At 33.0% G+C, this 72,089-nt stretch overlaps 2 protein-coding genes and 1 pseudogene across 2 annotated transcripts; 1 reads left to right on the top strand and 2 right to left on the bottom strand.

Moving 5' to 3' along the window:
* Positions 1-24,699: 24,699 nt before the first annotated feature.
* Positions 24,700-25,619, top strand: LOC112735844 (monooxygenase 2-like; annotated as a pseudogene).
* Positions 25,620-28,366: 2,747 nt separating this feature from the next.
* Positions 28,367-36,203, bottom strand: LOC112733195 (G-type lectin S-receptor-like serine/threonine-protein kinase At4g27290). Its single transcript, XM_072211544.1, has 8 exons — positions 35,580-36,203; positions 33,591-34,331; positions 31,860-31,973; positions 29,780-29,928; positions 29,479-29,689; positions 29,143-29,380; positions 28,909-29,059; positions 28,367-28,804 (listed from the first exon to the last, which is right to left on the bottom strand). The coding sequence occupies exons 1-8, from the start codon at positions 36,166-36,168 to the stop codon at positions 28,505-28,507; spliced, it is 2,493 nt and encodes an 830-aa protein (XP_072067645.1). The 5' UTR covers positions 36,169-36,203; the 3' UTR covers positions 28,367-28,504.
* Positions 36,204-56,961: 20,758 nt separating this feature from the next.
* Positions 56,962-57,474, bottom strand: LOC112733193 (uncharacterized). The gene has a single exon (XM_025782063.1). It carries the CDS (start codon positions 57,472-57,474, stop codon positions 56,962-56,964), a length of 513 nt encoding a protein of 170 aa, XP_025637848.1.
* Between the last annotated feature and the right edge of the window lie 14,615 nt (positions 57,475-72,089).

Here is a 72,089-nt window from a genome sequence, read left to right as displayed (position 1 = left end):
ACATCATATGCATATGCTTGTTTTATTTGCTTGTGCATTAATTTGGTTTGCATTTGTGAATCAATATGCTATTTGTCATACTTGCTACCTACAATAACTGTACTCTGTTTGTGTTTGCTTTGTCTGTATTGTTTGTCTGTGTAGTGGAGTTTTGGAGGATGGGAAGAAGGCAAGAAGCTGAGGGAATTAGTTAGATTAAGTTAGAATTAAGTTATGATTAAGAACCTTAGACAAATTACCCTGCTTATGGTCTCCAATTTTGTTAATATTTAAATTTTAAATCTGAGTGTCGAAGTTATAGGAATGTCTCTGACTTTTCCAGGGCCTTATATATTATGTATGTGGGCACCTTAACCATACTGAGAACCCCCGGTTCTCATTCTATACAATATTGCTATTTTTCATATGCAAGAATGAGAGACAGCTCACTGAGTTTCTGAAGTTCCTGTGCAAGCGAAGTTAGAGTCATTGGAAACTCTATGTCTTATTTTATAGTTATGTACACACACACACATATTTGAGTAGACTTTTGGAGAGACAGGTGTTCTGTTTATGTTTCTGGGATGATTTTGGGTTGTATATATATATATATATATATATATCTGTGTGTATACTCTGGCCGATCTTTGCTTCGCAGGTCGAGTTAAGAGCTTGATTATCTGTATTTTGGAATTCTGTCCTATATATGTACATATAGCTTTCTTCTCGTTTCGATCTTCGTACCTTGCATTTTTCATTTTGCGGTCTTGCTTAAGTTTCTTCTCTTCAAGGCTCCTAGTTATGCATTTCCTTCAACTATATCTATATACGTTTTTTTTTTAGAGGTCGTAATACCTCGCCACTTCTGCATTACGACTTGAGCATAAGATTCTATGTGGTAGGGTGTTACATACTACCCTTCCTCTTTCATCCAAGTATGTCTTCTTCCCTTCCTTCTTCTATTTTTCTTTTGACATTGTTAGCATTTGTTAAACCCTAACCTTAATAATTAGGATAATTTCTCTAAGTACTAAGTTAAATTAGGGTCTATCACTCTATCTAGTAGTGCTTATAAAATTTGTGATATTTAATTTTATTTTAATTATTATTAAAAAAAAGAAAAAGAATGATGAAATTTACATTCATAGAAGCCACAAAAAAAGATATAAAAAATTTGTAAAACAATTGCAATATAATAAAAGTATACATATTATCAAGATGCATGTTGATTTGCAAGTTATCAAAGTTTGGATGGAATAATACTTTGTCTATTATTAAAATACACGTTAGTTATTTGGAATTGTATGAGAAGATTTTCAGAGAAAGAAATATGGTAACATACTTAAGAAGATTGGAATCTTGTGGAAGAAGCCATATAAATAGTTGTCTGCTCTCTTGATTCATGAAGAGCTATGAATATGTATTACATAAGTATTTTATGTTACTTTAATTTGAATTTTATCATCATATATTTTTCAATGAGAAATGCTAGGGGGCCAGTAATTTTGGTGTTTTGTAACCATCAATTGGCCATCAATAGTATTTTTAATAGTGTGAGATTATATCTAATGGTGAAAAATCACTCACTTTTGTTTTGATGGTTAAGTGCTGGCCAAAAAACATAAAAGTTGCTGGTCCCCTAGACTTTTCCTTTTTCAATGTTTAATATATCTAATATATATTGCAGTTGCTATGTTTTATTCACTCTAAATTACGAATGTCCGCTTGTTTAAATGTAAAATTGGTGGTTCTGTTTTTTATATATAGGCATAATGTTAAATCTGGAATAATTAAATATCTTGAGAGAAATATGAAATTTTTACTTTATCTATTATGTTTTTGTATTAGAGTATTTTTATCAAGTTGTGCATGCTTCAAATGGTCAAGCAATAATGTTTTGATCTTGAGGGTATATAAAGACTGGGTAATTTTTAGCTAACAATGATGTTCTGTCTTTATTTTAGATGAGACATCAATTTTTATCTTGTACATAGATGAACATTGAATAGCCACCACACTAACTCATGATTCACATTCAAGGGTACTTCAGTTTTTCTCTTTTGACGGTGAAAAAGGCGTAGCAAAGGCAGGTGTTGCAATTACCAGCAATGCTGGGTGGCACGCAGTTACATCTTTGGTTATTACTCTTAGATTGTATGGTTATTAATTACTCTTGGAGTCAAGTCAAGTGAAGAATATCGAAGATTGTTTGTTAAAAATTTGTATTCGATTTTTTGTTGTGATTTTATTTTTCTTATTCTATTAATAAAATGTATGTTACTTTTTTGGAATTGTATTTATTATTGTAAATATATTTAATCCATATTCCATATATGTATAGCTCTTATAATTGTAGATAGAATTGTAGATACTTATAGGTTTTGCTGATTGTATTTGAAGTATGTTAGACTTGTACAAATATAAGTGAGTTTATGTATAGAATAAAATTAAATTGAAAATTTTTTTAAAATTAAATTGAGAGTTTAGTACATTTTAAGTTTGATTTTTTTACTTAATTAAATTCTCTTTTTTTTTTTGTTTTAATATTAAATTTTGATATTTAAATTTGTTTGTAAATTTTTAACTAAAAATTATAAACAAATTATTATAAGTAATTGTAAAACTTTAAATTTTGTTAGTTTAAAAATTATTAAATTTTAATATTTTAAATTATATATTAAATTTTAAATATTTTTTTAAAATTTAAATTTAAATTTACCATCGGATTTATCGTCGGTTAAATCTGTCAATAACTATCTGAAAGAGATTAATCCCTTACTCATTTCATTAGAATAATCTGTTTATATACACCAAATACAAGAGTATAATTAGGCTATAATTAGGGAGGCTATAAATCAGAAAACTAAATATACACTTAACAAAGATGATAAACACAATATGTCAAAATATATTTATCATATATTCTAACACATCCTCACAGTCGAAGTAGGAGGTCGCTGAATGTTGAGACTATCCCGAAAATCTTCAAATAACACCTATGGAAGACCCTTGGTGAATATATCTGCAATCTGATAGCGTGAGGGGACATGTAACACACGAACCTAGCCACGAGCCACCTTTTCCCGTACAAAATGTATATCCATCTCAATATGCTTAATGAGTTGATGCTGAACAGGATTACCAGCAAGATATATGGCACTAACATCGTCACAATACATCAGTGTAGCCTTCTGAATAGGACAATGAAGTTCCAACAGCAAGTTTCGCAACCAACATGACTCAGAAACCACATTGGCAACCCTTCGATATTCGACCTTTGCACTAGAACGAGATAAAGTAGCTTGACGTTTAGCAGACCAAGAGATCAAGTTATCACCCAAAAAGACACAATAACCAGATGTTGAACGACGTGTATCGGGGCACCCACCCCAATCAACATCGGTATATGAAATAAAAGTGGATGTGGAAGATGGATAAAGATGAAGACCAAAGTCCATAGTACCATAAATGTAGCGCAAAATGCGCTTAAGAGCGTGCATGTGTTACTCCCGCGGGTCATGCATGAATAAGCATACTTGTTGCATCGCAGAAGTAATATCGGACCTTGTGAATGTAAGGTGTTGAATTTCCCCTGCAAGACTCCTATAAAGAGATGGATCCTCAAAAGGTTCGTTAGTAGTAGCACCGAGCTTCGGTTTTATATCAATCGGAGTAGGAGATGGCTTACATGATGACATGCCGACTCGATCCATTATTTCAGCAACATGTTTCTTTTAAGATAAAAATAAACCACTTCTATGATGAGTGACAGTAATGCCCAGGAAATAGCTCAACAGGCCCAAGTCCTTCACAGCAAATTCTGAGCTAAGAAGAGATATGATAGATTGATGGAGCTCATCGAAGAAAGCAGTCAAAATAATATCATCGACGTACAATAAAAGATAAGTCAGAAAAGTACCGTTGCGATAAATAAACAAAGAATGATCTGAAGTATTGTGAGAAAACCCAAGAGTATGGATATAGTCAGTAAATCTCTTATACCAAGCTCTCGGAGTCTATTTCAGCCCATAAAGAGATTTCTTCAGTAAACACTCATGATCAGATTTATCAGGATCCCGATACCCCAAAAGTTGATACATGTAAACAGTTTTCTTGAGTTCGCCGTGTAAGAAAGCGTTTTTGACATCAAGTTGATGACTCGGCCAAGGCTTAAAAAGAGCCAAACTGAGAATCGTGCGAATAGTCACCGGTTTGACTACCAGGCTAAACGTCTCACCACAATCCACACCCACTTGTTGAGTTTTACCGTCACCTACAAGACGAGCTTTATGCCTCTCAAAAGAACCATCAGATTTTTCTTTATGAGTAAAAATCTACATAGACCGAATGACATTAACATTTGGAGGATGGGACACTAACTCCCACGTCTTATTCTCAATAAGAGAATTATATTCATCATCCATAGCCAATTTTCAATTCGGGTCACGAAGAGCAGACACAGGATTACGGGATAGAGGGGATTTAGACACTAATGCAAGAAGGTTGAAAGACTTCTTAGGCTTAGAAATTCTATGTTGACTCCTAGTAACAGGTCATGTGGGTAGACTAGATTGAGAGACTAGAGTTGGGCGAAGAAGAGAGATAGGTGGGAGAGTGGAAGTAGAAGTTGGGCTCGGTAAGATGGGCTCAGGAGAGGTAGGAAGGGGTGCGACCCGGGAGTTTGCTGGAGTAGTGAGATGATGGACTACGTAGGGAGATGGGCTATCGTCCAAAAATCGATAAGTATAATTTTGAGGAGTATGTACCTTTGCAAAGAAAAATTGTGTCTCATCAAATAAGACGTAACGGCTAATGATAATATTTTTAAATGACAAATCAAGGTATTTATACCCATGATGATGTGAAGGATACCCCAAAATATACAAGGAGTTGACTAGGGTTGAAGTTTATTTATGATTGTAGAGGGAATAAGAGGATAACATAAACACCCAAAAATGGGAATAAGACGGATCCTTTTGATAAAGAATGCGAAGAGGAGATTCATAATGTAATAGTTTATGAGGAAGAATATTGAGAAGGTAAATTGTCATTTGCAAAGCATGATGCCAAAAGGAAGGAGGAAGGGAAGGATGGGCCAATAAGGTACGAATAATATTGTTAATCATACGGATTTGTCTTTCGGCTTTCCCATTTTGAGGGGATGTATGAGGACATGAAAGAGAAACGAAATCCTAGTTGCTTTACAAAAGTCTCAAAAGGGACCATTATCAAATTCTGTGCCATTATCACATTATATACTCTTTATGGCCCGCTCAAACTGGTTTCGAATAAAAGTCTTTAAATCAAAAAATGTGAAAAAGGTTTGTGATTTTTGCAATAAAGGAAATGTCCACAAAAATTTTGAATACTCATCCACAAACAGGACATAATATCTATGACCCGATGAACTCAAAATAGGTGACGTCCAAAGGTCACTATGTATAATATCAAATGGCATAATAGTGCTAGAATTTGAAGTAGAGGTATAAGTTACCGAACCGGACCGAAAATTATCACAGAACCGAAACGAATTTTACAACAACCGAAAAAACTGGTTTTTTTGGTTTTTTTGAACTAAACCGATCAATTCGGTTCGGTTTTCAGTTGCCTTTGCTGGAACCGAACCGAACCGAACCGCAGAGTGAGGGTTCAGTAGCGTGTGTTCTTACTAAGCTGCCCTTTAACCTAGGTATAAAAGGGCCAAAGCCAATCAGCCACAAGCCCACAACGGCATAACCCTAACTTTCTTCTTCTCCTTTCAGGCGAACCCTAAACCCAGTCACCCACAAAACACTTCTATCTCCCATTCTTCCACGGTTCCACCTCCGACCTCCATGCTTGAGAGAAGGAGAGCCTGAGGGAGCCAGAGAGTGCTGTCCGCCGTCAAGGAAGTCGCCTATCGTCGCTCGAAGTCGTTCATTCATCGTCGTCGCAGGGTTGCCGTCGCAGCAAAGCCAAAGCCGAGCAGCACTCCAATCCAGTCTGTCGCCGAGCAGCAATCCATTCGCCGAACAGCAGTCCATCGCCGAGCAAGACGACAATGGCCGAGCAGTCCAACTCTAGCAGCACTCCAGTCACCGTCTCACCGAGCCATCTCCTGCAAAAAGCAGCTGAACAATGTCTTCTTCAGAGGTTAGAATTTATCCTTGGTTATAATTTTTTTTACAGTAATTAATGTATATATTGTCAACAAATTCACCATATATTTTTTCAAAATCTCAAAATATGTTTTTCTTTTAATTGTTTTTGGTTCAGATATGTAATTCTGGGTTGAAAAGAGTGTTTTGTGGTTGTTGAGGTTTGTGTGATTTATAGGATTTGATTGGATTGCTTGAGTTGCGATAAAAGGGCTTATTTATGCAATACTATTAGTGAGTATTAGAGATTTATGGTTGAACTTCTTTTTCCTTCTGATTATAAAAAGTTTGAAAAATGCGTTTTTTGTGGAATCTGTTTTGTGATTTATAGGGTTTTGATTGGAAGGATTGTTTTGTGATTAATGAAAGAAAGACCATGTTTTTGCAATAATTATTGGATTAGCATCAGGAAGTAATACTTTTGCCCTCTTATTACATTTGTTTATTTTGACATTTATAATCATGGAAAACGAACTTGTTTCTTAGAAGTTTCAAGTTTGTATATTCTATAAAGGGCATGTGCTTGTAGTTTGAAATGTGTAGTCTGATTGGATAGAAATGTTTGAGAAAGAAAAGGTTTACTTTGTTAGAAACTTTGAATAAAATGGTTTTGCCTTTTAGTGTCTTTTTGAATATATATGGGTAGCTGTCTCTGGATGTGTATGGTCATTTAAATTCTGTTGATTGGCTTTAAAAATGAATTACTTATGGTTCTGTTTATGAGCTGCTTTGGTTTTGTTTATGAGCTGTGTATGAGCTGCTTATGTCTTAGACTCTTAGTAGATTTGTGTTGAATTATCTCAAAATAATGTATGGCAGTTAGTGAGTATTAAAAAAACAAATATAACTACTTCAACAGCTGGGTGAAAATTGCAAACGACCAAACTGTTAATGTATGGCAGTTAGTGAGTATTAAATGATGCAAATAAACTAGCTAGTTGTGTATGAGCTGCTTATGTCTTAGTAGATTTCTGTTAATTGGCTTTAAATTCTGTTAATTGCTTATGAGCTGCTGTGGTTTTGTTCTGTATATAATTAATATGTTTCAATATATATGGCTGCATATAATTAATATGTTCTTAATATATATGGCTGCATATATATGAGCTGCTGTGGTTTTGAATGCTAAATTTGTTGCTGCAAATAATACTTTTGGTGCTGTTGATGAGTTAAAATGCTAATTTTTCATTGTTCTGTATATATATATGTGTGTGTGTGCAGCCAACAAGCAATGAGGTGCCCAATGAACGGACGCCTGAAGTTGGGGGTGAAAATGTTGAGTCCGTGGTACGTTCTTCAACGGAAGAGAACATGGCTGCTTGGTTTTTATTTGGTTTAAAGTGGCTGTTTAGGTTTTTAGTATGTTTTAAAATGTGTTTGTTGTTGTTGTTTGCTAGACATTTTTAATTGTCTTTGTTTTATGTTTAATTGTTGGGACAAGTTGAATTTGTATTGAATTTGGATGTGATATACTCTTGTTATTCTAGTTTATTGATGGTTTTAAACTTGATTTTATGGTAATTTAAATTCTGAATATTAGGTTTCAAAAAATCGAAAAAACTGACCGAACCAAACTGCTATTGGTGGTTCGGTTCAGTTCGGTTCGGTTGTCCAGACAGCAGCAAACCGAACGGTTGATATTAGTGTAGAACCGAACAGGTCGGTTCGGTTAGTTTTCGGTCCAAAATTGAACCAAACCGAACCGATTATACCCGTAATTTGAAGCATAAAATGGCAACTTAATATGTTTTCTAAGAGGACAAGAATGACAAATACGAGTGTCTTTAATTGGATGACATTCAATAAATTTATTCTTCTAAGAGAGTTTAAAACAGATGTTTTCGGGTGACTCAAACGGTCATGCCAAAGAGATAGTGCTAAAGCAGCAAAAATAAATTGAGAAGGGACTGAATTTGTGATTGGATTTATGATAAATATATTTTAATACTATTAATTTAATTATTAATAATAAATAATATATTATTGTTAGATTTATTAGAAAAAAATTCGACCGTAATAAGTTTCAGAATTTTTCTAATTAAAAGTTTATATCCGCCGTTAATTAGCGGCGGACGAAAAAAATTTGCCAATAAATAATTACCGATAAAATTTATACCGTTAAATTTATTCCGCTACTAATTTGATAGTATCCAACAACTTTCTTGTATCGGAGATTGCAACAGATTTGGATCGCAGAGTTTGAAGAAATTAAAACCAGGTGGAATTTTGGAATCATCATTCCAAACTAATAGTTTGAATCATGAGCCATGCATGGTATCTCTACATATTGAAGTTATTTTCATCAAGCTTTTTGGATATTGAACAAGTGGTCGCTTATTAGTTGATGAAGATCTAGCCGTGATGAATGCAATGTGGTTGAAGATTTTGAAGGAAGAAATCGAAAAAAAAAATTTCAAGTACTTGAGGTTCTTGATATCATGTTATAAGCAAGAGTAGAACATAGGGCATAGATGAAAAACTAAGTTATTTGCATTTGAAGAAAGAGTTTGTGTACTTAATGCACTTACAATTCTACTGCATTGCTTCATATATATACATACGAGAGAGAGCACAACAACACACTAGCAAACTATAATACACACTGTAACCAACTTTAACTATCCTTAGCTTTATCATTATTTACACTAAAACCTTTTATAAGAATGATGATTCAATTTAATCAAGTGATAAATCTAAAAAATGTAAAAAAAAAAATGGATATTTACTTATGATTTTTATATATCTATAGAAAAAATGAACATATTCAACTTGCAACATTAAGCAAAAAAAAAAGAAAAAAAATCGCAAGGATGAAAAGAGCAATTTTATACTACTTCTATAAATTGAGAACCAACTAAGATGCGCTTATTGGGGACAACATAAAACATTTTCAATAAAGCAACTTAAAGAAAACCTAAATATATAGAACAACTTAAGATATATATTGTTCTTCTATTACATAATAATAATAATAATAATAATAATAATAATAATAATAATAATAATAAGTAGGTAGCTATATATGTGCATAGAGTAGTGTGTGTGTTTCTCTGTTTCTCCAATTAAAGAGTATGCAAAGAGTGGCAAACAGGAAATAATTCACGTGGAAATGCTCACAAAGGATGAAGCGAAGGCGACGGTGGTAGGGTGGTTGCGGAGCCACACAATGGGGCTGTCACCCTCACCCTCACCCGCACGTGACACCACACCACACCACCCACACTCTCGAGACACACGCACGTGCGCCATCCATTCACCTTTCACCATTATATATTTTGATATTTAATTTGCAATATCCCTTTCATCCATTACGTTACTTTTTTCTACAAATAATACAGTATTCTTTTATTACAAGCTATTATGTCTAAATACTGAACATCTTAGAGTAACATTATTACTCTTATATGCTACTTTTTTTCATATAATAAAAAATTATCAAATAATAACGTGGAATAACAGTTTTAAATTTCAGGAAAACAAAATAGAATTTGTGTTTAAGTATATTTCATACACAAAAGTAGACAAGATTATTGGTAAAGAGAAAGAGTATGTGTCATGAGTTTGTTGAATCTGAAGAGAAGGGGCCACGGGCGCACGTGAGCATCTTTGCTTGGTTTCCTTTGTGGGGCCCCCTATAAACGGGGTCTCTCTGGCCCACGCAAAGCCCTTTCAACTCATCAAGTGCAGTTCCAACTGCTCCTTTGTTTCCTATTATTGTTCCAATTAATTTCTATCCTATGCATTCACATTCACATTCACGAATTTATTTATTTATTTACTCAAATTTTAAATAAATCTTTTTTAAGAGATAATTTTGTTTAAGAAACAAATATTTAAATTGTGGTTGAATAGTTTTACCAGTTTTTTCCATTCACAAAATAGTTTACTCAAAAGAAAAAACAATATCAAGTTTGATAATTATTTTTGTAATTATTATTTACTAGGTTTTATCAACTCTTTTGATTTCTTTTTAGACTAACTTTTAACTTTAAACCACTTTGTTTATATGGACTTCGAAAATCCATTTGTGAAACAAGAGAAAATTAGAGAATAAAGATAAAAGGGAAAAAAAAATTAAGTGTGCTACGATGGAACAAGTCTACCAAACTGACTTGCCAAACTAAAGAGTAGCGAGTATTACAATTAGTGAGTAATACAATAATATATATATATATATATATATATATATATATATATATATATATATATATATATATATATATATATATATATATATATATATATATATATATATATGTATGTATATATACGAAAATTAAAAATTACAATTTTCAAACACACTTTTTGCACTTCTTTCAAATTTTATTCTTTTTTGTTAATTTTTATTTAATTTATTTTCTATTGTTTCTTTATTTATTTTATTTTTGCAACCCATATATATATATATATATATATATATGATTAGTTTGTTTCTATCACAAAACTATGTTTTTATTTTTATGTTATATTGTAAATATTGTTGTTCGTTCAAAATTATTTCTTATTTAAAAATTAAGTTAAAACTGTTATTCTTTTAGTAATCTTTGCAGTAATTTGAGAATAGATATTATGATAAATAATTCATTAACATAAAAAATTTTAAAAAATGTGAAAAAAATTATATGATAATTTAATTATTTTTTATTTTTATTAAATTATGATCAAATCTTTATTTTTATTTTTTAATAGATTAATTTTAATTAATTTTACTATTTTTTTAAAAAAATATATTAAACAGATTAGTTTGTCGCCTGTCAATCTACCATAAAACAGAATAAACTTACATTTTAAAGAGAGGGTGAACTAGCCACTTTTAACACCTCGTGTTATCCTTTTCTTTTTTTTGGTTGATGTTTTATATCTTATTATTTCTGACTTTATTTAGTTCTGTGTTAGACACTAATTTTTTTTTATTTAAAATTTCTATTTTTGTTTATAATAAGGAAATTTTTTTCTCATCCAATGATAATAAGTCTTTTCTGACATGAAGTAATTATTGGAGAAAATAAGGGTTTTTTTATTTGTTAAAAATATAATTATTATGTATTTTTTAATTTTCAATTTTAATTTTTGAGTAAAATTATTTTATGATATAGTATTATAATTTTTATAATTAAAAAGTCAAAATTTGATTCTTGTTAGTTAGTACTCTTCCAAAAAAAGTAGTATAAAACAAAAAAAAATGTATTAAAAGTATAATTATTTATATAATTTTTTATTAATTTAATTTTTTAAGGAAAAAATAGTTAGTTTAATGAAATTATTAATGTTTGTGCAAAGAGGGCTACCCTAAATCCTGAACCAACCCTACCAGCAGGGTGCTACAAAACTGAGGAGATTAATTAATTCAACGTATGAAACAATATGTGTCCCCTAAATAAATTATCCATGCATTAATTTAGTGATCATGTGGTACATGACATGCACTTAATTTTTTTAATATTTTGGAATTAGTTTTATATGATTAGTTTGACCCAAATCACCATTTGCTGTTGTTGTTTAAATTTGTTGATAGAATATTCAGACATACCACAAGCATGAAATAAGAATACCATTTAATATTATTTTTATATTTTATTTATTTTTTTAAGTTAACAATTTCTTTTCTCTCAAGGGTTTTAATATGCTTTGTGGTGTTTTGTTTCTACTAATCAAATTATCAAACTTTCTAGAAGGCAAGCAATATGCATTTCTATGTATATATAATCAGTGTGGTGCCATGTTTGATGTGATCCATAGATTAGTACCTCAAATACTATTATGATTTGTCGTTCTTTTTTCTTCTCTCTGGCCAATCATAATATTTTCAAACAATTTAAATATAAATTTAATTTTAATATACTAACTGTAAAAAAAATTAATATATAATGTATTTAATTATATATTATTATATCAGAAAAAAATAATTATTTTTAATAATTAAATACAAAATAATCATCCAAATAAATGGATATGATTGAACAATTGTTTAAATGAGTATTAAAATTAAATTCTTAGGATATACTTGAATTAATATGTGCCATGTGGTGCCATGTTTCAAGAGCATGATACACCACCATAGCGTAATAATCAACATGTTTCTTCCTTCTCTCATTAATTTGATCCAAATTAAAATATAATAGTAGTACCAATAATAGTTTTCATTATCCTGTTTCAAAGATTTTAATTAAGAAAGTATTATTAGAGTAGTTTTTGCCTAATGTTTTCCTAACATCTAGCAAATGCTGATATCAACTGGACATGGCTGTTCTATAGCATTGATAGCTACATAAATCTAACATCATAATATAATAATAAATAATGATAATTAATTAAACTAACTTTCCTTGTTTGTAACCAATGAGAGAAGTTGATGGTCTAAGAATGGAACGATATATAAGCATATAAATAAATGAGTGAATAGGGATAAGCCACAACCACTCATATGCCTTATATTGCTCCCTTTTGTCTCCAATGTTTCTGGACCACTTACAACTAATTAAAGCATAACATTTTATAAGTAATAATACATCATTAATTTATTAAAAAAATTTAAACTTGTTGCATGCCAATGTTGACAGGTATTCTGATTCATCCCACTAACCATGATGATTTTTAGTAATTAGAATGATTATATTTCTTCATGAATAAATAGGAGAATAATGTTTAATTTTTTTTTTTAAATAAAAAGTTCAACACAACAAGGTGGAGCATCAACGTCTCAACAGAAAAGTATTAAACAGATAAAATAAACTAATTTATAATCATCTTCGATAAAAGCCATCAACAACCCAAAAGATCAAATATCACTCCACTCTTTCTAACTCTTAATCGACCTGTTAACTACTCCTACAACACCTGATTTTCTATTCCTGAAAATTCTGTCATCTCTTTTCAACCAAGTGCTCCAAATGATAACAATGAAACCAAACTCACCAATATTCTATTAATTTGACTACACGATTGACCCCCTGAACCACGTAAACTTATGATCATTCATCTCTGTATCCACCAGTTCGATAAAGCTGTTAACACACTAGCACCTTTTCTTTCTTCCAACTGCACAACCTCATTAAAGACACCCATGTAGCAAAGAGGAACCTGACATATTTCCGATAAAAAATCGCAACTCTTCCCACACAACAAGCTTCTCTTCCCTTGTATGCGCACCATACACCAAGCAAATAGCACAAATAAAATTATTGTTTGTCAATTCCCCTTCTATACACAACAATCCTCTCCTTTATAACAAATACTCAACCTAAACATCATAACATCTCACATTATTAATAAACCTCCAGAAGCACTTTCCGATCCCACAAATTCCAAACTCACCGCATTATTACTCTAAAATTGTATTATATCAAACTTAGAAATTACCTCCTTCTTTATCTCTATATCAATCATTATTAAAGATATATTCTTCTACGACATAATGCTCTTTTTTTTTTTTAAATAAATTTTTATCATATAGTGCTTATGTTCCTGTCAATACAGATTATCGTAATTAATTATAATAGATGAAGTAACTAGCTGAAAGTGATATAAGCATGAAAGTTTAACAAGTTAAATAAATGCAATGTTCTACTTTATTGAAACCTGCCTCCAAGGTTTCACCTAACCTAATAGCCCTAGATTTATTTATAATTAATAGAGTTGTGCTGTATAATCTATTCCACTCAATTCTATATATTGAATCAATTCACTATTCATCACTATTCCATGAAACATGTGATCTAAATAAATTAAGTTTTTAGCAGCATCCAATAACAAAAAAATTGGAAACTGATCTAAGTTTAAATTTGCCAAACATTGGTTTGTGGAAGAGTTTAATAATAATTTATCAAAAATATTATTTTGATATAACAAAGGGCTTCTAAGTATTTATTATTAAATATTTTCGACGAACTTTAAGACATCAACTATTTCTCTAATAACTGTTTTCATCATCAAATATCACCCGCTCTTCTTTGTCAAAATTTTTTTTCCTTGATTAATTTGACAACCAATTTCAAATAATTATTTGATCAACTTTCTTTGTTATTTTGTATAGACTTCCACAAATATTTTCATACAGTGTATGACAAAATGTTTAGTGAAATATTACATCATTATTGAAGAATCAAGGATAATAAAATGGATAAAGATGATTCTAAGTCTCAATCGTATTTTCTTTTAATTTGTTGAAGAAAAATGATCTTCGACATAACAAATACCCAAGTATTCATGTTTTTGACAAGGACAAAAGCATAAGTACTTATCATTATTGAATATTGTTTTTGACAAATTCATATTCAACTATTTCTTTTTCTTTTTTTTTTCTTCTCTTATTTTCTCAATCTATCGAACTCTTTCAGTTAAATAGGCTAAATCAAAAATATGTACATTGACTAACTTTCGATGTATATTAAAGCCAAGACTTTTAATTGCTACTTTGACAATCTCATTTTCGAAAATTGACACATAACATCGATTGCGAGTATTTTTTTAATCGAATAATATTTTCATTTATCTATTCATCATCATTTCTTTTCAAAGCAAACAAGTTTATTAGAGTTACTACCAATTCTCCTCTATAGAATTGACTATGAAAAGCATTTTTCAATTGAGCCCATATTAAAACTGAATTGGGTCTTAAATTTAAAAACCAAGTAAAGGCATTTTTTGTCAAGGAAAAAAAATCATTTTCAAATCTTCATTGTTTGTTAAATTTTCGAGTTTGACCAAATATTGACTAATATATTCTACAATTGATTCCCCTATTTTTCCAGCAAACTTGGTAACTATTTTAGAATTTTTCACACCTCTTGGCACTTTAGCCATCTGAACTTTAGCAGAAAAAGCTAACATAAAATAAGGTCGATTTATAAACTCCACGTTAATACCTACTTGATTAAGAACATTTTTGACAATCCTAGTCATTTGATAATAATCTCCATGCTAATTATCACAGATTCTGTTCAACACATCATTAGCATTTTAATTACGTCAAACTACATGAAGCCTATGTTCTTGTTCGCCAAGGTTAATATGTAAATTTTCTTGATCAATACTTAAATATTCAAGATCTATCCTAAAATTTTGATGATAAAGTTACGCTTGCTTTATCATAATCAATAATTCGAGCAATTCATTCGACTTGCCTAGACAAACGCTCATATTTTGTTTTATTATCAGGGATTATAGAATTCAAAATGGTAGTCATTTGTTGAGTTAACAAATTGACTAAATCATGATGGCTCTCATTGATATGTTGTTGAAAAGCTGCCAAAGGCCCTGAATTGTTCGACATCGAACCAATGTGATAATCTCGACTCATCTCAGAATGAGAAAACTTGGTCAATTATTAACCGCAGCTGGCGCATTTTCAAATCTAACTGTATGCGCAAAACTACCCATGGGTGCGGTATAACCTGGAAAAAGATGAAAAGGAGGCCAATTTATAGTTACCGACATTTAAACTTGCGTTGGAGAAACTCGAGGACGTGGGTTACATTCACTACCCCCAGTGATTGCATTATTAATTGCAGCATCCCTAGAACCGTTTCCAGCGTTCTGAATATTTCCTTCAACATGAGATGTTAAACTCACACAAATTTGTATTACAACTATAGGAACATTATTGTTTGATGTGGACTCTAAATTACTGTTTGAAGTTTTTTCAGACATATTGATAATTTTTTCACTATGAAGTTGCATGCACTAAATCAATATCATATCAAAATAAAAAAAATTTTGAAACAATTTCTCAAAAACTATCCCACCAAACATGTCAATTTGTTATGTAGATTTTTTACAAGTCGTCGATGTAAATGATCAACTATCAAATATTGTGGGTTTTCAAGTCAAAGACAATATCATCAATCAAAAATATTTAAAATAAAAAAAAGAAAAAAAAAAGAAAAAGACAAAAAAAAAAAACTACTGAATAAGATAAAAGGAAAAGTAAAAGAAGGAAAAAAAAACGAAAAAAAAGTATAAGATATAAATAAAAGATGTAAATAATAACTGAAAGTAAAGGTACAAAAACTGAAAAGAAAGATACAAGATGTAAATGAAAACTAAAAGGAAAGGTGGAAGAAATATTTGATTTTTCTCTATAAATCTATTTGTGTTAGAGTGGCATTAGGATGTTTAGAGTACTCTGCCAAATGATTCTAACTCTTTATTCTGATTCTAAAACTCTTATTTATAGAGAATAATAATAATTAAAAATTACAATTATATCTAACAATTGCCAAGAATGGCTTCAGGCTTCTAAAAGACTTGTTCCTATAGACACACTTATACAATTATGACTTCAATAGAGTATGTTACTGAGTATATAACTGCTTTTAAAGGAGTTCTAATTTGCACTTGAAACTCTGAATACATAACTGCTTCTAAAGTCGTTCTAACATGTACTTGTAACTTGATCAGCGATATTTTTGGCAATTGGAACCTGATCAAAGTTCAAACTTTTTGAACATTAGCTTATCGAAAAGTTCAATAATAACTTGTCAAAAATATTAATTTTGATATAACAGAAAGTAAATTGCATAAATATAAAATAAGAAATTTGTAAGGAGAATGCAAAGAAGATGGAAAGAAACATCCAAAAAATAAATTCTCAAGATAAAATCTCAAAAAGTCATTAGGATGTGAGAGTTTATGAGAGTGTGTTTTTTAAAAAAAAAATTCAATCCTTTGTTCGTCACTTGCCACTTTACTTATATAGACATCTTCTACCAATTATTTGCTGTCACATGTCGATCTGAAAACAGACTCAAAAATAATTGTTCTCACAAAATACATGTCTGATAACAATCTCATACCCCTTGTTCGCCAATTTTAAAAATTGATCTTTTCGTTAATTGAAAAGATTAGTAATCGAATCTCTTTCGAGCATCATGTTGTCGAAACCACCTCAATTCCTCTGCAAATTGTTGGTTTATAAGTAACTACTTCGTTGAATTTGAATTCTTTTCAAATTCTTCTTTCGACAATCCCTCCTTCGATCTTCTACAATCATAAAATTGACTTCGTCTTATCGATCACGAAAATTTATCTAGTTGAATAATAATAATAATAATAATAATAATAATAATAATAATAATAATAATAATATTTAATAATTTTATTAGTTTCTATAATTTTATCAAATTTTTAATTAGGTCTTTATATTTATTTTTTAATTGAGCCCTATACTTCTTTTAATTTTGTAATTAGATTCTTTTTAGTGTAAAATAATATTAGAATTATTTGAATATTTTTTGGCAGATTAAAAGTATCTATAATTACAAATTTATTTAGATCTTTAACCACATATTTTTTGGGAGAAATATTTTATTAATTTTAATATTTTTTATATAAAAAAGATCTAATTACAAAATTAAAAATAGTGTAAGAATTTAATTAAAAAAATATAAGAACTTAATTATAAATATAGTAAAACTATCAAGACTAATAAAATAGTTAAACCTATTACTAATAATAATAATAAAAGAAAGGTATTGATAACAAATACCAATCCCAATGTCAATAAACTAAGCAGCTCCATCTTTTGGACCGTAAATAAATAAAAGTAATAAAAATTTTATGTGAAGATGATATTATAAATTATAAAATTATAAAAATAATATTATAAATTGTTAAATAATTCAATTAAATATATAACAATAACATTTTCAAACGAGGTCTTTTTCATAGAAGCATTTACCTCCATAAATAATATATATGCAATAATAATGGGCTTAAAGATACGAGTATCTTGTACCCAAATTATTAGTCCCACAAACGCCATCTGGTTATGTCTTGCTTATGATATTATTAATTTTGCGTTGAATTTTGTGCTACCCTTTGAATGGATAATAAAAAAGGAGAATGTGTTTTTAAAAGATTATATATATTCAACTAATTAGAGCATCTCCAACCGTATATCTGCAATGTTTTAGTATTCCCACTCCTTGTTCTTTTCTTGTTCTAATATAAAAATAATTATCATTTTATATATATATTTTTTATTTTTATGTTTTATTTTTGAGTCAATGATGAAGAGGGGACAAAATACAAGATTAAGAAAATTTTAATTTAAATTTGAAAATGTGCAGTGGCTGATGACAGAGATTTATGTGATTTATGTTTGTTTCCTTCCATTGGATTTTATTCAACTTGGTCGGCGTTTTATATTGATTATGGTGCTTTCAATGTGTCATACCCACCGGTGATAGCAGAAAAAATATGCTCAATTTCTGTTTGTTGTTGAGGCATATTCTACTTTAAGACAGCAACCACCCTAATACCTACATTGGATTATAATTTATACTAAATCGTATTGAGAAAAAAAAAATTGAATCTTCAATCGTCTAGTAATTAATAATGTAGTGTTGAATTGTTCTTCATATATATAATTATGCACATAATTATTGTTTCTCTTGGCTGTTGAAGTGTTCACATCAGTCCCCATTTAACTTAGTCTAGTTAAAAGAGAAAAGCTTTTGTCAAAGTTCTCCAAACAACTTATCATCAAACGAAAACGTTTTATCTAGACATTTAATTATATAATAGAAAAGTCTAGGGACCAGCAACTTTTTCAAATTTTGGCCAGCATGTAATCAGCAAAGAAAAGTGAATCATTGGATGAAATTTCACACCATTAAAATCATGATTGATAGCTATTTGATGGTTACAAATCACAAAAGTTGCTGGCCCCTAGCACTCCTCTTATATAATTCCGCAATATAAAGAAAAATATGTATATATTTTTTAGCTGGATTTTATGGTATTTATAATTATGGTAGTTATGTGACTAAATTTTTTAAATTAAAAAATATTATTATATAATAAAAAATATTATTGTAATAAAAATATTTAATAACCAAAAAAAATTAACAAAAAAAAAGTTATAAATTGTCTTATTTAATATTTATTAATTATTACAACAATTAATAAATACTAAATAAAATAAGTTTCAACTATTTTTTGCCTTTCTAGCATTACTGTATTTTAATTGTAGCAGCACATTTAATTTTAAGTGTTGCCAATCATTATAACTACCGTAATAATAGGTATTATAATATACACCTAATTTTTTTAACCTACATAAGTCAAAATCTATGATATTATTCAAAACTAAAAATGAATTAAAATGATTGAAATTGTCTTACATTTATTAAATGCTAGGGAGACAAAAAAAAACAGCTAAAATTTGTCTTATTTAGTATTCATTAATTGTCTTAATAAATACTAAATAAGATAACTTATGACTATTTTTGTCTAATTTTCTTTAGTTACCAAATATTTCCGATAAATAAATACCATAAAAACTATATCCTTATTCTACGTAAACTTGCTATAAGAGCAAGCGGGAAAAAAGAAATTATTATCAAACAAAACATGTTCCTCTCCATCACGCTATTAGTAGCGTCTTTAAAAGGAGAAGAAAACCAATAACAAATTACCATATATACATAACATTTAGGATAACGGATAATAAAATAAAGCAAAAGTACAAAAAAAATTCAACATCCATATAGATAAATTTTATCTGGAAAGCACCTACCAGAATGACCCTAAGAATTCCTTGTATTATTTTAATTTAATAACTACCAATCATAATGATTCACATTTTTCTTCCCTCACTTTCTAATATGCATTAATTAAATGTCAAGGTCATTGAGCAATCATTGATTAAATAATTAATTTTTTTTATCATCGCAACAAGCTCGCCTTCTATATGAAAAGTACCCAGGGCTAGCTTATTTGCCTAACTGTTCTAACGCCCCCAAGTAGAAGAAACAAGTCTTTTATTTGGTACCCACCGAAAACGTAATAATTTATTGTATATTTCGGCAATATATGTACATTTTAAAATTTTGTAATGAATGTTTTGAAATGTCTACTTGCATGTCGTTCTTAATGCGGTGATAACAAAATCAACTAACATGGGATTTGTTAAATTGGTAAGTATTTTTTTTCTCATACCATAATGTACATACATGTCTAAGATCGTAAACCACCAGAATGCTCAGTTTTGTTTTGTTTTACAATTATTGGGATTTGGGAATTGGGGATCGTCAAACCAGCTACGGATTATGGAATTGTGGAATAATTATTTTGGTTCGAATTATAGACCGTTGTGTTTGACTCTGATCAATTTGGGCTCCTATAATGGGCCAACTATTCAGTTGGTTACACACCCTACTTAGGTGTACTTTTTTTGTCAGGTCTGATTAGGTGTATTGTTTTTTGTCAGGAAATTAGGTGTACTTTAAAGTGTACTTCTTCCCCGTACTACGAGAGAATGGTAAGTAGAAAAATGGGCCCTTAATCCAAGTATTGACCAAAATGTGTGTAGAAAGGCCGAGAAAGGGATCCGTGAACCTTAAAGTTTTTGGTCATGGATCTAAAGAACCTTAAAATGGGCGTTTAGAGAAAAGAAAAATGAAAAGGAAAGAGGATGAAAGGGTAACAAAACGAGAAAGTGCCTTTCAAGATCAAGAAACAAAACGATAGTCTGTCTTTGTATCCGGTCATCAGGTTTACAGGTTAGGCAGTTTAGTCTATGCGTTATTGCATGTGTGACTCATATGTTTTAGATACGAGTTAATACTCAAATTGATCCCTAAAATTTTAATTAACCTAAATTGGACTCTCAAATTTACAATCATAACTTGTATTAGCTTTTGAACTGATCTTTATTAATAGCGTGTTGATTTGACATGTTAACTTGTCATGCTGGATAAAAATAAAATGATGCCATTTTATATTAGCGCCTAATCTTTAACGAAATGACTTAGTATCATATGAATGGTTTTAAAAGCATCTTGTTTTATGATCATTACTAGATGAGAAATAAAAGTTTCGTATAAAATCACATTATTTCATTGAAGAGTGGGCACCAATACAAAAAAAAAATCTTTTGTTTTATTCAAAATGACAAATTAATATGTTAAATTAGCATGATGTTAACATATATGAGTTCAGGGACTAATGCAGGTTACCATTGTAAATTTAAGGAGTTCAATTTAAGTCAATTAAAATTTTAAGAAGTCAATTTAAATTCGACTTCAAATTTTAGAGGTCAAACTAAGTGTTGACTGTTTAAATCATGATGGCAGCTGAGGCAATGGCATAGTGGATAATTTATTGGCCACCAAGAAAGCTATACCAGGTTCAAATCTTGCGTTAAACTCAGAAAGTGGAATATAGAATCGGTAATAGTGTGTGTGAGTGACTGTGTGTATGTTGTGTAAGAAAACAAAAAGATGAACTACCGAAAATGTACTTATTGTCTTGGCGTTACCAAAAATATTTTCAATTTTTGTTATCAACAAAAATACTATCAAAAAATTTAAAAGTGTGTCAAAAATGTCCAGCGTAATTAGAGACCTGCTTCGTTAATAGAAAAGCATGACGTGACTAACAGAGCATCCTATGTAACAAAGGAGACTTTGATATAGCTAAATGGAATGTATGAGTTGTCTTAAACCTAATTGAACTTGTTGCTTAATCAATGGATTGAAAGTTACCTCCAGAGAGTCGTGATGAGAAGATTTGTTGGCTTTTGGGCTCCCTTTATATGTGAAGAAAGAACACAAGTGTTGGCATCCAAGTCCATAATTACTTTAAGTTGAGAGTGAATGGATGAGATTACATTAGGGTTAAGTGAGAAAGGTCTAATTAGTAAAACCAACTAATCACTTCAAAGAAGAAAAAAGAGAAAGCTATTATATACATACACAAAGTCATCACTGTAAATTGGCTACTACAGATTTGTTAGTATTTAATTGAGCTCAAATTTGAAAAGAGTGTTTAGGGCACTTGATTCTTCATTTTGATCATTCAAATTTTAGAGATGAGGTATATATTGAAATTATAAGTCACCTAATAACAGCTCTATTTTGTGGATTTTTTGTCTTCTTATTTTTATTTATAAACTTTGATGATTGATTGATTGGCTTGTACACATTTTGTGTAGTAATTCATAATTTTTTTATACTTTATTTTTTTTATCACTACTACATTTTAAATATTTAGTAACATTTATCTCTTAACATTTGTTAAAGTATTAGTAATTATTATAAAATTATATATAAAGTAACATTTATAATGAAATGTTAGTAAATACATGTATTTTAAAAAAAAAAACTTAAAAAGTATTACCTATTCCTATTGACATGAAAATAAATGAACATCCCCTTCTTTGAAAATCAAAATTGGAGACCTAACCTAACGGCTGGGACAGAAGAAAGATTGAAAAACCTGCTAGCGCAGAGAATCAATTTCACTCCAAATCTTGCTCTCTTTCGAACTCTTGCTCTCAAATTTACTCGCGCTCTTGATCTCGATCTCGATCATGCTTTCAATCTCGCTCGCACTCCGCTCCTTGAATCTCTCTCTTGTTTTAACAAACTCTATTTTTCTCTCTCGATCATATCTAAGATTTGTTTCTCTCTATTTTAAGGTGAGTCTGACGGAGAAGGAGAAGAAGAACCTCCTTTCGTGTTCTTTCTTCTCTAATTTCACTGCTTCATTATTATTCTTGAAATCTTCTTAAGCATTTTGTATATACTTGTTAAGATCTGTTGGTCATGAATTGATTAAATTTCTAATGTTAAGATCTGCTCAATTCAAGTTCGGGAGTCTCGAGCAAGACACTAATGATTCCAGAATTGCATCTCCAACTGCTAAGGTACTCCTTTTTCTTTCCTCGCTTCATTTCCCAAATTCATTTAGTTATCGTAGCAATTTTTTGCACTAGAAAGCAAAGTGTTAGTAGTTAGTAACTAGAACAAAGAAGCATCACTTGGATATGATGTGACATGTTACGACTATTGTGTGTACCAGGAGATATAGGCTGAAATTTGTCAATTTTGTGTATAATTGGATTTGATTCAGTTATACCAGCAGATTTGTCTTGTTCTGCAGATATATACAAGGTTGATTAGCAAAATTTGGTAACAATATTATTACTATTTCAATAGAATTATTTGATTCATCAATTATTCATATCATTATTTTTAATACCTTAATGCAAAGATCCTTAAAGGGATTTTTAGTCTTGTTGTTTCTGTACTTATGCAAAAATTCAATCAAATGTACATTTTTACCAAATTAACTGATTAGAAAAAGAATGATCTGCAGTCATGATTCACGCCTGATTGAGTTATTCTGTTATTGCTAGTAGAAAAGAGCTTCTAATTTTATGATAAAAAAGCGCTAAGAAGCCATTATTTATTGTATTGTACATTGTTCAGCATTACTTTGATTTGGCTTCTAAAAAGCCCTGAATTGTTAATTAAACAATGATAGAAAAAATCATGATCTGTAAATTGTATTGTTACTTGTTAGTATAGAAGAGGTTGAGAATTGGTGTTAGTAACCCTTTTCTTATCCTCATGCAAATATAGTATAATGATTCTACTGTTGCTGTTATTAGCTATACAAATGCTGTAAGTGGTCTAAGTTTATTTGTTTTTGCTATTTGTTGCATTTAGAAGTTAGAACCATCACTAAATGCCTTTATTACATACTTGTCAGAGAAAATCTACACTAGTTAGTGAGCTATCGAACAATGATCTCTACATTGTTTGTCGGTAAATATAGTAACCCTTTTCTTATTCTCATCGCAAGATTTTTATTTTATTGTGTGTATTATGTAAATAGAGAGACTTATAGTATAAATTTAAGTTGAACCTACTAACTAAACTAAGCTTCGGTACCTTTGATCCTCTTGCTTGAAAGTTGAACTAAAGGGTAATGTGAACCAAATCAAGCTCAACTGATAATAATTATAAGAAATAAAGAATAAATAGTAATATAAGCATGATGATTTAAGTAATGTTTCATTTTTTTTTTTATCCTTTTTTTAAGCACAAACAAGATCACTTTTGGACTGCTCATTCGTGATTCCATTTTCTAGGCTCATTTGTGATTAAGTATTTATATTTTTACTCTTACATGTAAGTTATAAAACACTGCTGGACTGCTCCCCAAATTCTGCTTGTTGCCGCCACCGTCAATCCTCATTTCAGCAACCATTTGAGCTTCAAAACAAGTAGGATTTTCTTATCTATATCTTAATAAGTGAATGCATGTGTTAGATTATATGTTGTACTTGATTTTATGCATTATTGTCAAGAATTATTTGATCTCTTCTTCTTCTGATGTATCCTTTTCAATTTGTTTTCGAAGTCCAAAGTCTCTGCATTTAGCGTTAGTCGTTTCACCACCAAGCAGATCTTTGAATCCACCTCTAGTTCAATGTACAAGCCATATGTGTCCAATTCGAGTGCGCTAGCATGTCAAGCTCCAATACAAAGAGTACTGGAGGATCAAGATCACAGTCACAAATTTCAATTATAGAATGAACTATTCACAATGAAACTTTGTTGTTCAGCATCTAAATTTTGACAATGTGACACAGGTTTTTAACTTTAAGTACAAGCCACTAACACCTTATGAGAGCTTAAGTAAGTTTTTCTCTCTCACATGATCATAGTCCTAATCCCCTAGATGGTTTAATTTCTCGAACTTGTATCGGGTTCTTTCTTGGTACTTGTTGGTTTTAACACTAAAAATTATTATCAGCTGAGCTTGATCTAGTTCAAATTATCAGCTGTACAGGATGGTGGTGAAGTCTGAAGATGGCAGAGAACTACGCTTCTTCACTTTCAAACAAGAGAATCAAAGGTATTCGGGCTGGATTCAAAAATCTCAAGCTTTCTTAATTTACCTTTTGGTGGCTTAGTTTATACTATAAGTTTCTCTATTTATCAAATGAATAAAGAAGGGGTATGCTACAGCCAAGAGGTGCAAGCTGTGGAAAGGCGAGTACTTTTGGAAACTTTAGCTGGCCAGCTCCCGCTGGATATGATTTAGTTTTCTTCAAAGCTAGCAATGATTGAATCAAATCTAGATGAGAAACCTTGTTGGAACTTGCAAATGAGTCTAAGCTTCTTGCAAAGGTTAGTAGTACATATTCTGGTTTAATTAGCTCAGTTCAATTCGTCTTAGCTATTCATATATATTGATCCAAGAATGTAACAAAAAGTAGTAGTAACAACAAAATGAGTAATTAGTTATGTGATTGAAATATGATGGCAAATTATTCTCTCTGACAAGTTAATCTTATGAATAATTAGATTTTGATAAGTTGTGATGTGATTCGATCACCAAAAGCAAAGTGGATGGGGTTTTCTGAGGTAAATTACATTGGTCACTGTGTTTTTCGTGGACTTGCTTCTTATTCAGAAAGATAGTCTTATCGACCAAGAGTAAATTATATCTATGGTACGGTAGAGGGGTGCGTGCAGGATATGTACCTGTTTCTCCAACAAAAGTTTACTGGTTCATCTACTTCAACAATTCATCCTCAGGTCATAAATGATAGCTCCATACATAATTAGATTATCCATATAGACATATTATACATAATTTTGTATTTAATCATGTAAGCATATTGAAGAAATAGAAAAATTAATTTATTGGACCAATTTTAATGTTTAAATATCTTGGGTTTAATTTGTAAAGTGGGTGTAGAATATGTAATTAAAGAAAAAGATTTTAATTCAATATTTTGTGCATTTAAATGTTACTAAAGATCTATTGTAATATTTTTTCATTGTTAGCAAAGAAAATCTTTTGTAACATTTATTAGATTATTGCTATAGAATATCTATTGTAACATTTTTTAAAGTGTTATTAGAACGACTTATTGTAACATTTTTTAAGTGTCACATAAAATATCTATTGTAATATTTTTTTAAGTGTTACAAAAAAATATCTATTGTAACATTTTTCTAGATGTTACAAAAATTATCTATGGTAACATTTTTCTAAGTGTTACAAAAAAGATCTATTATAATATTTCTTTAAGTGTTATCATGAATGGTTTATTATAACATTTTTCATAATATTACCATAGAATATCTTTTGTAATATTTTTACTAAATGTTATTAAATCTTTAGAAAAATGTTAGTAAAACTCTTTAATAACAGAGTATATTTAACATTTGTTAAAATATTACTAATATACGTAGGTAACATTTTAATATGATTTGATAATCTTTTTTAAATATTAATAAAAGTCATATTAAAACTAATTTCTTAGTATGGTTGATGTGTGGTTTTTATCTCTTATATGGAGGGAGTTTCAATGTTAAAATTTTTGGGGTTCTTATTTCTATTTTTTTATTTTCTGTGCAAAATTTTTTTTGTTACATTGGCGTGTGTTCACTGTTGTTATTATTTTAGTGAGTGGGTATTGTTCTTTTTTTTTTTCAAGTAAAAAGTTGTGTATTTTATTCCTATCAAATTAAACAAGAAATAAGAGTAGCAATGTAAAAGAAAAATTTCCAAATGGAGTTCAGCTAAAATTTCCAAATGCCATTGTTGAAATGCTTGCAAATTGGACGAGAAATGAAAAATATTAAAAATTTTGAAGGGAAAGAAGAGGAAACAAAGAAAAACTAAATGAAAAATGTCAATTCTAATATATCCAATTATTTCAAAGAACTAAGCACATCTTAACATTTCAAAAATGATAGATTAGGCCCCTTCTTTAGAATAAATATTAGACGCATTCATTCCTCCTCGTGTCTTCTTAATGGAACTTACTGAAGTGGTCCGTATACACACATGTAAGATAAGTTCTATGGTGTGGATGGAAAAAAAATTCACACATGTAGATATTATGTGACAAGCTTCTTAAATGAATACGTTTTGATTGGCCATAGTCACAAATTCAGCTGATGGGACACTAGGTCAGGGAGAAGCAGCAATTTTACAGTTGTACTGCACATTGTAGAAAAGTTAATAAGTGTAATTAGATGCTAATTATTTTTGGGCTATTGGGACTATTAGGTAAGTTTTATTCTTTTCTGTGTATGTGGCCATGAGTGGGTTTTGGGCTTGGTCACAATTTTTTATGCAAGTGTGCAGAAAAAAGCTTTTTTGTGGATAAAAATTAATCAAAAATAGCATTAATAAGAAACTGGGCTAAAAATTTTTTGGACTTGTTTGGGTTAACCGATTTTTTAATTTCCAAGAAATGTGGCTAAGCTTCTCTCAAATCTGATCCTAATTCATTATAAACCCATTTTATATACCATCCTTGTAAGATACATCCCCACACGACTTGCACCCACATTTCATGCGAGTGTCTACTACTGTTCACAATAATATAGTAACTGTTAATATTAAAAACATTAATAAAAATAAGAACAATAAGAAAAAAATTTACAAACTCATATCTTTATTCGGATGAATAAAAATATAAACGAGAAAAAGTGTTAAATATCTGTATTTATTTTTTTAAGGCCTTTCATAAATATTATAATAAATTACATACTCATAACAATTTCATTTACATTATTAATATGAGATACGTAATGTTTAAAAGAAATTCTCTATTTTTATAGTTCACTGAAACTATGCAAATTTATGCTATATAAATAATTACTAACAACACACTAATAAAGGATAACATTCAAAAAATTATAAAAATATTATTTTTCTATCTTAAATATAATTTTACTCTCTTATTAGTAACATAGTCACATATTTCTTTATTTATTTAATTTTTTAGGTTAAATATCAGAACAATACACTACATCCTTTTGTTTTCTTTTTCCATTTAACAATATATAATCCCTTCCATCTTACGAGAACACCATAACAAAACTTAGCCACATTCCTTGAAAATTAAAAAACCGGTTAACCTAGACAAATCCAAAAAATTTTTAGCCCATTTTCTTTTTAAAGCTATCTTTTTGTCTAATTTTTATCAATAAGAAAATTTTTTTCTGCACACTTACATAAAAAATTGTGACCTAAGCCCAAAACCCACTCATGGCCACATACATAGAAAAAAATAAAACTTGCCCAATAGCTCCAACAGCCTAAAAATAATTAGCATCTAATTACACTTATTAACTTTTCTACAATGTGCAGTACAACTGTAAAATCACTGTTTTTCCCTGACCTAATGTCCCATCAGCTAAATTTGTGACTATGACCAACTAAAACGTGTTCATCTAAAAAGCTTGCCACATAATATCCACAGGTGTAGATTTTTTTTTCCATCCACACCATAGAACTTCCCCACATGTAAATAGTTGTTTGAAATGGGATTAAATGATAGGGACCAATTGGTCCTAATCCGCATAACAATTTATATGTGTACACCCTAATAGATACATCACTAAGTTAATAGGCCACATTATATGGGTAAGGACTATCATGTCTAACATTTGTTTTGGACAAAATCTTATATAGATATATAATCAATAAAAAAATATATTTTTAATTCAATATAGTGAATTTTGTAAGAATTATACAAATAAAAAGATGTGACATAACAATTTCTTAAAGTTAGATACACTTTGATCCTAGCCATATATACATACATTATTTTATAACTTTGGTTTTTACCTGCCAGTTAATAAGGTTATGCTAATTTCATTATTTGAACTTGGGTAACTTGTGCATGAATTTGCTTCAACATTTTCCCTCCTAGTGAAAAAACCAGGCTCTTTAGGCTGATCCAATTCCATCTCACTACTTAACATTAGAACTACTGAGGTCATATTAGGTCTATCTTCTGGACAATGTTGTACGCACAATAGAGCAATATGGATGAAACGCAATACTTCAGATTCAATGCATGAGTCTTCAATGTTTGGGTCAATTATTTGGAAAGCATTGCCCATTTTCCACAGTGCCCATGTCTGAATTAATCATAAAGAAGTTAGTAAGATTAAGAATCATATTGTGTTAAATTTTGTCATGCATTGATATATATATACATATATAAAACATGAAGAGTACCTACATGATCAATGAGGTTAAGGGATGATTGCTTTGCATGGGATCTTCTATTCTTTTTCCCACTTATAATCTCTAGCAATAAAACGCCAAAACTGTAAACATCAGATTTTACCGAAAATAATCCATCAAGGAGATACTCTGGTGCCATGTATCCACTGTAAAAAAATCATTCAAAATGTTAAAATACAATGATTATCATGATAAACAAAATGATGTATACAGTTAATTAGACACTCACAAAGTTCCAACAATTTTATTTGTACTTTCTTCGTTTTGCTCTCCTCTAAAAGGTCTAGCCATTCCAAAATCTGATATTTTTGAACTTAAATTATCATCAAGTAAAATATTACTTGCTTTGAGATCTCTATGTACAATCCTCAATCGAGAATCTTGATGAAGATACATAAGGCCTCTAGCAATTCCACCTATTATGTGATTGCGCTTTTGCCAGTTTAGCAATTTTCCTTTGCTATGATCTATATTATCCAAGGAAATCAATAAGCTTATGAAGTTATACTCGATATACTCTTAAATATTGTGAATAGTAAATCTTAGTATTTATGATGTTCCATACCGAAAATGAAGTAATCTAAGCTACCGTTGGTCATGTATTCATAAACTAGCATCTTCTCTTGTCCTTGAATGCAACAACCAATAAGTTTTACAAGATTTCGATGTTGAAGTTTTGCAATTAGTTTAACTTCATTTATGAACTCAGAAAATCCTTGTATTGAACTCTTTGATAGTCTCTTTATAGCAACTTCTTGTTCATTTGCTAATTTTCCCTGCAAAATCACATTCATATGAGTAATAATAATAATATTTTCCTTTTTTTTTTTTGTTTAAAGTGAGTATAGGAACTAAGTTCGAATTACCAAATATACTGGTCCAAAACCACCTTCTCCAATCTTATTCTTCACTGAGAAGTTATTACTAGCAACCATAATTGCTGAATAATTAAGCAATGGAAGATCCAAATCATCTACATAACTTTCATAATTATCTTCTATCTTCGATGACTTTTCTGAAAATTACGAAAAAGTCATCAACAACATTATGAAATACAAGGATTAAAATGTCATTTGGCCTATATTTCAATGCATGATTTAAAAATGGAAGAAGTATACTTGTTATTCCTGAAATTTGCTAAAAATTTTAATTTTATTCTCAAATTTTAATTTGTCTCAATTTTATTCTAAAATTTTTTTATTTGCATAAAATCTACTCCTAGTGTTAATAACTTCTAAATCATCGATGGACATTAGTAACATGACAAGCAGTATCACTAATGTGGCAATAGAATGAAATGTCAAATACTGTTAATTCAATGGTAAATTTTATGATGTCTTTTATTATGATGCTTAAATTATCTAACACTTTTTTTATAATAAAAAATAAAATATATAAAATAAAAATAAAATATTTAAAATTTATTAAATATTATCTATTTATTTTTTTAATAAGTTAGAGATAATAGACACCATAGTATTGGTTACTTAGCATAACCCATTCACTTAATCCAATAAACCATTTGTATTATGTTGTCAAAATAAAGTGTCATTTTTTTCTCTTCTTAGTGACAAAGAAACTGCAAGAGAAGAGTGTGTTTCAAGTTTCAACGCCAAAACAAAGAGCATTGTGGGAAGGAGTCGATGCCGTTAAAGAATGAGCTGGGGAGACGTCGGCGAGAGAACAGAGAGCGAGGGAGACAAAGCCTTTGACGTCGAGGAAAGAACAGAGAGCAACGGCGAGAACGAGCGAGATGCCATTGGCATCGACAAGAGAACGGAGGCGCCATTCATTACAAGGTCGTTTTTGTTTATTCAGTTTGTGTCATCACTTCATTCGGTCTCTAAACTTGCATTGTGTGAGTTAGTGTTTTTTTATTTGGTAGGGTAAAGTATATTTTTTTTTTTTCTTTAAAGTATATTATAAGTTTAAAAAAATATTTTTAAATTTTATTTTGTTTTAAGTTTATTTTAAAAACATTTTATTTGCATCAAATATATTCTAGTGATTAAATTTTTAAAAATTTAAGACCAATTTAATAACAATTTTTTAAAGACAATTCTCAATACAAATAAATTAAACATATTTTTTATGTATTATTATTAGATTGGTTTTAAATTTTTTAAAAATTTAGTTGTCGGGATATATTTTACACAAATTAAAAATTTTTGAAATAAAATTAAAATAAATTAAAATTTAAAAATATTTTTAAAATTTTTGACAAATTTCGGAAACTAAAAAATATATTTTATCTTTTTTCTTATATTTGATTGTTGAATTTGAAATGTATAACTGAGGTTTTGGGGCTTTGCTGGGTTTTGCATGCTCTGTTTTTTTTTTTACATGATTAATGACTTTGTTATGGAGCGTTTCTAATGCTGTCTTCTTTTTTGTTTTTAAAGAGAATAGAGAAGAAGACACCAAATAAGAATTTGGGGTTTAGATCGGAGTTTTTAGTCTTTATCTTTTCTAATAAAAAGATAAAAAATATTAAAGAAATGTTATTCCACTCAAACACTATCTTATCACACTATAGACACTACTTACTACATTATTTATGTCTGTTAATGATTTAGACGTTATTAACATCACAATAGATTTGATGCAAGTAAAAAATTTTTGAATAAAATTAAAACAAATTAAAATTTAAAAATAAAATTAAAATTTTGATAAATTTTAGAAACAAAAATTATACTTTATTCTTTAAAAATATATTAGCGCAAGGACGACCTAACAGTTAGTATGAAAAAGTTTCATGTTGTGTAAATATACTAATATAATTAATATAAGAGTTGATACTAATTTCTAATTAATGGCTAATACTGAATGATTATTTCTTTAGTGTGATACGGGAATTCGCTGAAAGCAGAAATATCATTTGTAAGATTGTATATAGAATTGATGCAAGCATTTTTAAAGACCTATGAGTAAAGTGAATAATTTTACCTGCAATTTTTTTCCTGAATCTGTAGGCAGAATAAGTAGTTACCGAAATAATTGCTGCGGCAATTGTGGTTCCAACTATTATTTTCATTCTCTTTTGTCTATGCTCATCAGCACCTTCATGGTTGAATTTGATCAAAACAAATAAGCTATGGGTCAAAACTTGAAATTCCGTTCTAAAGACTAGCTTTGAATTTTCACACTTAAAAAGACAATATTAGGGTCAAAATTTGAAATTTCATTCTAAAGACTAGCTTTCAATTTTCCAAACCGTGGTGGATCAAAGACCGTTTACTTAAACTCGTGGATTTCAAGAAAATTTCATAATGAAAGTAATTATAAAATTCCATTATATATTCACAATTAGACAAAAAAATTACTTATATTCATTTTTTCTCTAATAAATAATGAATTTATGATGCTAAAAATTAAAATACATTAAAATTTTAATAATATTTCTTCATTTTATAAGTCTAATTAAAAATATTTCTTGTGAAATTATATCTTTCGACAAATTAGAAACCGTATGTGAATAAAAATAATAAATTCAAAAGTTTACAAGAATACATGAAAATGTGTATGAATTTATTGATTTTAGAAAAAGTTTATGGGGCTAGCACTTTTATTAAAATCTGTCTGGTACTTAATCACTAAAAAAAATGAGTAATTTTACACCATTAAATATAATTTCATACTATTAAAAATACTAACAATAATTAATTGATAGTTACAAATTACAAAATCTGCTAAACCTCTAACACTCTTCTTGATTTTATTCAAACTTGAATTATTAATAACAATAATATTAGGAGATAATAATTTAAAATTATCTAATGTAATATCTATAACAATTACATATTTATTATATCTGCATATTACTCAATTATTATAGTAGTAATTAATTAATAAATATAAAATAAAGTAATTTTAGACCACTTTAAACTGATTTTTTTTAGTATTTTTCAAATATTTTATATTAATAAATTAAGAAAAATATTATGAACCAACACATTTTATTAATATTTCATTTTTATATTTATTAATATTTAAAATTTAGTGTTGACTGAGTATTTAAAAGTAATAGTTTAAGAGTCCTAGTTTAACGATCATGAGGCAAGCAAGTATCTTAGACAAAATAAACATTTTTTAAATAAAAAAAAGAAGTTAATAGTTAAATTAATTCTTAAAATATAGGATATTTTTTACATTTGTTCTTGAAAGATTTTATTAATCAAATAAATCTTTTGAGAATTACGAATTAATCATATTTATTTTTCAATAATTTCATTAATAATTTTGTCAATAATTGATGATATAAAATTTTAACTGATGATATATATTACACCTGACATATTTAATTTGACGCTGATTATATATATTTATGAAAATCTATTAATTTAGTTGTTAGGTCATATTTGAAATAGGGTTTATGTAATTGAAAAAATTGACTAAATTAATAAATTTTTATAAATATATTTAATAAATGTCTAATTAAACATGTTAAATATGATTTATGTTATCAATTAACATTTCACATAATTAATATCGTTGATATTAATTGTTAATAGAGTGATTGAAAGATAAATATGATTAATTTATAATTTTTAAAGAATTGAAAAAAATTTTTTAAGGATAACTTTAAAAAAAATTCTATCTTTTAGAGATTAATTTAATTATTAACTTAAAAAAAATTAGAAGCATGCATGAATTTCAAGTGAGTGAAATATTATTTACCCAATTCAGAAGCACGCAGTCGGACGTATAGGTCCTGTCCACCATCAGGAAACAGTTTGATATCAATTAAATCATGAAACCACATGACACAGCCTTGACCACCTGCTCTTATATCTGAGTTTGTATAAGCCATGCATGAACAATTTTCCAAGCAAATGGCTCTACATTTATTCAAATCAATATCCTTATACACCAAAGTATATTCAGTATCTGGCACTTTCAATCTCTGCAAAAGCACAAACCCATCACCATCCTCATTGGTACCATTACTATTGCACCTTATTGGATGGTTTCTTTCACATCCTTGGGACCAATCCATTGAGTTCCACTTTTTGGGAAACTTGGGCTTAAACCCTTTCAAACACTCACACACTGGTGATGAAGTTATGCTACAATATCCATTAGGACCACACAGTCCATAGGTATCACAATAGTCCCCTGGCAAAGTTGAATAAGTCCTCCAGGATTTATCGGCCTCCGACCAAACGTAGCGAGGGCGGCCGCCCGCGCTCTGGTTAAGCACTGCGATGGTTGTTAGAGAAGGGTCCTTGAGGGTCCATGTGTAGTAAACTTCTTCAGCAGTGGAGACGAAGTTGAAATTAAAGATTGGATTGGATCTCAGTTCTGGCATGCCACTGAAACGCAAGCCGTTCCAGGGTCCAATTCTGTACATCTTTCTTGTTCTCTTCGTCATATACACTTCAGGGTAGCTGTACCGCATAACACTCCAAGAAAAGTCACCTGTAATGTGCAATCAATTTCAATACAAAAACCATCCCAACCAACTAGGGGTAATTAACTTAGAGCCAAGAAAAACAAGTCTATAAAAAAAAATAAACGTCCTATTATTTTAATTTTTCAAATTTTAAAATAAAAAATAAAAATTATTTTTTAACTAATTAACTCTAAATTGATTACACTTTAATTAATTTTCTAAACTTTTTTATAAAAAAAAGTCTGTATAATTAATAAAATTTATTATTTTTTATTAGTACTTATTAACAAAAATTTTTATATTAGATTTTAAATTATAAATCTTGACAATATAAAATTAAAATATTAATTTAAAATATTAATTCTTAATGTTTCTCTTTTAATATTAAATACTACACTGTATGACAGGGAAATATGGTAATTTTATGGAAATTCTAGGAATTGATCTAGGGTCGATAATACTAATTTTATTCGTAGATATCCGACTTAACTCAATTTATTTGAATAGGATTTAGAGAGAATTTAAATTTGTAAATAAAATTAATATAAAATTTAAATGCTATTCTATTCTATTTGGCCGATTGCTAGCCCTAGTTGAATTATAGTCATGAGAATCAGAACTAGTCAACATGGGTAAATTGATACTGTTTTCTAAAAAAAATATCAATTTTAAAAAATTATTAAAATAAAAAGAAAATTAATTTTTAATATATATATATATATATATATATATATATATATTTATATATAATATAATATTTTATTATATCTTCCTTAATTCTGTCTAAATTTTAGTTGAAGCACTACATTTTGTAACCTCTAATTTTACTGTTTTAAAAATTCAAAAATCAGTTTTCTGTTGAATACGTGTTTAGTATGTAGTTGTTATGACTAGTTTTAACTGAAATTTTTCATTTAGTTTAGTATCCTAAAAGTTTATAATATTTTATGCTTTTATCTTTATTATTAGTTCATTCTATGTAATATTAACATAATAATAAAAAAAATTAAACATTTAATATTAGATAAAATAAATATCTAAATTGATTTTGAAAAAAATTCCAAAGATTAAACATTTTGATTCAAAGAATTTTTTATTTAAAAAAAAAAAAAGATTCACATCCAGTTGTCTTTAGGTAGGGTTTATAATCGAAAATTTTATCCAACAATTTTCGAAGTAAAAGTACCCAAAAATTACTTTGGACAATATGAGATAAAAACGAATACATATTTATTACGAGTCACAAAAATCAATTATTGTATATGTAACATTACCTGGTTCTGGATTATCATCACTCTTCCAGGCTGTGATCTTCCTGTTGAAATTTCTTCTAATGTCCCATCCCAGTTTCATCCCTGCCAACATTGTATTTGAAGGGTAGTCAAAGCTCTGCCACAAATAGCGTTGTGGGTTTGTATCATTCTCCTCTCTTATCACAAGATTGCCGGAATCAAGAAGCTCCGCCACCGGATTCCGCACTGCGGTTGCCGGGGAACTGCTCATTGTTTGCCATACAAGAACGTTCTTGTGAGTAAGAACCAAGCTTCCAGTGCTTTTAAGTTCTAAAATGGGAGGGGTAACAGGGGAATAATCGTTGATGGGGTCGGCACCGTTCGCCACCCACACAATGGTTTGGATTGTGATGTTGGCGTACCAAATTCCAAGGTAGCGTTTGTTGGATTTTGTGAAGAAGCCAAGTTCAAAGGTTCCTTTATCTTTGGAAACTATGGTCTTGCCGTCACCGAGGCATTGGTTTGGGGTAATGATGGAAGTGTTCATTGCATTGGATTCATGATGAAAGAAGGGAGTGGCAATAACTAATGTGTAAGCAATGATAGTCCAGAAAGAAGGATTGATCTTCATTGAGTAGTATATACTATATACTTAGTTATTGGCACCGCTATATTATATAGTGATAGAAGGAAAGCTATTTTAAAGGAAAAAACTAGGTAATTACTAGTTTGACATCAACGGAGAAACTTTAGGTTTTGAATAAACTGGTCTAATTAATATGTTTGATTAAATTATTGATATAATATACGTCAAAATTGTTCTTTTTGTCAAAATAATTTTTTAATAGAATAAAATAAAACATTTTACTAAAAAATTTTTGAGTACTGATGATTTTATTTTAAAATATGCAAACAAATTCAACACTTATAACCAAAATTATAAAACTATTCCAATCTTAGATGAGCATTGATGACTCAGTATATAATTTTTATAATTAAAATTATGAACGTTTAAAAAAATTTTATAATAAAAAATAATAATTTATTCTCCTAATTAAACGAAAGAAAAAACATTCATGAAATTCCAAAATCAAAGTTTTGACAAATTTCAAACTTTTGTGATTTTTTTGTGGGGTAATTAAACTTCGCTGAAGGTTCGGTGTTAATCTTTTGTTATTATTGGAAGGTGACAACTGCATATCTAAAAGTATAGGTAGACAATGAAAATACTAAACAATGTTAATAGTGGATATATTGGATATTCATTTCACTAGGTGTGCGGATGGTTATTCTAATATTAAGATTTAGGTGGATAATTTGAAAGTATAGTGTATTTTAATTTGATTGGTGATTGTTCATATTATTCAAAAAAATTATTAATTACCTAATATATTGTTTTAATTTAGCATAACCCTTTTATTTAGATATTATTTCATTGGAATTAGATTTTTTGTTTGCAAAAATTGTGATTTCCCCTTAAAAAGTTCTGTCAAACACTATGATGTAACTAGTATTATTTTTAAGAGAAATTTTGTACGAATAAATCATTTTAATAATTAAATTTAATTAAGTTTAATTTTATTATATCTGTATTTTTTTTTTTTAACATAGATTACACACCATTTTTTTCTCCTTCTTCCTCTTTTGTGTTGTCTTCTTTTTTCTCTTGTTTTTTCTGTGTCTTCTTGTCCTGCGTCTTCTAATTTTTCTTGTTCTTCTGTGTCTTCTTTTTTTGTATCTTCGTTATTTGTTTGTTATTTTTTATATTTTTAAAAATTTTATAAAAAAAAGGGAAACAAATAAGAGAAAAAAATACAAAAAAAAAAGTATGACAATAAATAGAGAAATTTTTATTATAAACATAAAGTTTTTTTATGTTAAATATAAAAATTTTTATAACGATAAACACATCATTATTTTAAGATGAACACACGAATTTTTAAAGTGAAACAAAAGAAGTAAACGCATAAATTTTGAAGATAAATACAAAAATTTTATGACGACAAATATATAAACTTGTTGAAGGTAAACACACAATTAGTTAATAAAAGCTTAAGAAGAGAATTGTATAGGTTGTTATATATGTTAGGCGAAAGTTTATGTTAATCAAAGATTTAAATTTTAAACTCATTTGACCATATGCATATTTATTTTGATCCTAGTCCCATTATAACCTTTGGATAAGTCTTCATGATATTCGTATGCATGCATTGAATAATTGTTGATTATTAGATGAAAAACAAATCTTAGAAATCATGATTAGAAGAGAATTGAGTGAATCAACCCTATACACTTGAGCAATTAGAGCGTATACACATCCGGTGAAGGGTTCGATTGCTCAATTCTATGTTTCTACATGTTATTATTCTTATCTTACAAGTTGTAAATTCTTTTCAAGAACTCAATTCAATTATTGGATTTGACTTAGTTGTAATTGCTTTAGTCCTTATGTTTATATATATATTCTTGGTAATTGATTTATTTTGACAAAGTAGTTGCATGCATGTAGATAGATTGCATATAGGTAATTTACATTGAATAAATATTGATATCCCTTTCTTGTCTCTCTTTGGTTTAGCAAGAGGACATGCTATTGTTTAAGTGTGAGGAGATTGATAAACCACAATTTTATGGTTTATCTTATATCAAATTTGGTGGGTTTTATCAACTTTTTCTATATTTAGAAATAGTATAATTTTATGAATTCTTCCTAATTCGCACTTAAGATTGAAAATATGTTTTTTAAACCCTTAATTTGCCAAATTTAATTTACTTTAATTCCAATTGATGCCTTGATGTGTTTGTTAAGTGATTTCAGGCTTAGAAGACAAATATTGGATTGAAGAAATGAAGAAAAAGCATGTAAAAGTGGAGAATTCACGAAGAAATGAAGTTTCGGAATTCTGCCTAGTTGCATGTATGCATGCCTTGGGCGTATGCGTGATCTGAGATTTCGTCATGTTGCGCGTACACATGCCTTCCGCGTACGCGTGACACGAAGCACATGACTCACTTAAAGAAAACGTGGCTGGCGATTTTTGGACCCAAATCCAACTCATTTATAAAGTATTTCATGAACTTCTTAAGGAGGATCAAGGAGAGAGCAATTAGGTTTAGTTTAGAATCATATTTTAGGTTATATTCTAGAGAGAGAAGCTCTCTCTTCTCTCTAGAATTAGGGTAGATTTAGGTTAAATCCATTTTAGATTTAGGTTTTAATTCTTATTTTGATCTAGTTTCATCTACTTTTCCTTATTGAATTGCCTCAATTCTCTTAGTTCTCTTGTTAATTTCTCTATTTTGTTACTTCTAGTTTTATGAACTCTTGTTAATATGATTCTCTTTAATGCAATTTATGTTTTCATGATCATTATTGTTTTCTTTAATTGTTGTTATTGTTATATTGCAATTGTTAGTCTTAGATTTTATAATTCTTGTTATTTTACCATGATTTCATTTTATACCTTCCAAGTGTTTGATAAAATGCTGGGTTTGGTTTTAGAGTAGATTTTAGCACTTTTGCCTTGAGATTGAGGACTTAGGTGCCTTGATGTCATTGATGTACAATGTGATTAGTAATTTAGGGTTGTTAGTTGGTTTTAGGATCAATTATATCTACTTGACTTTACCCTCCGATGTTAGAGGATAACTAAGTGAAATTAATCCTTTGTAATTACCATGTTGTGGTCAATGATCTAGATAGGAAACCTTGATTCTTAATCCTTACCATGAGTGTCTTTTAGCATTTATATTATCTTAGTTGTTAACTTTACTTTCTTGCAATTTATATTTTCCGTTCATCATTCTAAAAACCCCCAAAACTTTCATAACCAATAATATGCACACTTTTCTGCAATTCCTTGAGAGACGACCTGAGATTTAAATGCTCCCAGTTTTTATTGGGTTGACTTAAGGGACAACAAATTAAACTTTAATTGAGTGTTATCTATTGGTTTAGATCTATACTTCGACGAGATTATTTTTGTGAAAATTTTGAACCGACGATTTTCCTCTGTCATCGTGCGTACGCACAAATGAAATTTCACGTATAATGTAAAGAACAATGGAAGGCCAAAACTTAGATGAAATTGCCTCATGTACAATGTAGCCTAATTCACATTGTACGTGATCCCAAAAGAATGCATTCCAAGCCAAAGATGTACATCATGTATAACATGATACAAGCCATGCACTTTGATGCTCCTCCCAGTGTTTCAATTCAAGGCTCAACTCAAAATCCACTAATTTCAGCCTTAATTGAGAATTACAAGGAGATAAAGATTGAAATTTATGCTAGAGGCAATCATTAATTAGATAAATTTGATTCTATTTGAATTTTGATTTTATTTTGATTTGAATTTGAATTTAAATTAGGGTTAGTATTTAAGGAGAAGTTAGACACTTTGTGGAGGACTTCTTCTTCTTCGACACTTTTGCAGTTTTAATTTCTTAAGGATTTGAAGGACGAACATGAGTTTCTAATTCTCCTCGGTTAAGATTAGGAGCTCTATTAGTTCTATGGATTAATGCAATAATTTTTCTACCTCTAATTAATGCAACTGATTTCTTCTTAAAAAAATATTTTCATTCTTCATCTTAAAGGGTTTGAATGTGTTGAAAAAAAATTCTTCTCTGACTTGAATTTTCTTAATCTCTTAAAAAAGTTAATTAATTAAATTAATCTTGAAAGTCGTTTCTCATAATTCATAAGTTTTGAAACTAGATTGATAAGTGATATAAAATCAACTAGGTTAAATTCTTATAAATTGTGTGACTTTATAAATCAAAGACGTGCGTAACTCTTTTCTTGATTAAGTGACTAAGGGATTAGCGTTTAATTAGGTAAAAGAGAAATTGAATCACCAAAAGATTGGGGTTTAATTACTAATGATTTGCCATAAAAGAATCAATGCATGATTAAGGTAGAAAGTGAAAAGTGTTAATCCAGACATTCTAATATCTCTGAAACCTTAACTTTCTTAATCATACATCTTTTTCACACTTACTGTTGCTTTGTTCTTGCTTCTGTTTTGCACTTGTTTACTTGCTGTTTATTCAAAACCTTAATTTGCTAGTCTGACTAGATTAATCGATTGATTTTGCTTGCTTAATCCGTTAATCCTCGTGGGATCGACACTCATCTCACCGTGAGTTATTACTTGATACGACCCGGTGCACTTACCGATGTTCTGTGGTTTGTAAAATCCACATCAAGTTTTTTGTGCCGTTGTTGGGGATTAATTGTGGTTAACAAACTTCCAATCAATTGATTACCTAGATTACACCTTTTTAATTTTTTTTATTTACTGTTTTCGTTTTATTCTCCCTTTGGAATTCCCTTCGGCATTGTGAAGGAAATTCCAATTTAATTTCTTTGTTGTTTTTGTTTACGCAAAATAACAGGGATAAAGAACCTCTTCAATTTTTTCTAAGATTGAAAGAACTCTTTGCCAACAAAGAAAACAAGCTAAAAATCAAAGAGTTGAAGAAGAAGTTGAAGAAATGGTTGAGGAAGATTTTTAGCAAGGCATGGCAGAGAACAACGACGCCAATGTTCCTCCACCTAGGAGGACTCTTAGTTCTGTCACTACTCCTAATCCAGGGAGTTGTGGAAGCAGCATTGTGACACCTACCATCAATGCCAACAATTTTGAATTGAAGCCTCAGCTTGTTACTTTGGTGCAATAAAATTGCCAATTCAGTGGGAGGCCACAGGAAAATTCTAATTATTTATCTCTAATTTTCTGCAAATCTGTGACACTGTCAAGACAAATGGCATCTCGACTGAAGTTTACAGACTTTTACTCTTTCCTTTTGCTATGAAAGACCGGGCTAAGCAGTAGCTAGATAATCACTGTAAGGAGAGCATAGCTACATGAGAGGAATTGGTTACTAAGTTCCTAAATAAGTTCTTCCAAACTCAGAGATTGACTAAGCTCAGAAATGTTCAGACCTTTAGGTAGCATACTAGCATGAAGGAGAGCTCTCTATGAAGTTTGGGAGAGGTACAAAGAGATGCTCAGAAAGTGTCCTGCGGATATGTGTCCTGTTTAGGTCTAGTTACAGATATTTTATGATGGGATTACTCCCGCCTCTCGGATTTCTTTGGATAATTCGGCCGGAAGTTCCTTGCATATGAAGAAGACTACTGATGAAGTATGGGAATTAATTGAGATGGTAGCCAACAATCAATATCTCTATTCCTCTGAAAGATCAATGAAAAAATGAGTCATAGAGTTAGATGTTTTGGATACCATCTTGGCTTAGAATAAAGTCTTGTCTCAACAAATAAATGTAATTACTCAATACCTAGGAAGAATGCAAGTGTAGCGGTGAGTTCTCAAGAAAATTCCTATAGTATGAGTAATGGGCTACTTTAAGGTAAGGGCATTGAGTATAAATATTCTTCTATGGAGCAAGTACATACATTTCATAGATAAGTCTCACAATGATCCATTCTCTAAGACCTATAATCCTGATTGGAGGAACCACCCAAGTATATTTCATAGATTAACCATTAAAGATTGTAAATAGGACCCGTTATTAATTATACGAAGTTCATACATAAATTTTGTGATGAACATTTTACATTTATAATGGATAAAAAAATCTTCTCTGACCCATGGTAGATGTGTAACAATTTCTCACTTCATTCACAATTGATGATAAGTTCATTGCTGGTCCATGAAAATGTTTGATGGAGCAGGGATAATGTCTTTATCTCCCTCCATGTATATACTAAGTAAACGATATAATTCCATTTGTTTGAATGCAATTGAAGCCTGAATCGAGACCAGGATTTTGAATCTGATTGATATAAGATCCCATTTTCTTTAGAATAAGTATTGACTTAATACATATTGTTCGTGTGCAGAAGATTCAAATGCTGTAAGCTTTGTAAGCTTCCTAGTGCTTACTATATAGAATATGCAAAGGGAGATTATTCCTACTTCCGAGTTTGATTTGGATGTGGAAAGCATCATATAGACTTGACTTCAATAATTTTTCTTTATTCCATTTACATTTAAAATAGCTGCAAAAGTCGCAATCTCTCAAGACGCGTAAAAACATCATTAAATATCTAATTGTTGTTTACGAAACCCAGTGAAGTGGGAAGAATCTTTTTCTTTTAATGGTTATTTTAGGGGTGTTCACCGATGGAATATGGTCAAAACTAAAATCATTTGATCGATCCAATATCCACATTATTTAATCAAAATCGGATACCAAAAACAAAAAAGTAACAAAATTAACAGAAAATTAATAAAAAGTAACAAAAATTAACAGAAAATTAATAAAAAGTAAAAAATAACAGAAAATTAACAAAACTTAACAAAAATTAATAAAAACTAACAGAAAATTAACAAAAATAACTAGGCAGTACAGAAGCGAAGCAAAATGCAAATTGTAGCACGAAGAACGCAAAATGCAGCACTAGACAGCACCACAGCACGAGAACAGAGGATACCAGGCAGCCCCGCGCGAGAACAGAGGACGATGAACGGGAATCCTAACGCGAATGGGAAGCAGGGGCTAGAATAGAGGCATCACGGCGGCACGAGGGCCAGGCAACGATGAAGGAGGCTGTCGAGAAACGCCGAGCAAGAGAAATCGGCAAATAAGGAAGAGGAAAAGCGAGAAAGAAAAGAGGATGAGCGCCAATGGCGAGTAGTCTAGCTCCGTCGTCGCGGCATAGAGGATGGACGCCGGTCCGAGAAGTAAGAAGAGTGAGCGGCACCGAAAGAGGGGATTTTTAGTTTTAGGGTTTTCTGAACGACTAAAACAACAATGGTTGCTATAGATATGAAATCTAAAAGATAGGGTAAAAAACACATATATGCGAAGGGAAGATTGATAAATCAGCCAAACAAGAATTTCATTCATTCATCAATCAAACAGAATACACTATAATGTAATTCGAATCAACTAAATTCGAATTATATTTTTTCATAATTCGAATCAATCTAGATCGAATTATGACCAACCCAAACGTACAAGTAATTCGAATCAAGTAGGGTCGAATTAGACAACCATAATTCGAACTAAATTCGAATTACATGCATCACGTGACAAGGGGAAGTTCGAATCATATTGATTCGAATTACTCCCTTCTCGTAACAAATTCTAATAAAATTTTTTAATTAATTTATTTAAATTATATTATAAAAAATATTTTATTCTATGCAAAATAATTTTAAAAAAATAGCTTAAAAAATATTTTTTAAATTATTTTACATACAATAAAATATGTTTTTGTGGTATAATTTAAATAAATTTATTAAAAAATATTCATGAGCTATCAAGAATGGATAGAAGAGTATTGTATAAAATTCGAATTGCTCAATGTATAATTTGAATAAGGCTTGAGTTGGTAAAGCTTTTATTTTTTAAGAGTAGCTTATGAAAGCTGTCTTTTAAAAGACGACTTTTTAAAAGTTACAGCACTTGCGTTTGGTAAAATCACATTAAAAATAGCTTTTAATAAGCACAAGTACTATAATTGTGTTTGGTAAAACAGCTTTTAAAAATTAAAAAAAATTATAATAAACATATTTATAACGAAGAATAATATTTTTTTTCAAATTTTAGAGACCAATAATTTAAATATTTATTTGATTTACTCTCTATATTAATATAAATAGAGTTATCATTAGTCAATAATAAAACTTGTACTGATACGTCTATTACCCATTTATATATATTGACTCACTTATACAAATCACAAAAAATGAGACACATATCTCAAGTAAAATTATATGAAGATTGTGTTAGAATTTGTGAAGGTTAGGTTGAGAAATTAGAAATATATGAGGATTCTAATGACAATATAATGACAGAAAATATGTGTGGAAAAATAAATAAAATATATTTTTTAATTGTTTTATATGGAATAAAATATTTTCTTTAATTTCTAAATTATTATTGACTATGTAGAGTACTTTATTTAAAATTTGAGTACATGCATGTATTTACCTAAGTCATTAGAACATTACAAATTTTTATAGTATTCCTAACATTTTTTAAGCCATTTTTTTAAAATTATTTTGCATAGAATAAAATATTTTTTGTAGTATAATTTAAATAAATTTATTAAAAAAATTTATTAAAAAATATTTATGAGCTATTAAAAATGGACAAAAGTGTATTGTATGGAATTCGAATTGATAGCTCATTAATATTTTAAAGAAGTCTCGTAATTAAATATTTTGTTAGCTTTTTTTAATGCATGAAATAAAATATATATTTTTTAATTTTTAAATTATTATTTTTTAATAAATCAGGGTGTAATTTGAATCACCCTGATTCGAATTACTGTATGTGTGTAATTCGAATCAGGCTGATTCGAATTAGTGTGTGTGTGCGTGTGTGTATAATTCGAATCAATATGATTCGAATTATACGTAAATGGAGTTCGAATTGAGTAAATTCGAACTACATAAAAATGGCTATTGGTAGATTCATGAAGCAGTTTTTTATTTGACTTATTTGTGTAAATTTTTTCTTCTCTTGGTTTAATACAGTGATTTGCCCTCTATATATATATATATATATATATTTAATTTAAAAAAATATAAAAATAAATAATTTTTTAAAATTTAAAATTTCTTATAAAATATAAATTAGGTAAAATTTAGGCATTAATTTATAGGTTGATTTTTTTGAATATTGGAATACAGATTTGAGTTATGTTTGGATACTGGAATATGTGTGTATTTTTTATGGTGTGGTTGAAAATTTTCTTTTAAATGTTTATAATAAAATCGGATCATACAATTTGAGTGTGTTTTCTGTAGTATAAATTGGACCGTCTATTTTTCTTTATTGCAAGGTTATAAAATTTTTGGATGCAAAAATTAGACCATTCGATTATGTCGTTGGCAAATTTTTAATTTTTCCAAACGCAGAAGTTCAAATCGAATAGTCTGATTAGTGGGTGTTAAAATTCTTTTTAAAAAAAAATCACAAAATCTTGGGTACTACTTGTGTCAAAAATAAAAAAATAAAAAAATTGGTATTCATAAATCAGATGATCTAATTTAAATGCATATATATACTCACTAGCGTTCAGTTATTGCAACTCATTTTTCATCGTCTTGAGTCCGCACAATCTCTTTTCATCTGTTTTTTTTCTGTTGCTTGTATTTCAAATGAGTGAAAATAGGTTACAGCGAGAGAAGAAATTAAAATAGATGATAGAACTGCATTGAGAATATATTATTATGAGCAGATTTTGTTACAAACATCTGAAGGTGTAAGATTTATATGTGAAAATTCGTCTGATATTGTTGTTTCCATTTACATTGTCTTTTGAATACCTTAAAGGTGTGATTTGTGAAAAGATAAATCCTCAAATATTAAAGAGGGTGGCATATATTTTGTATAGGCATCCCCGAATCAGTATTTGGTGAGTTCATTCAGTTTCAGACGAAGTAAGTCACCGATGAAGCGTCCATGCAAAAAATATTTTCAATATATTTTCAAACTCGGTCGCAGGTGTTATTCATCAAGCTGTATATTGAGTTCAAACAATATAACACCTTAACGTTTAGCTCCTCATTATCGCACTAAAAGTCCAAGTGTCACCTACCTCTACTCCTTTAATTTCATACTATATTTATTTAATATTGAACCTTCATGAATATAAACCGAATTTTTAACTATGAAAAAGAAAAGATTTTTTTTTAAACCATGTAAACACATAAGTATAATCATATAATATAATTAGGGGCGGAAACAGGCTAGGCAGTCTGCCAGGAGCCTGCAGACTGGCCTGTGTTTGGCCTGACCTGTTATAAAATAAGCCCAGCTCAGACTCTTATAAAAGTTTTATTATGTTAATAGGTCAGGCCTCATTAATTAGCCTTATTAACCTGTCAGGCCTGCCTAGGCCTGTTAATACATAATTATAAATAGTTTTGTATATTTTAAATACTTTAAGGTTTAAATTTTTTTATAAATATTAAATATGACATATTACATATAAATATGTTTATTTAAAAATAATTTTTTTAAATAATATTTTTATTTTTGTAAGAATAAAAATTATCAGGCTTTTTAATAGGTTTCAGGCCAGACCAGGCTGAATTGCAAACCAGGTTTAGTACTTTAAAAAAAGCCTATAGCAGGCTGCAAGCCAGGCTCAGGCCAATTAACTACATAACATGCCATGCCTGCTAAGAGCAAAGTCTGGCCTGGTCTGGCCTATTTCCACCCCTAAATATAATACATATATATACCGTTATTCATTCCATCCTCAAAATACAAGTCCTGCCCCTCTAAAAACTCAAAATAATAAATGACGAGGGGTAAAATCTCAACTAAACCAACAACAAAAAATACAACACATATATAAATAATGCTTTGTAGATCAATCACGGCTTTGCGCCAAAGTTTCCTGAATCTGTCATTAAAAAAAATCTGTAGGGGGTGAGAACATCGTCCTCGCAGGTTCTCAATAAAGAAGGAAATACCATCAAAGCAAAGAGATACTTGCAAATAGAATTAATTTCATTATAAAATAGTTTATCCTTGAAATAACCTTTTTGCAAAAATTTTGTGAAAAAAACTTACTTTGAAAAGTCGTAAAGAAACTCCTTTAGTTTAAAATCAGTAATGTGAGTAGTTTAAAGAAATAAAAAGGACCAACGACGTGCCTAAGGACTTCCTACCCAACTTACATCGCTCACTCCTATCCAACTAATGCATAATTTGAGTAATAAGGCACACCTAGTCCATCCTGCCTCAACCTCCATCACCACGTATCAGAAACAACCCTCAGCGTCACCACCGCCAGCATGAGGGATCTCTCAGATCTTTAAGCACAGACAAAATAATTCAAAGAATACACAAATAGAGAGTATAGATAGAGAAATTAGATCAAATAGCAGATAGATGTAATTACTCAAGTAGGAAAACCAAAAACAAGATTCATACCCAAACAATACACACAAATGCAAATGATATATGCCTGCCATATGACTGATGAGTCTCATCTGTTGGTTATCAAGCCAACCCGACATATTCGATAGCAAACCCTGGACAGTCCCTAAGCATGGATCCCAAGAGTCTATGCATATATTCATAATCATTTATCATTCAATCAATTTCATCTCATTGGGGGAATCCGAAGAGTTTAAGTGCCCAGTCACAACTTGCATCGAAAGGTCAACAGAATCTCAGATCTCAACCTGGAGCAAGTGGAGTCGACTCGTTGCATCTTGACAGAGGAAAAATGTCGGTAAAGATTTCACAAAAATTATCGCGTTGCAAGTATAGTCTAAACCGACAATTAAACATCAATCAAAATTTAATTTGTTTGTCACTAAAGCAAACCTAATAAAATTAACCAACGTATTAAACCTCGGGTCGTCTCTCAAGGAATTGTAGGGAAGTATGTTTATTATTGGTTATGGAAAAAGTATGTTTTTTGTGATAAGAGATAAGTAATGTAAATAACAAGGAAATAAAATAACAACTAAGGAAAGTCTTAGCAAGGATTGATAATTGGAATTCCTATCCCCATTATCATAGTCACTTGTGATGGTAATTGCCTTTTGCTCTTATTTAGTTAACCTCTAACAATGAAGGAAAGTCAAGTGAGCAAAAATCAACTTAAGTTCACAAGTCCTAATCAAAGACTACATTTAGTGAAACCTAAGCCAACTAGCAAGTCTCAATCACCAATCAACAAAGGAATTCTGATAATTCAAGAGTCGCTAATTGATCAATCCAAGTTAAGAATACCAAAAATCTAATTTAAAATCCTACGAAGCATTTTATCGAACACTTGGAAGGCATAACATAAAAACATAGAAAATTAATAAGAGATAATAAAATCTAAACAACCAATTGCAAGGGATGAATAACAACAAACGAAGAAAGAAGCCATAAACATGAAACATAAAATTGCATTAAAAGGGAATTGAAAGTAACATAAGAGTTCATAAACTAAATGGGCAAAATAAAGGAATCAATAAGATAAGTAGATAATTAAAGTGCTAAAACAAGTAAGAGTAGAAGAAAACTAATTAAACTAAGATAGAAATCTGAAATTGAGAAGAACTAAAAGAAACCCTAAAACCTAGAGAGAGGAGAGAGCCTCTCTCTCTAGAAAACTACATCTAAAACCTAACTAATGTGAATGAAAGTGTGAATGAATAATCCCCCATCCAGCTTCACTCTGCAGCTGATGAGCTATATTTTGTCGGTATAGAATTCTCCAATGGGATTATGTCGTGTGTATAGTCTAAACCAGCAAACTATAACGCATCAAACAAAGAAAGTGTGTCCACAATTCAAATTAATAACCGAGAGTATTAGTCTCGGGTCGTTCTCCCTAGGAGTTGCCCTAAGGTGCACATCATTGGCTAGGAATTCTCTTTGTGTTTGAGATTGAATGCGAGAAATGTAAACAAGCTTGCATAAGAGCAATGAACAATTAATAATGAAACTAAGGGACACAAGAAATTGAAATCAAGCAAGAGTGAATGACAATCAATCAATATAAAAGCCTTGGCTAGGGTTGAGAATTGGAAGTCCTATCATCATTATCTCCATTAATTGTGACATCAATTGGTTGTTGCTCCACTTTGCTAGCCTCTACTATGAAGGAAAGTCAAGTGAAGATAATCAATTTGAGTCCACAAGTCCTAGTCTAATCCTAGGGAGAGACTAGAGTTAGTGTCATTCAAATCAATTAGCAATTTTCAATTGTCAATCAACAAGAGACCTTAATAATTCAAGTGTTTCCAATTACCCAACCCCTAAGCCTAGGGCTGTCCATGGATCGGATCGGATCGGATATGGACGAAAATTCGATCCGATCCGCACAATTCCTATCGGATCGGATCGGATACAATATCTGCATTTTTTAGTGTCGGATCCGATCCGATCCGATCCGCACATTTGCGGATCGGATCAGATCGGATTGCGGATATATCCGCATGATTAAGCTCATTTTTTATTATCTTTTTAAGTAAAAAATTCAATAAAAAATGTTTCTTTCACACTTTTAAATCTATTTGTTCCTAAAATAATTTTAATCAATTTTTTTCTAAATAACAAAAATAAAACAATACAATACATAAATAACAAGTTTAACAACTACTAACTAAAATATACAAACTAACAAATAAGTAAATATAATAACAAACATTCCAACAAACACTTCCAATAAGTGAAAACAACAAGCACTAAAATACTAAAAGTCTCATTTAAAATAAAACAGCAACATTATAGTCACTGATTCCCCTCCCCTTGCTGACTCAGAAGGTGTCAATGCAGCAACATTTGGTGGAGTAGGAATGCTCCTTACTTCAGATCCACTTGTATTGTTTGTAACTGCTTGCTTATCAGCCATTTCAAGCAACACAATCCTACAAGAAACATCTCACATAATTATATAAATCATATAAACATAGAATAGAACACCAGCATCTCATAGAATTCATTATTTGGCTAATAACAGTTTATCTGGTTCAATCCCTTCATCATTGAGTACTCTTTCAAACTTGACATACCTGAATTTGCTTGGAAACAAATTGAATGGCGAAATTCCTTTGGAACTCAATGGTTTGAGCTGGCTGCAGAAGCTTGACTTGTCCAGAAATAACCTCTCTGGATCACTGACATTCCTTAACAGCAAACTACATCATCTTGTAACTATGGTTCTGTCGGATAATGCTTTAACAGGTAGTATCCCAAGTGGCTTCTGCTTATTTCATATAAACAATAACATGAGCAGAATTCTTTAAGAAACACAATAACAGTAAGGGTAATTACAACAGGTTACTATTATGTATTAAAAATAAGTCAAAAAATTGAGTCCAAATACAGAACAGAGAAATAGAGCATTTCAATTTAGCAGGTTACTCATGAAAATTACCTGAAGTCCTGAACACGGTGAAGACTGAAGAGATTAGGGCCTAGGAGTGAGAGATTGGGGGTTTTCCACCAGAGAATCCAACCAGCTGCTGCTAGTGTTGCTCTAGTTCTTGAGCATCAAGGTTTTCCACCAGAGCTCGCCGTCTTCGATTTTATCCAGATCCAGATCCAAGATTCAACGCCATAACAGCCTGCTCAAGGATCTGAACATCGTCGTCAACGTTGACGAAAACACCGACCAGCGCAGGCAAGAACGGCGGGGGTGAACGCCGGGTTGAACGGGGGGGGGGGGGTGAACGGCGGTGTGAACGGCAGAATATAGGTGAGAGTCTGAGAGATTGGGGGCCAGGGGGTGAACGGCGGGATGAATGGCAGAATAGGTGAGACTCTGAGAGATTAGGGGTCAGGGGGTGAACGGCGGGATGAACGGCGGGGTGAACGGTTTTAGAAATTGGGGGTGAATAGGTGAGATTGGGGTCTGGAGTTTTGGGTTTCACTTTGTTAGGCTTTCACATTTCAGCGCCGTGAAGGAAGGAACAAGGAAGGGAAGGGACGAAGGGTGAAGACGTGAAGTGCAAAATGTGAAAATGAGATTAGGGTTAGGTTAGGTGGCTGCAACACAAAGTAACTAAGGTATATATATTTTTTATTTTTTAATTATTTTGTGCGGATCTGCGGATCCGCAGATCGGATACGCGGATACAACACAGAAATCCGCGATCCGATCCTTAATAGATGCGGATCGGATCATATCCGCAATTATCGGATTGGATGCGGATAAATACCGCGGATCTGCGGATATGATCCGATCCATGGACAGCCCTACCTAAGCCAAGAGTGAAGAACTACTCCATAGCTAAAGTTGACATTTTATCAAGCATTTGGTGAGCAATAATGGAAGACATCATGAAATTGAAGGAATGAATTGAATTAAGGCTATTTATTGCAAACAATTAACAACAATCAAACAATTAACAACAATGGAAATGAAATTCCTCAATTTATTAATGGAAATCAAAGTAACAAGGTCTAGATCCAAGATCTACAAGGTTAGAGTAACAAGAACACAAATTGAAAGTAGAAGAAGAGGATCTACACTCTAGAGCAATGTAAAATTCAATCAAATTTAGATCTCACCAAAATATCCAAGTACAATTGGAAAGTTGGAGTCTCTCTCTCTAAAAATGTAACTTCCAAATGTAACTAACTACAATGAGCAAAAGATGTCTTCTCCTTCAATCCTTGGTTCTTTTAAGCTTTTCCCGCCAGAATTCCACTCAGAATTGGGCCTGAAAATCCTCTGAAATTGCTGGGCACGTTTTCACTAAAAAAGTCACGTGCGCGCGTCACGCGTACGCGTAGGTCAAGCGCACGTGTCGATGGGATTTTTGCGATACACGCGTACGCGTCAGGCGTACGTACGCGTCGATGGAGATTCCACCCAGCCACGCGTATGCGTCCATGTTCGCGCGCCAATTCCAGAATTCAGCTTCCACGCGTGCACGTAGGCTGCGCGTGCGCGTCGATGCTAATACTCCAAAACTCCATTTTCCTTACTCCTTCCACTTATGCATGCTTTCTTCCTCTCTTCTAGACCATTTTTGCCCCTATAAACTCTGAAATCACTCAACAAACGGATCACGGCATCGAATGGTAATAGAGGGAGATAAAAATGTAGCACAATTAAGGCCTAAAAAGTATGTTTTCAACCATTAAGCAAAATTGGGAAGGAAACACAAAACCATGCATTTTATATGGATAAGTGTGAAAGAATATTGATAAAACTACTCAAATTGAGCACAAAATGTATCACTAAATAGCGGTGCATCAAATCTCTCCACACTTAAACCAAGCATGTCCTCACGCTTAAAGAGTAGAAGACCAAAGAACATAGGAGAAGGAGTTTATTGATATGCAATATACCTAAATACATGCAACTAATGCAAATGTATCTGCCTACTTGGTTAAGGGTGAACCAACTTCCAAGAATGTATATATATATAAGAGAACATAGGGCTAAAATGACAAACAATTCATAATCCTATCAATTCAAGCATCAAAGTGGAGTGTATATACTTGCATGAAGAAAGCTTGTTAAAGCCGGGAACAAAGAATTGAGCATCAAATCCTCACCGGAAGTGTTTGCACTCTAGTCGCTCTAGTGTTTAGGTTTGATTCACTCAATCCTCCCCTAATCATGCTTTCTAAGATTTGTTTTTTATCTAACAATAAACACTTATTTAATGCATGCGTACACATATCATGAGGTCTTTCCTTAGGTTGTAATGGGGCTAGGGTCAAGGTAAGGTCATATATATGGATAAGTGAGTTCAAGATTTGAATCTTTGATCAACATAAGCCTCCCACCTAACCTATACAAAACCTATAACAATCTAAGACAAGCCTGACTACCCATTCTTCACTCTTTCACATACTCATGCATTCTTTCTTTTCACCACAACACATATGCATTGATCATTATTGGACTTCACTTTGGGGCATTTTGTCCCCTTTTCATCTTTTTTTTTTGTTTCTTTCTTTTTCTACTTTTTTATATATATATACAATTTTTCTTTCTTTCTTCTTTTTATTTTCTCATCATTTTTTTTCTTTTCTTTTCTTTTTGCAACATAGCATATACAAAAGTATCAATGTATATGGTTTAGAATTTAATTAACACATGAGTATGTACCCAATTCTCAATGTTTTCAACAAAAATACAACACACACCTTTTTTCCAACCAATGCCCCGAGTTTCCCCACACTTGAATGACGCACACACTCATTAGCCTAAGCTAATCAAAGATCCAAATTAAGGACATTTATTATTTTTCGCTTTACGGCTTGTAATGTGCTAATATTAAGAACAAAAGGGGGTTAGAATAAGCTCAAAGTTGGCTAGCAATGGTTGATGAAAGGTAGGATTTTTGGGTAAGTGAGCTAAGTGAAATGATGACCTCAATCATATATATGCATTCAAACAAGAAATAGTGGACATAAAGAATCAAACAAATCAAAGATCACACTCATAGAAAGAGAACAATGCACACAAGAATGAAAGTAAGTGGTTATATGATGTAACCACACAATTAGGCTCAAATCTCACATGCTTTTGTTATTAGCTCAAAACCACATTCCAAAATAAATTTTTCAAGCAAGATTAACACAAAAATTTTCAAATTGGTAGGGTGCCCTATAGTTGATTTCTTAGAAACGAAGTTATCACCATAACTAACCAAGTAGTCCTAACATGCAAGAAGTGTTCAAATACAAAAACTAACCATGCAATTTATCCTAATTAACAAAGGAAAAATCAACATTATGGGTGTTGAGAAAAATTATTATTACCTACGGAGATCGGTCGAACGACCTCCCTACACTTAAGAATTAGCACGGTCCTCCGTGCTAGTAGTAATGCGCAAGGAGCGATCGGGTCCGGAACTTCCACTCTCTCCATCATGAGGGTCATCTTCACTTAAGTTTGAAGTGGAAGTGGAGATCTCCGGCACCTCCATAGGTGGCGTCACAAAACTCAAAAGCCTCTTCACATAAGCAAATCGGTGTTGGTTGCGCCGTTCGTATCGGTCCATCTTCCTATGGAGAGCTACAAGCAATTGGTTGGACGATCCTTGTGGTGTAGAGAAAGTGGTAGGGATGTCCAAAGGAGTGGCTATGGCAAGGTTTCCAGTGTCCGCTGGAGGCTTGAGATATTTGCCGGTTGGGACGACGTCGCCCTCCATCGGAATTATTGCTCTCTGATCCTTAATCTCCCGGGGAACACCAGCAGCAGCAACTAACTCTGTTACCAGGGCAAGGAAAGGTAGGTTACCCTTGGCATGAACTCGACCCATGGCTTGGTGGATGAGGTGAGTAATGTTGACTGGCTGCTCCGTGAGTATGCACCAAACTAGCAAGGCTAGGTCTGCGGTGATCAACGTCTCGTGAGTGCTGGAAAACACGTAATGAGACAAGATCTGTGTCCATGCTCGAGCCTCTACGGTAAGATAGTGCGCAAGAGTGCCCTTAGGTCGGGACTTGAGCCACCCTCGGGTCCAAAATGTTTTCGGTTCGGCAATCACCCGGAGGATAGCATCCCAATCGAAACCGTATGAGTCGCGCTGTGAGAGGACCTCTTGGTAACCATCTACCTCGGCCGCCACTGGTAAGACCTTGAAGATCCCTTGGATGGCTTCTTCGGTGACCGGGACTTGCTTCCGGTGCACAAAAACAGTCTGAAGAGAGGGAGAGTGGTAATTGGAGTAGAACTCCACTACCCATGAGAGATTGGCCTCTTGTGGTCGACGCATGAGAAACTCCCACTGCCGCCACTCAATGCGAGGTAACACAACTTGAGCTATATGCTCCGGAGGGGCAAGAAGAGGTTCGGCATGATAATTCCTTGCAACCATGATGGGGTATATAAGCTCACAATAGAGGTTGGAAAACCTAGTGGGATCCCTTGGAGGGTTCTCCTTCTCTTGTGCATCAATATTAATGATGCTTCGCGCCTTCTTGGAGAGAGGCTTAGCTTGGGGCGCCTTGGCGGTGAGTCTTTGAGGTGCCCTTTTGGTAGGCGGCTTCTTCGGTGCCTTTTCCTTGTCCTTTTTTATGGCCATCTGAAAAAAAAGAGGAAAAGGAGAGACATGAGACTCAAAGAAACAACACTTGAGTTATAACATGCAAGTGAGATAAATGCCACAAAAGAATAGGTGTCTTGAAAGCATGACAGCTGCAACATGCAAGCGAGACAACAATTGAAATATGGGACAATGCACTAGCATGGGATGCAAGAGGGGGATAAGCATGCAAGTAAAAGGCATGAGAGGAACAAGCTCAAGCATCCATAATAATACAAAGTAGCATATGCAAGAAGGGAATAACCACAAGAAAGTCATACACCTAGTCCAATTCCATGACAATGAGGCATACCAATGAAGTAAGGCAGAATTAGAGAAAGTGGAAATAATAGTCTTACAATATGTCACAAGGAAGCAAGTCACAAGTAATGAGCATGTGAATGGGAAATATGAAGGACAACAGCCTCAATACACCTAAAGATACGCAAGTGTAATGAAAAAGGGCACTAAGTGGAAAGGATAGTGTCAAATTTGAAACAAGAACTCATTGGTGTCTTTCATCGAACACTTGGTGTGTAATCTTCAAACAATAAGCAAATGGAGGAAATATAGCAATGTAGCACCCCCAAAATGCAATACCACTCATCAAACAACACCACACATCACAAAGAAGTCAAAGCATATTAAAATAATACACCAATGCAAGAGATGAATCCAACCTCAACACCCATAGAAAGTGGGAAAGAAAGCAAGCAATTTAAATAAGAATGCATTAATCAAAATATAATTAAGAAGAAATGGATGAAACAATGGAATGCAACTAAGGATGGAAAAATTTAAACAAGAAGGAGAAAGGAAGAAGTAGCAGAAACCTTGAGTAGAGAAAGAGGGCAAGGTGTAGTGCAAGTGAAGATAGGAGAAGAGAAATGGGAAGAGGAGAGGAGAGAGAATGTGTAGCCGCCAGAGGTGGTGGTCGGCGGTGAGTAGCGCCACCGGTGGTGGTGGCAGAGAGAGGGTGGTAAGAAGTGGTGAAGAAGAAAGGAAGAAGAAAGGAAGAGGAGAATGGGCGAAGGAAAGCAAATAGGGTGCGCTGTAGCATAAGTGGCATCGAGGGACCGATGCGTACGCGCCACGTGCGCATGCGCGCGGGTAAGTGGGACAAAAGAGGGGCGCGCGAGCGCTACCCATGCGTACGCGCGGGTTGGTAGACTGAGGGGAAGACGCATACACGTCAAAGCGCGTGCACGCGTGGATTGTCAGGGTGAGAAAAATGACGTGTGTGCATGCGTTACGCTTATGCGTGGGGGTAGCTGCACGTTTCGCGTAGTGCGCGCGCGATGCTCGCCAACTCTCGGGTGAATGTACCAAGAGTGGCACACAGAGCAACCGACGCGTACGCGTCATAGGCGCACACGCGTGGATGGGCATTTGGGGAAGATGACGCGTGAGCGTGCCTCACGCTTATACGTGGATGGGCAGTCGCGCGTTTCGCGCAATGCTTGCGCGTTTCGCGCAATGCTCGCGCGATGGTCGTGCAACTCTCGGGAAAATGGACCAAGAGTTGCGAACGGGCAATCGACGCACACGCGTCTTGCATGCTTAAGCGTGGACCCCCTTTTTTTTCATGCACATGAAGAGAGTCAATTAAGGCATAAAATTGGTAGTAATGCATGCACTAGGGGTCAAAAACATCAAGAAGCTCATGTAACACTCAATCCTAAAGCATTTCTTCACATCTCAATCCAATCAATCCATTATCAATGAACTCCTCATGAGCAATTTAACACAAAATCAAGTAAAATCAACGCTACTATGAACAAACTCACAAGTCAAGCAATCACAAAGGCTCAAAGACTCAAAAATGCTATGTACAATGAACTAGAAGCAAAGAACGATCATACCGTGGTAGGGTGTCTCCCACCTAGCACTTTTATTTAACGTCCTTAAGTTGGACGGTCATGAGCTCAAATCTCCTCGCCTTCGGATGCGTCCTCAAGAAGGAACACATCAACCTCTTTGTTGCTTTTCATCTTTTCTCCATGGTATAGCTTTAGACGATGACCATTCGCTTTGAAGATATTAGGGCTTGAAGGGTGCCTTAGGTGGTAGACTCCATATGGTTCCGCTTTCTCCACTCTATAGGGGCCTTCCCACCTTGATCTTAGTTTTCCGGGCATCAACCTTAACCTAGAGTTATAGAGGAGAACTAGTTCTCTGGCTCTAAACTCTCTTCTTCTTATGTTTCTATCATGTACCGCTTTCATCTTTTCCTTGTAAAGCCTTGAATTCTCATAGGCTTCCAATCTAAGGTTCTCAAGCTCTACCAATTGTAGCTTCCTTTCGACTCTAACCCCAAATTCTGTGTTTAACTCCTTTACGGCCCAATACGCTTTATGTTCTATCTCCACCGGGAGGTGGCAAGCCTTCCCATAGACCAATCGGAACGGGCTCATGCCAATTGGCGTCTTGTACGCCATCCGGTAGGCCCAAAGTGCATCACCGAGTTTGGAACTCTAATCTTTTCTATGAGGTTTCACAACCTTTTCCAATATACGCTTGATTTCCTGATTGGAGACCTCGGCTTGGCCGTTCGTTTGGAGTGGTACGCTGTGGCTACCTATGGATGATGCCATATTTCTTCATTAACCCTACCATCCTTTTGTTACAAAAGTGCGAGTCTTGATCACTCACGATTGCTCGTGGTGATCCAAAGCGACAAATAATGTTATTTCGAACAAAAGAAAGCACTACATTAGCATCATCGGTTCTAGTGGGATTGCTTCCACCCACTTGGAAACATAGTCAACAGCAAGTAGGATATACATGAAACCATTAGAATTTGGAAAGGGCCCCATAAAGTCAATACCCCAAACATAAAAAATTTCACAAAACAACATTGTTTGTTGGGACATCTCATTCTTCTTAGAAACATTTCCAAATCTAAGGCATTGTGGACAGGAGCTACAAAAGAGAGATGCATCTTTGAAAAGTGTAGGCCACCAAAAGTCACAATTCAAAACCTTCCGAGCCATCCTTTGAGGACCAAAATGACCTCCACTCTCGGAAGAGTGGCAAGCCTCCAAAATAGCTTGATGCTCGGATTGCGGGATGCACCTATGAATTACTTGATTGGCACCACATCTCCATATGTATGGATCATCCCATACGTAATAATTGGATTCACTTTTAAGCTTATCCTTTTGATATTGAGAGAAATTGGGAGGAAAGGTGCGAGCAACCAAGTAATTGGCAATAGGTGCATACCAATGGATAACTTCGGAGATTGCTAGCAAGCCCTCAAGAGGGAATGTATCATTAATAGGAGTGGGATCGCCCTTTGTTTGCTCAAGGCGACTTAGGTGGTCCGCCACTAAGTTTTGCGAACCACTCCTATCTTTGATTTCAAGGTCAAATTCTTGCAATAACAACACCCATCGTATCAACCTTGGTTTGGATTCTTTTTTGGCCAACAAATACTTCAAAGCCACGTGATCCGAGTATACACCACCTTAGAGCTAAGTAAATAAGCCCAGAATTTATCCAAGGCAAAGACAATAGCTAACAATTCCTTCTTGATGGTGGTATAATTGGATTGCGCTCCATCTAGAGTCTTAGAAGCATAGGCAATGACATAAGGAATCTTACCCTCGCGCTGACCTAGCGCCGCTCCCACCGCATAGTTTGAGGCGTCACACATGATCTCGAAAGGTCTAGTCCAATCCAGTCCTCGCACTCTGGGAGCTTGGGTCAAAGTAATTTTGAGCTTGTCAAAGTCCTCCATGCACTCTTCACTCAAATCAAATTCCATATCCTTTTGCAACAATCGAGAGAGAGGTAATGCCACCTTACTAAAGTCCTTAATGAATCGCCGGTAAAAACCACATAGGCGATCAAGCATTTGGTCGATGAAGGGCAACGGAAAGTGATCCTTTCTAGTGGCTAAGTTTAATCGTCAGTCAATACACACTCTCCATGAGTTTTGGACTCTTGTAGTAACACCAAATTTCTTTGGAACCACTTGGACGAGGCTCACCCATTCACTATCCGAAATTGGATAAATAATGTCCGCTTCTAATAACCGGGTGACCTCCTTCTTCACAACCTCTAAAATGGTAGGATTTAGACGTCTTTGAGGTTGTCTAATGGGTTTGGCTCCTTCTTCTAAGAAAATTCGGTGTTCACACACCTGGGGCTAATGCCAACCAAATCCGCCAAGCTCCACTCATTGGCCTTCTTATTTCTCCTCAAGACGTTGAGCAACTTCTCCTCTTGGTAGGAGGTGAGCTCCCTTGCAATTATTACCGGGAACTTTTGGTTCTCCTCAAGAAAGGCATATCTTAGGTGGGTTGGGAGGGACTTCAAATCCGCATTTTGTTCATGACTCGGTACTTTGTCTTCCGGTATCATTGGAGGTGATAGGACCTCTTCTTCACATACATGGGAGCTCCCTACACTCGGGTCTTGAATCATACTCTTTCCATCAAAATCATCTTGTTGAACTTGGGCCACAATATTATCAATCAAATCACACTAGAATATAGAGTGATCCTCCGGTGGGTGTCTCATGGCTTCATCAAGATTAAAGCTCACTTCTCTTCCATCGATCTCGAACGAGTAGGTACCCGAAAACGCATCTAATTTGAACCGGGAGGTCTTTAAAAATGGCCTCCAAAGAAAAATAGATGAAGTCCTTCCGAAATCACTAGGGGGCATCTTGAGAATATGAAAATCAATCGGGAAGACCAACCCTTTTATGCTTACTAGAACATCCTCCGCTATACCAACTACAAAAATTATGCTTTTGTCCGCTAAAACAAATCGGGTAGCCGACCGTTTCAACGGTGGGAGCTTTAAAACCTCATAAACGGACAAGGGCATAATACTCACACAAGCGCCAAGATTGCACTTATAATCAACAGATTCTACCCCATCTGTGGTGCAAGTTACCAAGCAAGGGCCGGGGTCACCACACTTTTCCGGCACATCATCCATTAAAGTGGAAATTGAACTTCCCAAGCGAATAGTTTCTAATTCACAAATTTTCTCCTTGTTCATACATAAGTCCTTTAGAAACTTTGCATATTTAGGCACTTGGCAGATAGCATCAAAGAGAGGGATGTTTACCTCAACTTTCTTGAACATCTCCACCATTTTGGAATCCAACTCAACTCGCCTCTTGGTCTTCCTTGCCAATGTGGGAAATGGGATTGGAGTAGCATCTTGCAAGACATCCCCATCCTTATGCAATCCACCCCTTGGTTGAGCAATCACCTCTTCAACTTCCTCTTGAGCTTCATCCTCCTCTTCAACTTCTTCTATCTCAACCACATCCTCATCTTGAGTGATCTCTATTGGACTTGGCTTACTCCTCTCTTGTAATTTGGTTCGGACCTCAAGGTGATGGCGTTGATGCCACCCTTTGGGTTGGGTAGAGGTTGAGAGGGTAAGGCACTTGAGCTTGAGGCTTGAGTGGTAGAGGTGGAGGTTGATTCTATGCGAGAAACAAGGGCTTGGAGTGTAGAAGTAATACCGATAAGGCTTGAGGTAAGTGTTGCTTGAAACTTCTTTTGGCTTTGGAAGATGGAGCGGAGTGTCTTATCTTGATTAGAAGAAGGAGAGGGGTAAGTGATTTGAGGCGCTTGTGGTTGGTTGGGTGGAGGTGCTTGCCTTTGATGAGGTGCTTGGTAGGTTTGGTAGGCTCTTCCTTGTTTTTGGTTTTGGTATGGAGGATTTTGTTGGTATCGGTTTTGTTGGTTGTTGTTGTTGTTCCATCTTTGGTTCCCACTATTGTCCCTTCTCCCTTGATTATAATTGTCCCTCCATGCTTGGTTGGTGTTATCCCTCCACCCTTGGTTGGAGTTATCCCTCCACACTTGGTTGGAGTTATCTTGCCACCCTTGATTGAAATTGCCCCCTTGGTTATAGTTGCCTCTTTGTTGATGATAACCTTGGTTTGGATGATTGTAGTAGGCATTAGTAGCCGCCAAAGTATTATCATCTTGGATGTTTGGGCATTCGTCAGTGTAATGGGTGTAGCAAGAGCAAATTTTGCACACTCGTTGAGGAACCAATTGTTGACTTTGTTGTGGTTGAGGGGGGTGGAGGTTGGTGTTGATTTAGTTGGAGTTGCTTTAGAATGTTTGTCATTTCCCCCAAGGTCTTGGTAAGGGCGGCGGTCTCACCAGTAGTAGAAACTTCATTTATAGCTCTCGGATGGTTGTTTCTTTGTCTAGCGTGTTGGGTGGACTCGGCCAAATCGGTGATCAATTGCCATGCCTCCTCCGCCGTTCTATACTTTGTCAAGGAACCATTGCTTGAGGCGTCCAAGAGGATCTTGTCTCGTGGTTTCATTCCTTGGCAAAAATAGCTTATCAACACTAGAGTGTCAATCATATGGTGTGGGCATGAGTCAAGTAATCTCCGAAACCTTTCCCAATACTCGTATAGAGTTTCTATTTCACCTTAAACAATGCATGAAATTTCTTTTCTCAATTTATCCGTCACCTCCGGAGGAAAGAATTTATCTAAGAACTCCCTTCTAAGCAAATTCCAATCACCAAAAATCTCATCGGGCAAAGTGTAAAATCACTCTTTGGCTTTTCCCTCTAGAGAGAAAGGGAAGGCAAACAAGCAAATAGTAACCTCATCGAAACCCTCCCGCCTAGCTGTTGAGCATACACCTTGAAAATCTCTAAGGTGTCTAATAGAATCTTGGGCGGAGAGTCCATGGAACTTGGGTAGAAGATGAATCAAAGCGGTCTTGAGTTCAAAATTAGCATTCAACTCCGGATAACGCACTTGAAGCGGTTGAAGAACAAAGTCCGGAGCACTGGCTTCCTTAAGAGTGACTCTCCTTAGAGCGGCCATTGGTTCGGTACCTAGATTGATAGAAGAAAAATTAGTAGTATCAATGGAAGAATAAATGGTTTCCTCCTCAAATGACGTGTCCGATTCACCCTCAGGTATGGTTGGTGAATTGGTAGAAACCCTTTCACCACCTCCAAAGGCTAACCGTCTCCTAGCTTGCCTTAGATGAAATAAAGTTCTCTCAATTTCGGGATCAAAAGTGGCTAAGCTTAGATCAGGTAGTGATCGCGTCATTCAATGAAAGAGCATAGAACTCATGACAATAAGGTACACTAAACAAAGATTAATCCTAACTAACAATTGAACTATCAACAATCAATAAAAATGCAAGTATTCACATATCCACATATTTACACTAACCAACAACATGGCACACAATTGCAACTCCCCGGCAACGGCGCTATTTTGACGAGCTATATTTTGTCGGTATAGAATTCTCCAATGGGATTATGTCGTGTGTATAGTCTAAACCAGTACGTGACGCTTTGTCACGCATACGTGTCGCTGGACTTCTGCACTTGTCACGCATACGCGTCAGTCACGAGTACGCGTCACTGTAAAATGCTCCAAGTTCCACGCACGCGTCAGCCATGCGTGCGTATCGATCCTCACTGCTCAGCTCCTTAGTTTCTTGTGTTCCTTCCACTTTTGCATGCTTTCTTTTCATCCTCTAAGCCATTCCTGCCCTATAAAATCTGAAAACACTTAACACACAGATCACGACATCGAATGGTAATAAGAAAAGATTAAAAATTAGTAATTTAAGGTCAAAGAAGCATGTTTTCAATCATTGCACAAAATTGGGAAGAAAAATGTAAAACGTGCGAATTATATGCATAAGTGTGAGAATAATTGATAAAATCCGCTCAATTCCAAACAAAATAAACCATAAAATAGCGGTTTATCAATCTCCACACACTTAAACATTAGCATGTCCTCATGCTAATAAGCTCAAGAGAAACTAAAAGAGTGAAGAGGAATGGTAGAAATTATGAAATGCAACCTATTTATATGAATACAACTAAATGCAAAATGTTTATACCTACTTGGTTAAAAGTAAACACATTCTCCAAGACAAACATAAACTGGATTCCACTAATTTAAATCACAAAATAAAGTACAAGTAACTTGCAAGAAGAAAGCTCATGAAAGCCGGAAACACAGAATCGAGCATCGAACCCTCACTGGAAGTGTATACACTCTAATCACTCAAGTGTTTAAGGGTTGATTCTCTCGGTTCTCTACTAATCTTGCTTTCTAAGGCTTGCTTTTCTTCTACCAATCAACAGAAATTTAATGCACAAATATGCATATCAAGAGGTCTTTTAAGAGTTGTAATGGGATTAAGGTCAAGGTAGGATTGTATTTGGTCAAGTGGACTATAATCAGAAACTTTGATTAACCTAAACTTCCAACCTAACTTAAGACAATCCATGTAATCAAAGTACAAAATCTAACTACCCATTAACTATGTTTTCCACATATTCATGCATCCTAATTTTGAGTACAGTACATATGCATTGTTATCACCATCTATTTTGGGGCATTTTGTCCCCTTTTTATTATTTGCTCTTTTTTTTTTCTTTTTCTCTTTTTTTTTTATACTTTTCTTTTCTTTTGTTTTTCTCAATGCATATGATTAAGGTATTGAATGCATGAAAAAATCCTCAATATTTTTTCACATTTTAATAAAAATAAACAACACCCAATTTCCAAACCAAACGTTTCCAAACCCAATTTCTCCACACTTAATTCATGAGCACTCTCACTAGTCTAAGCTAACCAAGGATTCAAATTAAGGACATTATTGTTTTCCGCTTAGAGTTAATGATGTGCTAAAGTAAAGAACAAAAGGGGTGAAATAGGCTCAACATTGGTTTGCAAAGGATAATGAAAGGTTAAGGCCATACGGGTATGTGAGCTCAGTGAAACAAATGTCTCAATCACATAAGTGCATGCATATATCAAACAATGGAAATATAGAATCAAGCAAGACAAGGATCACAATTTTAGAGAGAAGAAGACACACCAAAACTGAATATTGGTTGATAAAATGCAACCAATCAAATAAGCTCAAAAATCTTACAAGTTTTGTGTGTTCGAGCTCTAAAACCATGTTCCAAATTAAATTCTTCAAGCAAAGTTTAACAAAAATTTTAATTCAAATTAGTGAAATGCTATAAAATAGTTTCTTGGAAAAGAAATTATCACTTCAACCAAGTAGTAAATACATGCAAGCAATTAACTACACATGCAATCTATCATGCAATACAACAACTAACTAGCAAGGGAAATTAAACATTGGTGTTGGAAAGAAAGTAACTAACCCACGAAAGTCGGTATCGACCTCCCCACACTTAAAGATTGCACCATCCTTGGTGCATGCAAAGATGTGCAAGTGGATGGGTGGCTGCAACTGATGCTTTTCCTAAGAAGATGGTGCATAGGAACTTGTTTGTTCGTCCCAGTTAGAAACTTTTCCTTTTCCCTCTTGGTGGCCAGCTTGAAAGAAGAGAAAAAGGAAGAAAAATTACCCACAAACAAAGATGTCAAAAGAAATAAAATATATGTGGGCTATTGCCAAATAATAAGGTTCTCAACTGCACGGTAGCTATAACATGCAAGTGAGAATGCAATATAAGCAAAGGGCATGTGGAATAAATACCAGACAAGTCAAGGAACACCCAAAACAATTCAAGAAATATGCAACAGTTGAGTAAGAAAAGTTAACACCAATAGAAAATTAGCAAACTTAGAAAAGAAAATAAAAATATGCACAAAGTAAAAATGCAATGAATGACAGTATGCAAATGCAATAAGCAAAAGAGAATAAAAGAGAATAAGGATGAGAATTTAAAAAAATGAATAAGAAGGAAGTAAGAAGGGAAGAAGAAAAGGAAGAAGAAAGGAAAGAGGAAAGAGTAAGAAAGGAGAGAATGAAGAAGTAAAATGGAAAACGGGACGCGACGCACACGCATGCATCACGCGTACGCGTGAAAACAGAAAGAGCCATTTGACGCGTAAGCGTCACCCATGCATACGCGTGGATGGCCAAAAATGAACACTGATGCGTACGCGTGACTACTCGCGCAATTCCAGCGCAGTGGCAGCCCAACTCTCTGTTAAAAACTGGATGGTCAAAATTTCGAAACTGACGCGCACGCGTCGTCTACGCCTACGCGTGGATGTGAAAAAAACTCAAATGATGCCTACGCATCATTGACGCACACGCGTGGGTTGGGTTGTGCGCCCAACACCCCACCCGCATCGTTCCAGCACAACTCTTTGTTTGTTTGTACCAGAGATCAAAATTGGCATCGATGCATACGCGTCGCCCACGCGTACGCGTGGGTTGCCTTTTTTTTAAATTATGAAATATAAAGAAAAATAAGGGTAAACATGCAGAATTAGAAATTAACACTGACGGAAATAAAATAAAACTAATAAAAAGAAAGATAATACCATGGTGGGTTGTCTCCCACCTAGCACTTTTAGTTATTGTCCTTAAGTTGGACATTTTGTGAGCTCCTTGTCATGGTGGCTTGTGCTTGAACTCATCTTGAAACTTCCACCACCGCTTGGACTTCCAATAAGCTTCAACATTCCCAAGTGAATTTGCCAAGCCTTGATGAAGTTCTTCACAAGCTTTGAGCTCCCAAAGTTGATCCTCTTGTATGCCTGGATCCCAAATCTTGTTTCTACACCCGTCTGTAAGTTGATCATTGTTGTTCTAACCGGGTGGCAAGCAATCCGAATTCTCAATAAAGTACCAAACTCTTCTTTTAGATCCAACCACTTGGTCATTAGTCCAACCTTTGCATCTAGCTCTTGAAATCTCAACCTTAATGAGCCTTGACTTGCAACTCCAACCACTAAACATCCTTCTCTTATGCTTAATGCCACAAAGCCTCCTAAGTTGGCCATCCGTTTCAAGAATACTGGTGCACGAAATCACAATCACACTTTTGCAATTCCGCACAACTAACCAGCAAGCGCACTGGGTCGTCCAAGTAATACCTTACGTGAGTAAGGGTCGATCCCACGGAGATTATCGGTTTGAAGCAAGCTATGGCTATCTTGTAACTCTTAGTCAGGATATCAATAATTCTCAGATTTAATTTTAAAAAGTAAAAGAACATGAAATCAATACTTGTTATGCAGTAATGGAGAACAGGTTGAGGTTTTGGAGATGCTCTGTCTTCTGAATCTCTGCTTTCCTACTGTCTTCTTCTTCACACACGCAAGGCTCCTTCCATGGCAAGCTGTATGTTGGTGGATCACTGTTATCAATGGCTACCATCCGTCTTCTCAGTGAAAATGGTCCAAATGCGCTGTCACCGCACGGTTAATCATCTGTTGGTTCTCACTCATGCTGGAATAGGATCCATTGATCCTTTTGCGTCTGTCACTACGCCCAGCACTTGTGAGTTTGAAGCTCGTCACAGTCATCCCTTCCCAGATCCTACTCGGAATACCATAGACAAGGTTTAGACTTTTCGGATCTCAGGAATGGCCGCCAATTGATTCTAGCTTATACCACGAAGACTCTGATCTAAATCAAGAGGCTAAGAGATAAACACTCAATCTAAGGTAGAACGGAGGTGGTTGTCAGGCACGCGTTCATAGGTTGAGAATGGTGATGAGTGTCACGGATCATCACATTCATCAAGTTGAAGTACGAGTGAATATCTTAGAATAGAAACAAGCGTGATAGAATGGAAAACAGTAGTAATTGCATTAATTCATAGAAACACAGCAGAGCTCCTCACCCCCAACCATGGGGTTTAGAGACTCATGCCATAGAAGATACAACATGAAATGTGTAAAGTGTCATGAGGTATAAGATGAATCACTAAAAGTAGTTTTTATAATAAACTAGTGACCTAGGGTTATAGAAAATGAGTAAGCTAGAATAGTTAGTGTAGAAATCCACTTCCGGGGCCCACTTGGTGTGTGCTTGGGCTGAGCATTGAAGCTTTCACGTGTAGAGACCTTTCTTGGAGTTAAACGCCAGCTTTTGTGCCAGTTTGGGCGTTTAACTCCAGCTTTTATGCCAGTTCTGGCGTTTTGACGCCAGAATTTCTATGCTGACATGGAATGCCAGTTTGGGCCATCAAATATCAGGCAAAGTATGGACTATTATATATTGCTGGAAAGCCCAGGATGTCTACTTTCCAACTCAATCAAGAGCGTGCCAATTGGGCTTCTGTAGCTCCAGAAAATCCACTTCAAGTGCAGGAAGGTCAGAATCCAACAGCATCTACAATCCTTTTTCAGCCTCTGAATCAGATTTTTGCTCAGGTCCCTTAATTTCAGCCAGAAAATACCTGAAATCACAGAAAAACACACAAACTCATAGTAAAGTCCAGAAATGTGATTTTTGAATAAAAACTAATAAAAGTATAATAAAAACTAAATAAAACATACTAAAAACATACTAAAAACAATGCCAAAAAGCGTATAAATTATCCGCTCATCACAACACCAAACTTAAATTGTTGCTTGTCTCCAAGCAACTGAAAATCAAATAGGATAAAAAGAATAGAATATAAAATGAATTCCAAAAATATCTATGATGATCAGTCTTAATTAGATGAGCGGGGCTTTTAGCTTTTTGCTTCTGAACAATTTTGGCATCTCACTTTATCCTTTAAAGTTCAGAATGATTGGCATCTATAGGAACTCAGAATTCAGATGGTGTTATTGATTCTCCTAATTCAGTATGTTGATTCTTGAACACAACTACTTTATGAGTCTTGGCCGTGACCCAAAGCATTTTGTTTTCCAGTATTACCACCGGATACATAAATGCCATAGACACATAACTGGGTGAACCTTTTCAGATTGTGAGTCAGCTTTGCTAGAGTCCCCAATTAGAGGTGTTCAGAGCTCTTAAGCACACTCTTTTTTGCTTTGGACCACAACTTTAACCGCTCAGTCTCAAGCTCTTCACTTGACACCTTCACGCCACAAGCACATGGTTAGGGACAGCTTGGTTTAGCCGCTTAGGCCAGGATTTTATTCCTATGGGTCCTCCTATCCACTGATGCTCAAAGCCTTGGATCCTTTTTATTTTACCCTTGCCTTTTGGTTTAAAGGGCTATTGGCTTTTTCTGCTTGCTTTTTCTTTTTCTCTTTTTCTCTCTCCTTTTTTTTCGCATATATTTTTTTTGCAAGCTTTTCACTGCTTTTTCTTGCTTCAAGAATCAATTTTATGATTTTTCAGATTATCAAATAACATTTCTCCTTTTCCATCATTCTTTCAAGAGCCAACAATTTTAACATTCATGAACAACAAATTCAAAAATATGCACTGTTCAAGCATTCATTCAGAAAAACAAAAAGTATTGCCACCACATCAAAATAATTAATCTGTTTTAAAATTTGAAATTCATGTACTTCTTTTTCTTTTTGAAATTAAAAACATTTTTCATTTATGAAAGGTGATGGATTCATAGGACATTCATAACTTTAAGACATAAACTTTAAATTTTATTAATCATGGAATGAAAATAAGACTCAAAAATAAATATAAGAGCAAATCAATAATAATAGAAGACAGAAAATTAAAAACAAAAAAATAAATGACTCTTAAAATAGATTCCTAATAATAAAGGTTATCACAGAGTTAGGACTCAACAACCTTGATTTTGAGTAGTGGATGCTCCTTCAATCTGGGGGGTACTTGGTCCTTCAAGTGAGAGCTTCTAGCGCTTCAGCTCCTGTAGCTCACGCCCCTGCTTCTCCTGTTCCTTAAGCAACTTGCAGAGCATGCAGTTTTAATTCTGTTGTTCTTCCTTAAGTTGATCCACAGCTTCTTGCAGCTTGGTGACAAATGCTTCTAGGTGGGTCTAGTAGTCAATTTCAGGGATTTCTGGGAGGAACTCCTGCGCCCTCCTCTTGATGGAGTTGTCTTGCACTTGTTGTCCTTCTATTGACTTTTTGGTGATTGGATGTTCGATTGGGATGAATTCATCTACTCCCATCCTCACCCCAGCATCTTTACATAGCAGAGAAATTAAGCTTGGGTATGCCAATTTGGCTTCAGTGGAGTTCTTGTTTGCAATTGTGTAAATCTCACAAGAAATCAGATGATGAATCTCCACTTCGTTTCCTAGCATAATACAATGAATCATCACTGCTCTTTTGACAGTGACCTCAGAGCGGTTGCTAGTGGGCAATATGGAACGCCCAATGAAGTCCAACCAGTCTCTTGCGACTGGTTTGAGATTTTCTCTCTTAAGTTGGTTTGGGACACCTTTTGAATTGGTTATCCACTTAGTTCCAGGGCGGCATATGTCCTCTAGAACTTGGTCCAACCCCTTATCTTCTCTCACCATTCTCCTATTAAAGGATTCTTGATCATCTTGTAGTTGAGGCAATTTGAAGACCTCTCTTATTTTGTCCAGATGGAAGTAAATAATCCTTCCTCTGACCATGGTTCGGTAGGTATGAAAGGTGGTTCCAGTTATTCTCTGCTTATCTGTCAGCCACAGATTTGAATAGAATTCCTGAACCATGTTTCTTCCAACCCTTGTTTCAGGATTAGCTAGAATTTCACATCATCTGTTTCGAATTTGCTCTTGGATCTCCGGATATTCATCTTCTTTCAGATTGAATTTAACTTCCGGGATCACTGATCTTAGACCCATTATTTTATGGTAATGGTCTGCATGCTCTTTGGTGAAGAACCTCTCTTGATTCCAAAGACTCTTTGGAGTATTCTCTTTCTTGCCTCTTGAATTGGTTTGTTTTCCCTTAGGAGCCATGATCTTGATGAGTCTTAGCTCAGTGATCACGGAAAAACACACCAAACTTAGAGGTTTGCTTGCCCTCAAGCAAAAGAAAGGAAGGGGGAGAGAGAGGAGGAGAGGCAAATTCGAATGGTGGAGAGATGGGGATGGCGAATGTGTATTTATAAGTGGAGAGGAGGGATTTCGAAAATTTTGAAAAAGATATGACATAAAGATATGATTGGTGGAAGAAAATAGAGTCATGATATGAAAAAGATGAGATTTTTAAATGGAAAAGATATAAAGAGGTTAAATCTGAAAATTTGTTTATGCATATAAGAATTAAGAGATGATATGATGAGTTGAAAAAGATTTGGAAAGAAATTGAAAAGATACTTGAGTTTTTGAAGAAGATTTGAGAAGGATTTGAAAGAAATTTGAAAAGAGATTTTAGAAAATTGTTGAATTTTTGAAAATTGAGGGTGAATGATGAAAGTTTGAAACATGTTTATGCAGAAAATTATGAGTCAAAACATGAAAATTTGAAAAATTTTGAAGTGGAAAACAAAATCCTCTCCCCCTGTCTTTCTGGCGTTAAACGCCCAGAATGGTATCCATTCTGGCGTTTAACGCCCATAAGTTGGCCATTGTGGGCGTTTAACGCCCAGCCAGGTACCCTGGCGGGCGTTAAACGCCATAAATTTTTTGTTACTGGGCATTTTTCTGAATGCCCAGGATACTGCAATTTTGGCGTTAAACGCCCAGAATGGTACCCATTCTGGCGTTTAACGCCCAAAATGCTCCTTACTGGCGTTTTCTTGCCAGTGAGCCCCTTTTCTCTGCTTTTTGCGCTGAATCCTTCTGTAACTCTGTGAATTCCTTCAATTTAGATGATTACTCTTGAAGAGAATTTATATTAAACTTCTCTAAGTATTAAGTAAAACAAATAACTTGCCAATGGCTGGGTTGCCTCCCAACAAGCGCTTCTTTATTGTCTTTATTAAGTAAAACAAATACTGCTCAAGTAAAGCATTTCTAGTCAGGGACAACTTTGCATAAAAATAAATCGAAACTTGTTTAAAAAGGTTTAAACAAAATTTCAATAATATACTTGAAGTCACAACTTTATAAGGATGTTCAATAATATTATTATGTGCTAAAAAGGAAACTAACTCATTTTAAGAAAGAGACTTAAATTAAAGGATTTCAATTAGGATTCATAAAGCATGTTACTCATAGAAACAAAAAGCTTAAGAAACTTAACAACTTAAAAAGTTGATTCAAAACTTAAATTTCTTCAAAAGAATTCAAAACCTTTTCAAAAATGGTTCAAAACAAAATTCTGAAAGTATACTTGAAATAATCACCTCGCAACTATCATTTAAGAAGATCACGATGTGCTTAAAATGAAATCAGCCCATGGAAGAAAGGACCTTTAAATTAAGGGAATTCAAACAAGAATTCACTGGGTATGGATTATCAAATGAGTCTCCAATTGGTCTAAAGGAATACAAAATGCGCCAGGAAGACAACTCAATCAATAGAAAATTCTCAAGAAAGAACCTTTGACTAAAGAAAGACAAATAAAAGGACAAATGGTGCATTAGATAGAAACGAATTCAAGTTGACTCGGACGAGCAGGAGATTCACAAGAAATGGAGAACTAAGGCTAATGATGACGTTCAAAAAAATAAGAGAGTAATTAAAAACAGAATTAAATATGACATTCTCAGAAATGAAAAGCTTAAGGAAGAAATTGGTTTATTCACAAGAAGATATGGGTCCAACATTTTTTTTTCTAAAAAAAACAACAATTGCATAAACAATGTGGTACGCTAAACCAAATTCAAATTAAAAGTAAAATAGGTGAAGTCTACCAAACAAAAACCAAATGGGAAGAGATAAAAACCTTTCTTTGAAAAATATCTAAATATATAATCAAATAAAAATATTCGTAAAAACTGTAATAAAATTGTTAGAAAATCAAATTGTATTTAAAGCATATATACATTTCCATAATTCAGTGAAGAAACAGATGAGGTATTAGAAATAATTAGTTTTAAACTGCATAAGAAACTTTCAACGTTTATATAAAGAAGTATATATCAAATTAAAAGCGATTGTATATTTCAAATCAAAAGCAGTTTTGTTAAGATTTAAAGAATAGCTGTAATTATCGTCAAATAAGAAGAAAACTAAGTTACAATTTGTTTACAAAGGACTCAAAATATAAACTTAAAAAGGTGTAGTGCATCAAAACAGATTCAAATGTATATCAAAGAGTACATGATTCAAGAGGAAGTGCCTAAATAAAGAAGGTAAATATGCCAAGGGTTTTAAACAGGCATATGCAGTCAGGATCAAACAAGAGCGTACGTGAGCAAGAGAGTAGGATTGAAAGATAATCTGATCACTCTCCAAGAAAAGTATCACAGATAAGAACCTTCGAGCATACAAAGCAGGAATAAGATACGTGATATTCGCAGAGTTCA

The sequence above is a fragment of the Arachis hypogaea genome, chromosome 13, assembly GCF_003086295.3.
Source record: "Arachis hypogaea cultivar Tifrunner chromosome 13, arahy.Tifrunner.gnm2.J5K5, whole genome shotgun sequence".
Lineage (NCBI taxonomy): Eukaryota > Viridiplantae > Streptophyta > Magnoliopsida > Fabales > Fabaceae > Arachis > Arachis hypogaea.
The sequence above is the reverse complement of the archived record's forward strand: the minus strand, read 5'-3'. Positions and strand labels throughout refer to the sequence as shown.

Bases quoted from the DNA above. Each gene is read 5' to 3' on its own strand.
- LOC112733195 (XM_072211544.1), bottom strand. From the start codon at position 36,168: ATGAAGATCAATCCTTCTTTCTGGACTATCATTGCTTACACATTAGTT. The intron at 29,690-29,779 runs GTAATTCGAACT...GTGATTTTGCAG, and splicing joins GTTTTGGACCAGTATATTTG to GGAAAATTAGCAAATGAACA. The intron at 29,381-29,478 runs GTATGGAACATC...TGGATAATATAG, and splicing joins CTTAGATTACTTCATTTTCG to ATCATAGCAAAGGAAAATTG.
- LOC112733193 (XM_025782063.1), bottom strand. From the start codon at position 57,474: ATGGCGTACAAGACGCCAATTGGCATGAGCCCGTTCCGATTGGTCTAT.